Genomic DNA, 71,021 nt, shown 5'->3' on the forward strand with positions numbered 1-71,021 from the left:
ATTTGCAGCAGTGGCACCATACCAACGGTAGCAGGTTGCGATGAGCAATCGGCTGCGGTGCACGTGCCGGCGGGGGTGTGATGAGACCCACAGGCGATGGTACGGGTGATGACTTGGCGCATATCTGGTTGTTGCCTGCTGAAGAGCGGGTGAACGAGCAGCCAGCGGACATGGTTGTTGGGGCTAGAGCTTCTGATTCTAGGCAGAGTAAGTAGAGAAGAGGAGAAGCGAACGTTGGATATGTCAGTTCCATTACTTGTAGAGTAGCATAGCACCATATATAGTCATAGTCTAGGTTTGGATTTGAACCAGCTACAGGAGCACGTCTCTCTTTTTTCTAAAACTCGGCAACGTCTCTTTACTGGTACACTACCTTGTTCTGTACGCCTTCCCAAGTCTTTGATTTTCTTTTCATTTTTTTGCGAGGAAGGAAGGAGGACAAAATTGAGAGTTCCTGGGACTCAAACCCAAGACCTCTCAGTTGAAAACCAAGGGTGCTAGTCACTTATGTGGCGAACGTTCCCTGTGAGGAGGACGACAGACGAACGCATTTTCCTCGCAGTTTTCTTCCTATATATAAAAAAGTATGCTACTTGGTGTTCGCTTAGTCAACAAACGATTGTGCAAACCTTGACCGTTGGATTAACATTCAACGTCTGTCACGTTTCTTCAGTCTCTTCTTCCTCGAGCCGCCAAAGCCAAACTAGCGCCGACGGGACCGCCTGCTCCTGCCTCCCACGGCTGGCTGTGCTGTCGCGCATGCATTGTGGCCACATCGCACCCTAAAACTCTATGTCTTCCCCGGCTCCTGTTCGTTCCCATCTGAGGCCTCACCATCGTCCTCCGCCTTGGTTCACTCGCCGCGGCGCCACCCTCCGGTGTTGTCAACATGGTCAATAACCGAGAGAAATAAGGAGATGACTATACATGGTGAGGATGACAGTAGGGACCCAGCAGCGCGCGCAGTAATTTTGTTTTTTCGGGACGGAGAAGGGTATCAACTGGGTTGTGCGGGACCCGTGGCCCGTCTAGCCCAGGCTTTTATTTCATATGTTTAGCACATGACCAGCCCTGTTTGTTTTTTCCTTTCTGAAAATGGCTAGCCAGCTATTTTGTTTTTTACAGAATAACCAACATAGGCCTACTTGCTTTTCTACGCCCTGCTGGGCCGGAAATTTTTCAAGACGAGGAGGGATGCATTTTGCCCAAAAAATGGGCTATAAGTAATAAGAAATGGGCTATAAGTAATAAGAAATGGGTTGTAAAATGAAAAAAATACAAAACAAGCTCCTTTTGGATTTTGGAGGCAATTAGTTCCAAAATAATGTTTTCTTTTGGATTTTGATATTTTAAATTTCATTGTTTTTGTGCGGGTAAAATTTCATTGAATTTAAATTAAGGTATATTTAGATTTAAAATTAATTTGAATCTGGCTAGAAATTTTGGGTTGTATGCTATTTGGGACAGATTTGGAGGCTGACTTATGGATCTACTAGGTTGACATGTACTTTGGCTTTGTCAACTTAGTCTACAAACGATTCTAGCAGTAGTGGTTGTTGGATGTTAATCCAACGGCCGTGCTGCTTCAATATCTGATCTTCTTGCTCCAGCCGCCCAAACCAGCTCCGGTGGGACTGCCGGATGGCCTCCCGTGGTCGGTTGTGCTGCCGCACAGGCCGCACCGCCCCACCCTACTTTATTGCTGGCCAGGCCATTCCTCTACTCACCCACACCTCCTGGTATTTTCCGACGACAGCAGCCGGACCAGTAAACCCTCGTACTCCCCACCGCGTGGGCAACCATTGCTGAGTCTTCCCCAGCTCTGTGTCGTTCCCTTCCTAGGCCTCGTCGTCGTCCACCGCCATGGTGCTCTCAGCGCGGCCTGGTCAACATGGTAAATGAATGACATCCATTAGACGTGGACTGTACGTGGAGAGGCTGACAGCTGGGTCCATGGCCCCACACAAGGAAATGCCTCCTTATTATGCGCAAAATAATGATTCCTCCACCTGACAGCTAGGACCCACCGGAAGGGCCTCTGTATTTCACAGAAAAAATGTACCCCCCCCCTGCTGACATGTTGGACCCACCAGTTATATCTTCGCACGCAAGGAAGTGCCTCCTTATTACGCACAAAAAATGAATACCCCCTGCTAGCTGGGACCCACCATAGTGGGAGGATGACTTGTGGGCCAACTAAGTTGATGGGGATGGAGGGCTTTGTCAACTTAGTCAATATGAATGATTCTAGATCCAGTGACCGTACGATGTCCATCCAACGGCCGTAGTGCTTCTTCAACCTCTGGTCTTCTTGCTCCAGCCGCCCAAAGCAGCGCCGGTCATGCCGCATGCTCGTGCCTTCCGTGGCCGGCTATGCTGTCGCGGAGGCCTCACCGCCCCTACTATTCCCACCGCTGGCCAGGCCCTGCGGCTACGGCAGACTCACACTGCAGCCGAACCAGTGAATCCTCGTACTCCTCTCCGCGCGGGCTTCCACTGCCGCATCTTCCCCAGCTCCGCGACGTCCCCTTCCTAGGCTTCGCCGTCGTCCACTGCCGTGGTGCTCTCGGCGCGGTGTGGTCAACGTGGTCAAGGAACGACTTCCATCGGACATGGACTATACGTGGAGAGGCTGACAGCTGGGTCCATGGCCACAGCAAGGAAGTGCCTCCTTATTATGCGGAAAATAATGATTCCTCCACCTAACAGTTGGGACCCACCGGACGGGTCACTGTATTTCGCGAAAAACATGTTCCTCCCTGACTGCTGGGACCCACCAACTACATCTTCGCACGCAAGGAAGTGCGTCTGGGCAAAAAAACACGATTCGCCCCCCTGACTGCTGGGACCCACCAGCTACACCTTCGCACGCAAGGAAGTGCGTCCGGGCAAAAAAAACGATTCACCCCCCTGACTGCTGGGACCCACCAGCTACATTTTTGCATGCAAGGAAGTGCGTCCGAAAAAAAAATCGTCCCCCTGACTGCTGGGACCCACCAGCTACATCTTCGCACACAAGGAAGTGCCCCCCTGACTGCTAGGACCCACCAGCTACATTTTCGCACGCGAGGAAGTGCCTGACAGTCGGGACCCACCTGGTCGAAGCATACGTAGCATTGTCATTCTGGTCGTGAACATGTACGTACACATGTGTCGTAGTAGAGGCGTGCACGTGTCGTAGTAGAGGCGCGCATGTAGCATGTACACATATGTACAACAGCCAGGGTGCAAGAAAGAAAATACGGCCACGTACGTACATACGGGCAGGGTCTCGAACACCTACTCGCGCATACGTACGGCCAGGGCTCGTGTACATGGCTGGGTCAGAACGGAGAAACAGCATCGTCGTCGTGTTCATGGGGAGCCAACCGGCTGGGTCGGAACAGAATGCGTCGTCGTGTTCATCGGGAGGGCTTGGACGGAACAGGTGATGGAAATGAGGCCTGGCGTACCGCAGAACGGATGAAACGGCCTTGTGTTCGACCGGCCACGTTCGAAACGGGATCCTGTTCATCGGGAGGGGTCTGGCGTACCGCAAAACGGAGGAAACGGACCTCCTACAGTCAAAACGGGGGTCATGTTGATCGGGAGGGGTGTGGCGTACCGCAAAACGGATGAAACAGACTTGTGTTGGAGCACTACGGTCGAAACGGGGGTCCTGTTCATCGGGAGGGGTGTGGCGTACCGCAAAACGGATGAAACAGACTTGTATTGGAGCGCTATGGTCGAAACGGGGGTCCTGTTCATCGGGAGGGGTGTGGCATACCGCAAAACGGGACTCCACGGGATACTGTTCATCTCCACCGTCGACCTCCTCCAGCCTCCACGGGCACCTGTTCATCCAGCCTCCACCGCGCGCTACTCCATCGGCTACTGTTCAACCACCCCTCCACGGGCTCCTGTTCAACCACCCCTCCACGGGCTACTGTTCATCCACCCCTCCACCGTCTACTATTCATCTGGCCCTCCATGGGGTCGTCCTGTTCATCCAGCCCTTCACGGGGTCCTGTTCATCCAGCCCCAACCGGCTCGATTGATCGGGGTCCTGTTCATCCAGAGGCAATGCCACGGGGTCCTGTTCATCCACCCACACCGCTCACTGTTCATCCACCCCTCCCCCCCCGGCAGCGCTCACTGTTCATCCAGAGAGGCAGCATCGATCGGCTTCAGTTAGCAGTAGTAGCGAAGGAATTGCTCGATCGGGTTCAGTTAACAGCCATCGATCGATCGCTCGGGTTCAGTAACGCGTAGCCTGCAGTGCAATCGCTCGGGTTCAGTTAGAGCCCAACGCCTCGCTCGGGTTCAGTTAGAGCCAACGCCTCGCACACACGTGCGTACGTGTACGAGAGAAACGCGCATCGCTCCGCCCCCGACCACCCACCGTAACCGGGAACTCCCCGAAATTTTCCTCGCCCTCGCTTCTACCATGGTTTTTTCCGTCATGGACGGCCCAAAGAATGTCATGCAGCTGCGTCTCCGGCCCGCCCAGGACGAAAAGCCAATTTCCTGTCATGATTTTTTGTCATAGAAGTAGGAGCCCACCACATCTATGATGATACCGGGTTTTGTCACAATTATTGTCATAGAAGTGTCATATGTATGACAGAAATTTTTTTCGTTCGGCCCAAAATGTCACGGATGTGTCTTTTTTTGTAGTGTATGTTTAAGTTTGTTGCTGTTATAATAATATACATGATGCTTGTATGTCCATATTTTGTTTTTATCGACACCGACATGTTTTTGATTTCTGTTTTAGTTTGAGGACAAGCAAGGTCTAAGCTTGGGGGAGTTGATACGTCCATTTTGCATCATGTTTACCTACTGTTATTTATGATGTTTTATGCATAATAATGTTTTTGGAGTAATTCTAATGCCTTTTCTCTCATAATATGCAAGGTACACACAAAGAGGGAGAATTCCGGCAGCTGGAAATCTGGACCTGGAAAAGCTACGTCAGGCCACCTATTTTGCACAACTCCAAATGAGATGAAACTTCACGGGAAATTTTTATGGAATAAATAAGAAATACTGGAGCAAATAGCCACCGGAGGGGGCCACCTAGTGAGCACAAGACACCAGGGCGCGCCTGGCCCCCCAGGCGCACCTTGGTGGGTTTTGCTCAGCCCAGCCCACCGCCAGTGCCCGTCTTCTGGTATATAAGTCATTTGGACCTAGAAAAAATAAGGAGAGGGCTTTCGAGATGGACCGCCGCTGTCTCGAGGCGGAACTTAGGCAGGAGCACTTTTGCCCTCCGGCGGAGTGATTCCGCCGGGGTAACTTCCCTCCCAGAGGGGGAAATCATCGTCATCATCATCACCAACAACTCTCCCATCTTGGGGAGGGCAATCTCCATTAACATCTTCAACAACATCATGTCCTCTTAAACCCTAGTTCATCTCTTGTGTTCAATCTTTGTACCGGAACTATAGATTGGTGCTTGTGGGTGACTAGTAGTGTTGATTACATCTTGTAGTTGATTACTATGTGGTTTATTTTGTGGAAGATTATATGTTCAGATCTAATATGCTATTTAATACCCCTCTGATCTTGAGCATGTTTATCACTTGTGAGTAGTTACTTTTGTTCTTAAGGTCACAGGAGAAATCATGTTGCAAGTAATCATATGAACTTGATATGTGTACGATATTTTGATAGTGTGTATGTTGTGATTTCCTTAGTGGTGTCATGTGAACGTAGACTACATGACACTTCACCATATTTGGGCCTAAGGGAATGCATTGTGGAGTAGTAATTAGATGATGGGTTGCGAGAGTGACAGAAGTTTAAACCCTAGTTTATGCGCTATTCCGTAAGGGACCGATTGGATCCAAAAGTTTAATGCTATGGTTAGAATTTATTATTAATAATTTTTTCGTACTTGCGGATGCTTGCGAGGGGTTAATCATAAGTAGGAGGTTTGGTCAAGTAAGAACAACTCCTAAGCATCGGTCCACCCACATATCAAATTATCAAAGTAGCGAACACGAATCAAACCAACATGATGAAAGTGACTAGATGAAATTCCCGTGTACTCTCAAGAATGCTTTGCTTATTATAAGAGACCATTTTGGCCTGTCCATTGCCTCAAAAGGATTGGGCTACCTTACTGCACTTTTGTTACTACTATCGTTACTTGCTCGTTACAAATTATCTTGCTATGAAACTACTCTGTTACTTACAATTTCAACACCTGCAGACATTACCTTGTTGAAAACCACTTGTCATTTCCTTCTGCTCCTCGTTGGGTTAGACACTCTTACTTATCGAAAAGGCTACACTTGATCTCATATACTTGTAGGTCATCACTGCGGGCCTCTTAAATTTGTACGTAGACATGAAATGGGTCACTTGCGTTGGATGCACGGCCAATCCAAAAAGAAAATAGGGCGGACGCCGAGCGGACGGCCGACCCAAACGGACGAAAAGTGGACAAAATCGTCGTCTGTTTGGGTCGGCGCATTGGAGTTGCTCTAAGTGAGATGAGATGGAGCGGATCGGCCTCCACAACCGCACTCCAAAGCTTGCAAGGGAGGGAGGTTTGATGGCGCCAGTGCAGCGCAACAGCCTCTACAGTAGGCCACTATAAATGAATTTCGGAGGATAGCAGATAAATCCTGCAACCGCAAGCTCCCAACTCCCCCAAGCAACCTCAGTGAGACCTGCAAGAAACAAATACCAGGTGGCAGGCGGGATGTATCTTGGGAACCAGCGGAGTCGATGGCGGCCAAGGGGAGGACCGAGATGGAGGTGGGCGGCGATGGCGTCGCCGTCATCACCATCTGCAACCCGCCAGTCAACTCCCTCTCCATCGATGGTACCATACCAGCAGCATCCATCCTCATCCTGTACCCCATCCCAATCTGTTGCTCCGCCTGTTTTATTTCTCTTTTCTGTTGAATTCTCCGTGCGTATGATGGGGAGCAACTACAGTGGATAGCCCCACCACTAAAATAGGCTGGTTTACTAAAGAAACTAAAATAGATTGGTTATAGCCTCACTATCTCGATCTTGTAGGCCTATTAGCTGGAATACAAGCTGTCACAACGGTATAGAAAGATTTTTTTTGATTGCTAGCTCAATGTATTATTAACGTCAATGCATTCTTTCAAATCCTGAGCAGTATTTCTTTTGGACAGATCACTCTTTTTAACCAAAATTGATCCCAAAAGTCACGTCAATCATTTTTTTTACTAAATTTAAAGAGGTTATATAGAGAGGGGAAAGATTTGATACGAACTAATGAATTCTTTCCAAAAAAAAGAAATTCTATTTTTAGCCATTTGTTGGCAAAGCAGCTAGGCCTAGAGCAATATAAATGCCCCTAATCGTCATGTGTTATTTCCCCCAAGCAAATACAACTTGCACCTTACAGATACAAACTTGCAATACTTAGCACCAAGGCGTCATCCCAAGCCAAAACCATGGGAAATAGCCTCCTATTTGCTGCGGCCATCGTAGCCATTTGCGCCATGGCGGTTCTTGGTGCAGGTCCACCAGTGGACATCAACAATCCACACATCCAATGGTTTGGCAGGTGGGCGGTGGAAGAGCACGTCAGGCTGGTACAGGACGAGATCAAATTCAACAAAGTGGTGAGAGCCGAGAGTGACGATGAGTCGGAACTAGGCGTGCTCCTCCATCTCTTCATCGATGCAACCAACAGAGATGGCAAGGACGCCAAGTACGAGGCGGTGGTGGACCAGATTCGCGGGATATATAAACCCGGTCTCTTGGAATTTAAGTCGGCTAACTGAGCAAAAAAAAAAAGCATGATGATCATGTTGATGCAATAATTAATTATTTGACGCAATAAGCAATGTCTAGGTGCATTTCGTATAGTACGAATGTTTGTGGACTCGGTTTTGTATCTTTGATGTTTCACAGTCATATAACAAATTTCTCCACGGTCGTGTTTCTCTCTTCTAGACTACCTTTTCTAGATTACCTAGTACTCCCTTTGTATAAAGAAATATAAGAACACTCTTATATTTCTTTACGGAGGAAGTACTTATTTTACTCATTTACTCATTAGCAATTCATCATAGAGAGGATCATGTCACTCAAATCCAATGTCCCTGCCAGATCTCATCGTCACGTTTAAGTGAGATGAGGTGGAACGGATCGGCCTCCGCAACCGCACTCCAAAGCTTACAAGGGAGGTTTGATGGCGCCAGCGCAGCGCAACAGCCTCTACAGTAGGGCGCCATAAATAAATTTTGGAGGATAGCAGATAAATCCTGCGACTGCAAGCTCCCCAACTCCTCCAAGCAACCTGAGCGAGACCTGCAAGAAACAAACACCGGGCGGCAGGCGGGCGGGCGGGATCGATCTTGGGAACCAGCGGAGCGCGCGATGGCGGCCAAGGGGGCGACCGAGATGGAGGTGGGCGGCGACGGCGTCGCCGTCATCACCATCTGCAACCCGCCAGTCAACTCCCTCTCCATCGATGGTACCGTACCAGCAGCATCCATCCTCGTCCTGGATCCCATCCCAATCCGTTGCTCTGCCTGTTTTATTATCTCTTTTTCTGTTGAATTCTCCGTTGTATTTGATTGGAAGAGCCTTCTTGGCGTGATTCGCTACCAAGAATTGTGCTTTTTAGCTGTCGCTAGGCTTAATTTTTCACTCCTTGAGGTTGAGGGAGGTGCCTGGTTCAACAGGATTGAGGGTCTATGTGATATTGGGGCAACTTTCTGGTGGAGGCGCGCACACACAGCCACAGTTATTCAACTCCGGCGTCCGGGCGGCGAGATTCCAGGTCGGAGACGCACACGTACACAGCCAAGACAAGGATTTGGTCCTTCAACGTTGGGGATTTTTTTCTCCTCTCAGCTCACTCTGCTTTGCTGGGGCAGAGGGCCTTAGTAGTAGTACAACTTAGCGCTTTACAAAATCAGAAATTCAGTGCTATCTCCTTTGCGCGTGTGTGCGCGCGCGCGTTGCTTTTAGCGTGATCTAACTGCCGCCTCTATAGCCAAAGCTGTTGCTGTCACCTGTTAGGCTGCTGTTACAACAACTATGCAATGAGTAACATTTAAACCCGACTGTTTTGCCAATTTTTTTGTACCAAAATCACATGGCGTTCTACAAGCCGTAAGCACTGCGTTTGTATCTGATGACCACATGTTTATGCACCAAACAATTGGCCAACATTAGCGCAAGTTCTTCTCCTCCTAACATAAGCATGTGTAGGATAATCAGATGGAATGTAATTAGAAGCTATTGCCTCTGAAGATTATGTAAAACATTACTTTCAAATCTTTTGGCGATAGTTCTTTTTTTCACCATGACTTTTTTTCTTTCAGTACTGCTAAGCTTAAAGGAAAGCTATGAAGAAGCTCTTCAGAGGAAGGATGTCAAAGCTATTGTTATTACAGGTATTTGCCAGTTCAGTTTTTTAGCCAATATAAATGCCACAGCTGGGGGCGCAGGCCCCTCCCACCTTCTCCATGTCCGGGCGTGCTAGCCGTCCCCATGTTTGTGCATTTCAAGTACAAAACACTATTTGTTCCAGTGAGGAAACCGTTTCTTATTTCAAGCCTTTGACAGGGAAAGGGGGGAAATTTTCTGGAGGATTCGATATTAGTTCCTTTGGTGATCTTCACAGTGGAAAAAGTATGTTATACTCGTCTCATTGTGCAATTCTTGTCGTTTCATTACTATTTGAATATTAATTCTGTAAATCTCATCATTTTATATATATGTTTCTAACAGTTGAGCAACCAAAGGTTGGTTACATATCAATAGACATTCTCACTGAACTTCTGGAAGGTATATGATTAGTCTGCCTTGTCTCTTGATTTATTACTGCCATTATGTTAAATATTTTTGTTGAATATTTTCCTGTACTTATTGTATTAAACAGGAGCAACAAAGCCATCGGTGGCTGCAATTGATGGTCTTTGTCTTGGCGGAGGATTAGAAGTTTCCATGGTACTTTTCTTTTTTATCCTTCCCTAGATCAGTTAAATCAAGAGGTTTATCTTATATGATTTTTCCCCATGTTATATTAGGCATGCCATGCACGTATTTCAACTCCCACTGCTCAATTAGGTCTTCCAGAACTTCAACTTGGGATCATTCCAGGATTTGGAGGTAAAATTATATCTTTTAATATCTCATTTATGTGACATTTTGTTTATGTTATAGGTAGCAGCAATTCATTATTTGAACCCTTTTATGCATAAAGTGAAGTGGCTCTTAAACCATGCGCTTTCCTGTTAGTTTTGTAGCATAGAAACTGCTTGATGTAATGTTTGTGTTCTTTTAACACTCAGAAATATATTAGGGGCTAACCAACATTCATAATTGCTAACAGCCAATTCTTCCAATTACAAAAATTTGGCAATAGCATTAGCAGCCCCATTAGCATCCCACTTACTCTTCACCAGCTTATGATTTGAAGACACCACCTAAGTCCAAGAACCTCCTTTGAATCAGAAAAAGGTGATATGTTCATTGTTGGCAGAGAAAGGAGACAATGCACATAGAGGCAATCAGTTTCTAGGATTATTGGAAGGTGCAAATCAAGTGCCAACTGAAGACACCCCCATCCCCACTTGCAGAATTCAGCGACACATTACATCCTGCATTAACGATCCCAGAGCCCAGCTCCATGGTGGGGGATTCCATCTCTCCTTGACCAAATATCCCAGAGCCTTATGATTAGCAATCCCCACGGGTGAAACAAACAAAGGAGCTTTTCATTCCGGTTGGAAAAAAAGAGAGCCTTTGGTTTGCCGCCACTAGAATAGCCATCCCTACTCGACAAACCGAAGAATGAAGAAACATTGCTCTCAAGAGAAAGAATCGATGCTGAGATTGAAGCCTTTCCTGTCTGAAAATCACATCATTTTGAAGGTGCCAAGCTCTCTAGAAGAGGAAGAATAACTTACAGCCAGTGCATGTGTTTTCATTCATCTATACATTAAGGAACCAGTCTGGGCCAGAATTAAAGAAAAAATTCTCACCTTGAAGCTCCTATGCTGAACTGAGCGTGTATCTGAGCGCAGGAGACTTCGTATAATTGATCAAAGGATGGAAACCATCCTAATCTTCACTTCTTCAGTACCACAAGACTTGTCTGTGGCCACTTTCCAAGCAACCATTTTAATCTTCCGAGAGACATTTGTTAGTCAGATTGTATTCCAATTTTTTCTATCTCCATTGGTTGCCCCACTGTTTTGCCCAGGGTCATCACTTCTCATAATACGAGACGAGTACTGAGCACCACATCCGCATCATGAATGTTTTGCTTTTCATCCCTAATTTATTTAAATATGAACTCCACTGTTGTTTGTATCTTTTCTGTCATATGCTTACCCCCCAATATGAACTGGATTATATTCGGCCTTTTTTTTGGCTTTTCAATGTGATGACCCATATACATAATTTATAGGAACGCAGCGACTCCCACGTCTTGTTGGATTGACAAAGTCACTGGAAATGATGTTGGTAAATACTGCTTTCGAGCCTATGGTTTTCTTTTCTGTGACTTAACTGGTTTAATTCAACTACTTCACTTAACTAAACAACCCGTTTGCATCAGCTATCCAAGCCAATTAAGGGCGAAGAGGCACACCAACTGGGTCTTGTTGATTCCGTAGTTTCTCCTAATGATTTGGTGAATACTGCTCGTCGTTGGGCTTTGGATATCTGCGAGCTCAGAAAGCCATGGATCAAAAGCCTTTACAAGACTGACAAACTGGAACCCCTTGGTGAGGCTAGGGAGATTCTCAAGTTTGCAAGGGCTCAAGCTCGAAAGCAGGCTGCAAATCTTGAACACCCACTTATTTGTATTGATGTCATTGAAGAAGGTATAGTTTCAGGACCTCGAGCTGGGCTCTGGAAGGTACTTGATGCTACTTATGCTGTTACTGCTAGTCTGCTACTTTATTTAATTTTCCTGTTGTGGATACAGAATTTTGGATTCACTTCTGTAATGTAAATGCAGGAAGCAAACGCATTCCAGGGCCTTCTTTTCTCAGATACATGTAAAAGCTTACTTCATGTATTCTTCTCTCAGCGTGCAACATCAAAGGTATGAAGGACATTTTTTCTAATTGTTACTATCAAATTACACCATGTCTTAATCCTCTAAAATATGTGTCAGGTTCCTGGTGCTACAGACTTGGGTTTGATGCCTAGGAAAATAACGAAAGTCGCCATTCTAGGTGGTGGGCTTATGGGTTCTGGAATTGCTACCGCAATGATACTGAGTAACTATCCTGTGCTGCTGAAAGAAGTAAATGAGAAATTTTTGATTGCTGGAATTGACAGGATCAAAGGTACTACAAACAGGATTAAGCCTCGTCATATCTATTTTTTCCTGGGAATCTCTTACGCTGCATCTTTGTAATAAAAAGACAAAATTATCTCACTGGTTCGCTTCACCAGCCAATTTGCAGAGTCGTGTGATTAAAGGAAAAATGACAGAGGAGAGATACGAGAAGGCTATGTCTCTTCTCAGTGGTGCCCTTGGTTATGAAAAGTTCAAAGAAGTGGACTTAGTTATCGAGGCAATTCTTAAATCTTATTAATGACCCGCAATTAATTGCAGTTAGCCATTTATGCTTAATTCTGTTATTTCTCACAATTGCAGGCGGTTATTGAGAATGTGAAGTTGAAGCAGCAAATATTTGCGGACTTGGAGAAGTACTGCCCTTCCCATTGCATCCTTGCTACCAACACATCTACAATTGATCTTAATCTAATTGGAGAGAAAACAAAGTCCCAAGACCGTATTGTTGGTGCACACTTCTTTAGGTAATGCAGCGTATATTGATTGATGCACAGTAATTCTGGATGTACATCCATTAATTGATTGCACTACTTATGCAGTCCTGCGCATGTGATGCCGCTCCTGGAAATAGTTCGTACCCAGCACACTTCAGCACAGGTTGTTGTTGACTTGCTGGATGTCGGGAAGAGGATCAAGAAGACACCAATAGTGGTTGGGAATTGTACTGGTTTTGCCGTCAACAGGATGTTCTTTCCTTACACCCAGTCAGCACTCCTGTTTGTTGATTATGGTATGGATGTTTACAAGATCGATCGTGCATGTACCAAATTTGGAATGCCCATGGGTCCATTCAGGTCAGATATATAATTCTGTATTGTTTTCCTGAATATATATAAGCTCCTGTGGCATTCTTAACGTTTCGTATGATAGTTTTCGTGCGATGCTAGATGGACTCAGTCTAGCTGCTAACTATTTTATGTATATATATGCAGGCTTGCAGATCTTGTCGGTTTTGGTGTTGCTGTGGCTACTGGTATGCAGTACCTTGAAAATTTCCCGGAGAGAGTCTACAAGTCCATGTTAATCCCTATTATGATGGAGGACAAAAGAGCAGGTAAAATTATCAAACATCACCAGTATATCATGCATATTTGTTCTTTTTCAGTTAATGTTTGTACATTGTACTGGTTTCTGAAATGTGTTACCATGATTGACCAACCATTCATGTAGGCGAAGCCAGTCGGAAGGGATTTTACAAGTACGAGGATAAGAGGAAGGCAACTCCTGATCCTGAAATTATGACGTATATTCAGAAATCTAGGAGCATGGCAGGAGTTACTCCCGACGCTGAGGTTTGGTTTGGTTCATCTTCTGATTTTTGGCTAATCTCTGTTGTATTTTCCTAGAGAATTCCGCAGCTTTCCGGTGAAAGCATGTGCAGTAATAGAATGACTATAGTGGTTCATGCTTGGCATATTTGCTTTTCTGATCTGCTCTTATGATTCTAGCATTGAGAAGGGGACATTAATTAGGAACAATTTCTCAAAAAAAAAATGCCGTTACATTTTTTTAAACAATGTTGCTGTTTATGTTTGTATTATGGATGGCAATTGTGTTTTGTGGAAGAAGCAAACCAGAAGTAGATGTTTATAGTATCTCATGTACTAGATGAGCGAATATAGCTTGGTTTATATTGAATGGATGGTTATATGTATTGGTAAAAATATCCAGACTAAATCGACAAGATCCTTGTAGTGGTTAAAGTAGCATTTCTTGCAAAAGAAACAAGTTGCTCTAGTGCTGAAACTTTCTGCATAAACATGCCAGTTGATGAAGCTAAGTGACAAGGACATAGTCGAGATGGTGTTCTTCCCGGTCATAAACGAAGCATGCCGTGTCCTTGATGAGGGCATTGCGGTCAAGGCGTCGGATCTTGATATCGCCTCAATCTTCGGCATGGGTTTCCCACCTTACAGGTCTGTTTTTAAGATCCCTGGTCAAATTTGCCTCTTATTATGAACCTTACAGGCCCTGATGTAGAGATTTACTAGCAACTACTTACTCGCCCGTCAATTGTTGCAACGTATTGTAGGGGAGGGGTCATGTTATGGGGAGATTCAATCGGCGCAAAATACATCCACGGCAAGTTGCAGGAGTGGGCGAAGCGGTACGGCAGCTTCTTCGAGCCTTGCTCCTACCTCGCCGAAAGAGCAGCGAAGGGGATTCCTCTGGTGAGCATGAGTGGCATTTCGTTTCAGCTGAAAACTTTAACGCCTAGCTATTTCCTTCACTAGTAGAAGTACTAGTAGTTTCTATTTGTTTCAGCCAGAATGAAAGCATGTACCTCAATATTAGACCACCAAGTAATTCATCTTGTTCTGATACAGTGAAATGTGATACAGTATATGATACCACTTAATTTTCATGCGCAGAGTGCACCAGCAGCAAGTCAAGTCAAGGCCCGGCTATAGGTGATGGTAGGCCTGGTATTTCTGTCAGCTGAAGGAAATTATGTCACCGGGTAATAATGCGTGATGGTGGTGATTAGTGGAAGGGGCTGAATAATAATAACAACACGTGAGCTGTATATTAGGAAGCAAAGGAAACCGTAACTAATTGCGGTTGGACCCTTGGAAGAGTTTTATGTAATATGTGCAATGATTGTTATATAATATTGCAAATATGCTCTGTCAATTCTTTTGTTACACACCGAATCTGTCCCGTAACAGCGTGAATGTCTAAACCTGAATTTCTGAAACAATGTGTGCTCAATGTGCTGGTGTGATGAACCTGAACTGCACAACCTAAACCTGAACTCCTTTTTTTTTTATATATTAGACAATCCTGCGAAGCTTTGTTTATCCAGTCATGATGTTTACAGGAACTAACATAGGATCACAAGAATGGCCTAACTAGACATGGTGGCCAATACAAGAGAAAGAGCTTGCGGCGACTCGTTGTGAGCTTCAAAATTGAAGTTTCTAAGCTCATGAATAAAACTACAGAAAAGGAACATATCACTGCCCGCGACCACCAGGCCACGCTGAGAGGCCCGTCCCTTTGCATTGAGTTGCGACCCTAGGCGACTAGGGTTTCTCTACCTGTCGGCTCTGAGGTTCGGATGATCACGTGTGGAAGGGAAAATGACAACTGACCGTGCCATGCGCTCCTTTCCTGAAAATTTGCATTTCTCGATCTCCCCGTTTGGATTTGATGAGGAGGGTGTATTGGGGAAAGGAAAGCCTAGAACGTTTTCTTCCCATCGCCCATGGCCAATAAGATTATCTCTTGATCTGACCCTTTTGGCCTACAATGCTTTCTTTTCATCGCCCACGGCAGAATATACTTCCTTTGTTTTTATTAGCAAAAGAGCCCGTGCGTTGCAACGGGAAAGAAAACATAACACACACTCTTAACTCAACAACCATCACTCAAGACCACAATAGGTCCATCTCCTTTATTTTTGCGAGGCATCATATTTGTGTTGCCGCTTATCCTCCTTCTCATCCTCGCCAGCGATGGCCTCGGTGTTCACACAAAATAATAATAAAACGTGTGTTGAATATGGTTAATTCTAAGGCGTCTCTCTCTCCCCCCTCTCTCGCTCGCTTTCTCTCACTCTCGCGATGAGCAAACTGTTGTTTTCTCTTGCGACATTTTTCAGAGGTATGCACGTGTAGTTATCGATGTTTTCTATAAAATTGGTCAAAATTTATAAAATTTGATTGAAGACAAAGAATAAGTAAAAACGGAGGACATAATAATCCCCATGATGTTGTTATGTCAAAATTAGTTGCTTAGACAAGAGACTTGCACCATCAAAGCTATACTTGTTAATCTACAATTTTTATGGTTAACATTACACAACTCAGATAAGAGGGCGTTGATGTTTATTGCTTTGCAGAATACAATGCTATGACCTTGCTTTCATACCCAAGCACAAAAAAAGGGGCAAAAAAAAAACTTGGCTTCATAGTCCACAGTTGAAGAATACAGCGACAATTCTCTTGCTAATTCTCTGTTATGTTTAACAGATGAAGAATTCGAAGGCATCTTACTAATCAGATCAGCAACTACTTCCTCCGTCCCATAATGTAAGACGTTTTTTGACACTAGCATAGTGTCCAAAAACGTCCTATATTATGGGACGGAGGGAGTAATATTCATGACACTCATCCTCATACATAGGCCAGGCATGTCTGGGTACAAGTTTTGTGGTATTACTTCCGTTTCACATATTACCACCCATCACGTGAAACTAGCTTTAACAACATTTCAGACATCTCTTAAAATCAGACCGCGGCTGACTTCTGCAGGTTGCCCATTCCAAACAAATTCTCGAACAATTTCGAAGCCATTGGAGGAACCGTCATAGGCACCGGGGCCATGAAATTAGCAATCTTCTCGTGAACGCTGTACCTGAAAACTCACATAATAAACAAGTTAATACACAATTGCCTGCAAGAAAAACCAACTGTACTGAAAGTAACTCTACCTTATCTTTCTGCTCTTTGAAGCGCGGCGATCGACGAGTTTCCTCTTCTTGTTCTGCTTCTTCCTTAGAGCATAAAATGCAGACTCTGCAACAATTGCAGCAGCATGGCTCATATATGCATTCAGGGCTTAAAAAAAAACAGCGCAGATACACAATTGTTGGATATGAACTAACCAGATGCTCCATTATCACATGACTCGAGAAACTCCTTGAGAAGTTGATGGTAAAATTCAGAATCATCAATAAGTTCAGGATCACCTTCCACATCCTTCCCCTGTGTTGAAACAAGGGGTGAGCATATGAGACCAGCAAGTGCACTACACATACAGTATATATATAATTCGATTGGTGGTGGAAATATCCCCAAAATTAGTCTAACTTAATTAATCGGTTAGGTTGATAACCGAGTCTAACTGGTCTACATAACGAAATCCGAATAGAACAAAATGAGAGACAGGCAGGCAAGCTTGAAATTATTCCAAGTAAAGAATGAAGTATTGCTCAAACCTCAACGGTAGTAGCAGGCTCTGCTGCACTCTGCAAATTGAATGAGAAGACACAAATTATTCACTATAAAGCAGAAATATGACTGGTGGCCCTCATAACAGATGCATATAAAATACCTCCCCGAATACACCAACATCAGATTTCCGCAAGTACATCCGGTGAATCATCCTGCTTGGGTCTCTCATGTAACCAGCAACTTGGTCACTTATGTTCTGTTCTCATACAACATGGAAAGCAAGGGTCTTAGCTTTTTAAATCCAGGCCTGTTTCACAATAAAAAATTACTAGAAGTAGTTAAATAGGCATTCAACCAACCTGATTAAATGCGTGCAACTTTCCTTTCAGTGCAGCAGCTCCAGTTGTGACCTGTGTTTTCCTCTGCCATTTATCTATCTCGGTATTTCTGAAAGGGGTTATTCTGTACAAAAATCATGGTACGTAGCAAATTAGCAATATAGAAAACAAAGGTCTTGTAAAGATGAAACCAATTTTTTATTACTTATAAAGAGCCAAACAAACAATTCACTAACTCAAAGACATTTAAGAGATTATTATAATGAAGGACCAGGGAAGAGTTTAAATCATTAGATGGTCCGTATTAAAGCACAAAACACATTCTACTAACAGGATATGGTAAGCATACAAGGGCAGAACTGCATAGCGCTGATTAACAAAAGATCTTCTGCTACGCAAGACATTGTAACACATCGAAGAATATATCCCGCAGTACTTCATCAGAGTTTCTGTTGCTGCAAAAGGTTACCTTGTATGCAATTTCTGTACTTGCAACCACTCGTCACTCTCTCCATTCGAGTCAGGCAATGTATCTGTCATTAAGTCAGGATTAACGAATGTTTCAAGGCATCTTCCAGAATGAGAAAGACTGGATAGCAGTTTTACCGTTCGCACCCTTTGCAGCCTGATTCTGCTCCAGTAAAGCCTACAGGTAGTTTTGAAAGCATATTGCGCACAGTAAGAAAACCTGGAACAACTACAGTATAGCGGTAGCATAGCAGCAGCAACAACAACAACAACAAAGCCTTTAGTCCCAAACAAGTTGGGGTAGGCTAGAGGTGAAACCCATAAGATCTCGTGACCAACTCATGGTTCTGGCACATGGATAGCAGTGGTAGCATAGCACTGAAGCAAAAAACATGAGCAGGTAAGTGAACCTTCTGCAGCTCCAGCATGCAACCGAGAGTCTGTTTCGATGAGTCCAACAGATTAACATATGCTTGCTCTATCTCCTGATCATGACTGCAGAACCTTGACTTGGATGGATCCTGCAAGAGCAGAATAAAATATATGTTTCTTCAGAAGTAAAATCAATGAAGATGAATAAACGAAGGTGCATGTTCTGGCAGTCATATGAGAGAAACAACAGACCTTGGGAAGCTTGTTTGAAGTGGAGAATGCCTTTTGCAGCAAGAATCTCATTTCCAGGGTCTTATCCCATAGCGCCTTCAGTAAGCAGCAATTGGATGTAGAGGTTAATAGTTTGAAAGCTTAAACACTGAATGTAAAGGATGCAATTGAACATATCATGGTGAGTAGATGTTATGCAAAGCACATATAAGAAAATACCTTTTGGTTTTTGATTGCCTGGCCTCTTGAGACATCATCATCCCTGTGTTGTTTCAGGGTTTGAAGAATGCTTCTGCAAGGTAGAAGAGAAGAATATAAGTGAGATGATGAAGCAGATTCTATAGTAAACCGTGTGAAAGGGAGGCATGGCGAAGAAGGGCCGAAAGGAGACGTTACTGTTGATTGGCCTGGAGGGTGCGATACTGCTGCTCGAGCTCTCCCATCTCACCATCATCCTCCTCCTCATGGAGGCTCTCCTCATCGTCGTCATCCTCCTCATGGAGGCTCTCCTCATCGTCCTCCTCCTCGTCACTCTAACAAGAGAGAGAGAGAGATAGGCACAAAACAGCTAAGCAACCTATACCCCTCAGAGGAAAAGGAAAATGAGAGGGGAGGGCGGTACGGTGGAGGATTCCTGGACGTCGTCATCGGCGGCGCTCCTTGTGGAGAAGAAGCTGTCCTCTGGGTCGGAGTGGTCATCAAGGTGGAGTTCAGAGTCGCTGCCTGAATTGGAAGAAGCCTCCGAGGGGGAGGGGGAAGGTGATGCCTTGCGGTGCTTACGTGCTAGTGGCGCCATCTTGTATCGTCAACTAGGCCTGAGTGTTCAGTATAAACCGGAATTTTGGTTAGTACATTTTGGTTTTGTTTTTTTGGACAGATTTGGTTATTGACTAAAGCTAACAAAAAATGTCAGTCAAAATCGCAAAGTCAGTATTTCGGTTAATCTAGAAAATCGGTTCAGTGGTCGGTCAATACCAAAATTGAAAAGCTTCCAGAAATTCAGGTTCAGCGCACCAGTACGCTGAGCACACACTGTTTCAGAAATTCAGGTATAGGCAATCACATGTTTCAGGACAGGTTAGGGTTTAACAAAAAAATTGACAGAGTATATTTGCAATATAATTTCAGGGGTTATTTACAACTTAACAATCCCAACTTAATGCTATTGTGTTTTGCCAAGCATCGTACTGAGTGGCACAAACAGTACGTCCCTCAAGTTTACTGAAAGTCGACCTCCAATCCATGGACTTGTTTTGGGCGACAATTTGTCCCTCGTGCTCAAAACCGGACGAATTTCGTCCAAAACCAGAGTAGATGACAAAACCGGTCACGTGTAGGCGGGTTTTCCCTCTCTCCTCACTTGCCACCTCATCTTCTTCTTCCTTCTCATTCTCTCTGTGCAGTGGGCATTTTATCAAGCAGTTGGCGTGCTCGCCTGCAACTGCAAGCGCCATCCATCTATGTACGTACCATCTACGCACGGAACCAGTGCAAGCGCTACTGCTAGAGTCTCCACAGAAGGCATATGAGCAAGCATCCATGTATGGCCTACATACGGAACTAGTGCAGGAGCAGCTGAACAAGGATTTGAGGTGGAGGATGAGAGGAGCTGCGGACTCACGTTGCCTGATTGCTGAGTGCCTGCCGCGGTTGAATACGTGGGGGAGAAGAACGCCGAGGTGCACCGCCGGTCGCCGGAGTGGAGGGCTGGGGCGCTGTCGTCGGCGGCGGGGAGCACGCTAGGTTTGCGGGGCGACGATGCTGAGAAAGGAGAGGGCACTTCCGGTTCCGCGTATAGAGTTCCAATCGGCCTTCCGCGCGTACATGGGCCGGCCCAATCGGCCTTCCTGTGTTGTTTTCTTGACGGTTTGTTTCGTTCCGTTTTTCTTTTGGGAACCGCTACGCGTCTGCCGGCGGATGTGTTAGAATCATCCGCCGCCGTCCGGAGAGCCGTTGGATTAGCCACCTAACAGCCGTCGAATGACTGCCCGCAACTGACCGGGTCTTTATTTCCTGCAACAGCCGTTCTGTTTCAGAAACAGAATCTCATGTCCGCCGTCCACCAGCCAAAGCTCCACCCCAGCGCGGCGGCAGTCGCCACCACCACAAAAATTGCTGCCGCCGGCGCGCGGGGGCACCTAGTCCTTCAGCGCAAAATTCCTGCAACAACATGGCGCACCACATCGCGCGGCAGATGCTAGGATCCGACACAGATCGAGCTCGCCGGGGGCCGCTTCTTGGAGAACAGCCGCGGCCATCGTTCTCAGCTCCGACCGCGGCCGCGGGGCTTCCTCCGTGAGCTGGAGTATCATCCTGGTTCACGAACCCTCTGGTTGTGTTTCCTGAAACAACTTCTACCAGATCAAATCAGGGCAGCTGGGTGAGTTTCCTGACTCTGAAAAAACATGAACACTTGTGTGTCTCTGAAACTCATGGAAAACCTATGTATCAGAAACATAGCTAGAATTTCCTATTTGTTTTCATGTGTGTGGAAGCTCGAAATTCAAATTTGTTTCATGTGTGTGAGTCTCTGAAAAAACATGAACATTTATGTGTCTCTGACTCTGAAAAACATGAAGACTTGTGTGTCTCTGAAACTCATGGAAAACCCTATGTATTAGAAACATAGGTAGTATTTTCTATTTGTTTTATGTGTGTGGCAGCTAGAAATTCAAATTTATCGACAGATATATGTGTGTGTGAGTGGAACCAAGGCAAATACCCACACACATCTGTGCTTGCTCTATTTCTGCAAAACATGATCCTCTCTATTAGTGGTTATTTATCAACCTATGATACGATTTTGAATGTGTGTGCTTATGTGAGAAAAGGCCATTGACTAAAAATTTGTGTGCACATGAAGCTAAAAAACCGTTGATAAATGTATCTGTGTACCTGAATTTCTGAAACAACAAATAGAACTGTTTATAGCAACTATAGGAAAAAAATACTTTCAACCAAGACCTCTCTATTTACATGAAAAAACATGTGCCTTATTTTAGGGAGCTGGTGCTGAAGGGGAAGAGAGTTATGTCCAAGAGAACTTTTCTGTCGATAATCATGAAGATTCAGAGGGATTGTTGCATGCTAATGATGTGATGCAAGATGATTCAGATGATGGAGATGTTTCATCACAGCCATTATCGCCCTATGTTGCATTGGTGTTTGACACATTTGAGGATGCCCAGAAATTCTGCAATGACTATGCCTTCAAGTTGGGATTCGACACACATATATCTTCTACAAAGTACAGCCAAAAGAGAGGACAGAAGCAAGAGGATGCAATAATGATCAAGAGGGTCTTTGGGTGTGTGCACGCTAGAAAGCCCGATAAACCGGAAACAAGTAGCACCTCAGAGAGCATTGCAACAGAAACAAGCAACTCCAGCAGGCGCCCTGGTGCCGAAATGGATGTGACAAGAACGCGTCAGAAAAACAGGATTCTCCGTCATGATTGTAAGGCACACATGATTGTTGGGCTTAGGGATGGGAGATTGACAGTCACTTGCTTTGTTGCAGAGCATACATATCCACTGATGCAACAACCAGAGTGTGTTAGATACTACCGCTCGCACCGCAAAATACCTGCTTAAGATTACGAACTCTTGTTGACGTTGCATGATATTAACCTGTCAAATTCAGATTGCATGAGTTTCCTTGGCAGGATACATGGAGGTGACCCTAGGATACTGACGTACGTGAAGAGGGATGTTGCGAATGAACGTGCAAAGCTTCGGGAAGCGATAACACAACATGACATGGATATGACAGTGAAGTACTTTGAGAGGAGGAAGGCCGAGAATCCAGAGTTTTTCTTTGCGAAGCAAAAAGATCCTGCCACGAACTCTGTCACTGCATTGTTTTGGGTTGATGGGAGGACAAGGGCGTTGTACCCGAAATATAAAGATTGCGTGTTCTTTGACACAACTTTCTGCACTAACAGATACAACATGCCCTTTGGTCCTATAGTTGGTATCAACAATCACCTCCAAACCATTTCACTCGGGTGTGCTTTTTGTTGCCGGATGAGACTATTGAAACGTTCAAGTGGGTCTTTGAGCAATGGATGGTTGCAATGGACAATGAGCATCCAAAGAACATAATGACTGACCAGGACCAAGCAATGGCGACAGCTATAGAGCAGGTGCTCCCAAATACTTGCCATAGGTGTTGCAAGTTTCATGTGTTTAGCAACACGCATTCTAAGTTGGGGAGGCTGCTGAGCAGAAATGAGGCGTTTGCAGATGTGTTTTACACTTGTATCAACAACTCTGAAACGGTTGAAGAATTTGAGGAAACATGGCAGCACATGTTGGAGTGTTTCGAAGTTGCTGAAAACAAACACTTGAAGAACATGCGGCGAAGAAGACATATGTGGGCTCCAGCGTACTTCAAGAACAATTTCTTCCCGTTCACAAGCACGACAGGCAGGTCCGAGGGGCTGAACTCATATTTCAAGACAATGATTCGTCCAGCTGATTCTGTATGGAGGTTTGTGTAACAGTATGAACTGTGCCAGGAAACTGTGCTTGATCGCGAGGAAAATGCTGGGTTCACTGGTGAAATGACTGCTCCTCCACTATACTCTCGGTAGGCCAGCTTCACTATACCAAAGAAAAAAATCCAAAAAAATGTTTTTTCATGCTTTGTTTTGAGAACTTTGCTTCCTTTTGTGATGTTTCAGATACAACATTGAGCGCCAAGCTGCTGATTACTACACACGCAACGTCTTTGGCAAGTTCTAGAAACAAGTGACTGCGTCTATGGGCTACATTATCAACCAAGACGCTAAGTACCAAGGGTGAGGCCTCATGTTCAATCTAACATCAAGCTTATATGAGAACTCAAAGCTCTTCTCTGTGCGTGTTATTGTTGGGGAACATAGTAATTTCAAAAAATTTCCTACGCACACGCAAGATCATGGTGATGATATAGCAACGAGGGGAGAGTGTCGTCTACGTACCCTCGTAGACCGAAGCGGAAGCGTTGACGCAACGTAGAGGAAGTAGTCGTACGTCCTCCGGTTCAACCGATCCAAGTACCGTTACTCCGGCACCTCCGAGTTCTTGACACGCGTACAGCTCGATGACGCACCCTCGATCTCCGATCCAGCAGAGGCGCCGAGGGGGAGTTCCGTCAGCACGACGGCGTGGTGACGATCTTGATGTTCTCCTGTTGCAGGGCTTCGCCTAAGCACCGCTACAATATGACCGAGGTGTAATATCGTGGAGGGGGGCACCGCACACGGCTAAGGAACGATCAATGATCAACTTGTGTGTTCTAGGGTGCCCCCCTACCCCCGTATATAAAGGAGGGAGGGAGGAGGTGGACGGCCCTATGGGGGGCGCGCCATGAGGAGGGGGAAACCTACTCCAAGTAGGTTTCCCTCTCTTTTCCTTATCTTATTTGGAGGGGGAAGGAAAGAGTACTAGTATTAGGAAGTAGTACTAGTAGTAGTAATAGGAAGAGGGGGAAGGAGAAAGGAAAGGGGGGGCCGGCCCCCCTCCCCAATTCGGATTGGGCTTGGGGGGCGCGCCCCCTTCCCTTGCTCCTTCTCTCTTCCTCCTACATGGGCCCAATAAGGCCCATATACCTCCGGGGGGTTCCGGTAACCTCCCGGGGCTCCAAACTTCTCCGGAACCTTTCCGGTGTCCAAATATATCCGTCCAATATATCAATCTTTATGTCTCGACCATTTCGAGACTCCTCGTCATGTCCGTAATCATATCCGGGACTCCGAACAACCTTCGGTACATCAAAATACATAAACTCATAATATAACTGTCATCGAAACCTTAAGCGTGCGGACCCTACGGTTCGAGAACGATGTAGACATGACTGAGACACATCTCTGGTCAATAACCAATAGCGGGACCTGGATGCCCATATTGGTTCCTACATATTCTACGAAGATCTTTATCGGTCAAACCGCATAACAACATACGTTGTTCCCTTTGTCATCGGTATGTTACTTGTCCGAGATTCGATCGTCGGTATCCAATACCTAGTTCAATCTCGTTACCGGCAAGTCTCTTTACTCGTTCCATAATACATCATCTCACAACTAACATATTAGTTGCAGTGCTTGCAAGGCTTATGTGATGTGCATTACCGAGAGGGCCCAGAGATACCTCTCCGACAATCGGAGTGACAAATCCTAATCTCGAAATATGCCAACCCAACATCTACCTTTGGTGACACCTGTAATGCTCCTTTATAATCACCCAGTTACGTTGTGACGTTTGGTAGCACCCAAAGTGTTCCTCCGGTAAACGGGAGTTGCATAATCTCATAGTTATAGGAACATGTATAAGTCATGAAGAAAGCAATAGCAACATACTAAACGATCGGGTGCTAAGCTAATGGAATGGGTCATGTCAATCAGATCATTCAACTAATGATGTGACCTCGTTAATCAAATAACAACTCATTGTTCATGGTCAGGAAACATAACCATCTTTGATTAACGAGCTAGTCAAGTAGAGGCATACTAGTGACACTTTGTTTGTCTATGTATTGACACATGTATTATGTTTCCGGTTAATACAATTCTAGCATGAATAATAAACATTTATCATGATTATAAGGAAATAATAACTTTATTATTGCCTCTAGGGCATATTTCCTTCAGTCTCCCACTTGCACTAGAGTCAATAATCTAGTTCACATCGCTATGTGATTAACACCAATAGTTCACATCTTTATGTGATTGGTTCACTTCTCCATGTGACTAACACCCAAAGGGTTTACTAGATTCAATAATCTAGTTCACATCGCTATGTGATTAACACCCAAAGAGTGATCATGTTTTGCTTGTGAGAAAAATTTAGTCAACGGGCCTGCCAAATTCAGATCCGTATGTATTTTGCAAAATTCTATGTCTACAATGCTCTGCACGGAGCTACTCTAGCTAATTGCTCCCACTTTCAATATGTATCAAGATTGAGACTTAGAATCATCTGGATCAGTGTCAAAAACTTGCATCGACGTAATCCTTTTACGACGAACCTTTTGTCATGTCCATAATCGAGAAACATATCCTTATTTCACTAAGGATAATTATGACCGCTGTCCAGTGATCTACTCCTAGATCACTATTGTAGTCCCTTGCCAAATCAGTGCAGGGTGTACAATAGATCTCGTACACAGCATGACATACTTTATAGAACCTATGGCCAAGGCATAGGGAATGACTTTCATTCTCTTTCTATCTTCTGCCGTGGTCGGGCTTTGAGTCTTACTCAACTTCACACCTTGTAATACAGGCAAGAACTCTTTCTTTGACTGCTCCATTTTGAACTACTTCAAAATCTTGTCAAGGTATGTACTCATTGAAAAAACTTATCAAGCGTCTTGATCTATCTCTATAGATCTTGAAGCTCAATATGTAAGCAGCTTCACTGAAGTCTTTCTTTGAAAAACTCTTTTCAAACACTCCTTTATGCTTTACAGAATAATTCTACATTATTTCCGATCAACAATATGTCATTCACATATACTTATCAGAAATGTTGTAGTGCTCCCACTCACTTTCTTGTAAATACAGGCTTTTCCAAAAGTCTGTATAAAACCATATGCTTTGATCAACTCATCAAAGCGTATATTCCAACTCCGAGATGCTTGCACCAGTCCATTGATGGATCGTTGGAGCTTGCACATTTTGTTAGTACCTTTAGGATTAACAAAACCTTATGGTTGCATCATATACAACTCTTCTTTAATAAATCCATTAAAGAATGTGGTTTTGACATCCATTTGCCAGATTTCATAACATGTGGCAATTGCTAACATGATTCGGACAGACTTAAGCATCGCTACAGTTTGAGAAAATCTCATTGTAGTTAACACCTTGAACTTGTTGAAAACATTTCGCAACAAGTCGAGCTTAGTAGATAGTAACACTACTATCAGTGTCCGTCTTCCTCTTGAAGATCCATTTATTTACTATGGCTTGCTGATCATCGGGCAAATCCATCAAAGTCCATACTTTGTTCTCATACATGGATCATATCTCAGATTTCATGGCCTCAAACCATTTCGCGGAATCTGGGCTCATCATCGCTTCCTCATAGTTCGTAGGTTCATCATGATCTAGTAGCATGACTTCCAGAAAAGGATTACCGTACCACTCTGGCGCGGATCTTACTCTGGTTGATCTACGAGGTTCGGTAGTATCTTGTTCTGAAGTTTCATGATTATCATCATTAGCTTCCTCACTAACTGGTGTAGGTGTCACAGAAACAGTTTTCTGTGATGTACTACTTTCCAATAAGGGAGCAGGTACAGTTACCTCGTCAAGTTCTACTTTCCTCCCACTCACTTCTTTCGAGAGAAACTCCTTCTCCAGAAAGTTTCCGAATTTAGCAACAAAAGTCTTGCCTTCGGATCTGTGATAGAAGGTGTATCCAATAGTTTCCTTTGGATATCCTATGAAGACGCACTTCTCCGATTTGAGTTTGAGCTTATCAGGATGAAACTTTTTCATATAAGCATCGCCACCCCAAATTTAAGAAACGACAGCTTAGGTTTCTTGCCAAACCATAGTTCACACGGTGTCGTCTCAACGGATTTAGATGGTGCCCTATTTAACGTGAATGCAGCTGTCTCTAATGCATAACCCCAAAACGATAGTGGTAGATCGGTAAGAGACATCATAGATCGCACCATATCTAATAAAGTACGGTTATGACGTTCGGACACACCATTACATTGTGGTGTTCTAGGTGGCATGAGTAGTGAAACTATTTCACATTGTTTTTAACTGAAGGCCAAACTCGTAACTCAAATACTCTTCTCTACGATCAGATCGTAGAAACTTTATTTTCTTGTTACGATGATTTTTCACTTCACTCTGAAATTCGTTGAACTTTTCAAATGTTTCAGACTTATGTTTCATCAAGTAGATATACTCATATCTGCTCAAATCATCTGTGAAGATCAGAAAATAATGATACCTGTCGCGAGCCTTAATATTCATCGGACCACATACATCACTATGTATGATTTCCAACAAATCTATTGCTCGCTTCATTGTTCCGAAGAACAGAGTCTTAGTCATCTTGCCCATGAGGCATGGTTCGCAAGCATCAACTGATTCATAATCAAGTGATTCCAAAAGCCCATCAGTATGGAGTTTCTTCATGCGCCTTACACCAATATGACCTAAACGGCAGTGCTACAAACAAGTTGCACTTATCATTATTAACTTTGCATCTTTTGGTTTCAATATTATGATTATGTGTATTACTACGATCGAGATCCAACGAACTATTTTCATTGGGTGTGTAACCATATAAGGTTTCATTCATGTAAACAGAACAACAATTTATTCTCTTACTTAAATGAATAACTGTATTACAATAAACATGATCAAATCATATTCATGCTCAACGCAAACACCAAATAACACTTATTTAGGTTCAACACTAATCCCGAAAGTATAGGGAGTGTGCGACGATGATCATATCAATCTTGGAACCACTTCCAACACACATCGTCACTTCACCCTTAACTAGTCTCTGTTTATTCTGCAACTCCCGTTTCGAGTTACTAATCTTAGCAACTGAACTAGTATCAAATACTGAGGGGTTGCTATAAACACTAGTAAAGTACACATCAATAACATGTATATCAAATATACTTATGTTCACTTTGCCATCCTTCTTATCCGCCAATCACTTGGGGTAGTTCCGCTTCCAGTGACCAGTCCCTTTGCAGTAAAAGCACTTAGTCTCAGGCTTAGGATCAGACTTGGGCTTCTTCACTTGAGCAGCAACTTACTTGCCGTTCTTCTTGAAGTTCCCCTTCTTCCCTTTGCCCTTTTCTTGAAACTAATGATCTTGTCAACCATCAACACTTGATGTTTTCCTTGATTTCTACCTTCGTCAATTTCCGCATTACGAAGAGCTTGGGAATCGTTTTTGTTATCCCTTGCATATCATAGTTCATCACGAAGTTCTACTAACTTGGTGATGGTGACTAGAGAATTCTATCAATCACTATCTTATCTGGAAGATTAACTCCCACTTGATTCAAGCGACTGTAGTACCCAGACAATCTGAGCACATGCTCACTAGTTGAGCGATTCTCCTCCATCTTTTAGCTATAGAACTTGTTGGAGATTTCATATCTCTCAACTCGGGTATTTGCTTGAAATATTAACTTCAACTCCTGGAACATCTCATATGGTCCATGACGTTCAAAACGTCTTTGAAGTCCCGATTCTAAGCCGTTAAGCATGGTGTACTTAAACTATCAAGTAGTCATCATATTGAGCTAGCCAAACGTTCATAACGTCTGCATCTGCTCCTGCAATAGGTCCGTCACCTAGCGGTGCATCAAGGACATAATTCTTCTGTGCATCAATGAGGATAAACCTCAGATTACGGATCCAATCCGCATCTTTGCTACTAACATCTTTCAACACAATTTTCTCTAGGAACATATCAAAATAAACACAGGGAAGCAACAACGCGAGCTATTGATCTACAACATGATTTGCAAAATACTACCAGGACTAAGTTCATGATAAATTTAAGTTTAGTTTAATCATATTACTTAAGAACTCCCACTTAGATAGACATCCCTCTAATCCTCTAAGTGATCACGTGATCCAAATCAACTAAACCATGTCCGATCATCACGTGAGATGGAGTAGTTTCATCGGTGAACATCATTATGTTGATCATATCTACTATATGATTCATGCTCGACCTTTCGGTCTCCGTGTTCCGAGGCCATATCTGTATATGCTTGGCTCGTCAAGTATAACCTGAGTATTCCGCGTGTGCAACTGTTTTGCACCCGTTGTATTTGAACGTAGAACCTATCACACCCGATCATCACGTGGTGTCTCAGCACGAAGAACTTTCGCAACGGTGCATACTCAGGGAGAACACTTCTTGATAATTAGTGAGAGATCATCTTATAATGCTACCGTCAATCAAAGCAAGATAAGATGCATAAAAAGATAAACATCACATGCAATCAATATAAGTGATATGATATGGCCATCATCATCTTGTGCCTGTGATCTCCATCTCTGAAGCACCGTCATGATCACCATCGTCACCGGCGCGACACCTTGATCTCCATCGTAGCATCGTTGTCGTCTCGCCAATCTTATGCTTCCACGACTATCGCTACCGTTTAGTGATAAAGTAAAGCATTACATCGCGATTGCATTGCATACAATAAAGCGACAACCATATGGCTCCTGCCAGTTGCCGATAACTCGGTTACAAAACATGATCATCTCATACAATAAAATTTAGCATCATGCCTTGACCATATCATATCACAACATGCCCTGCAAAAACAAGTTAGACGTCCTCTACTTTGTTGTTGCAAGTTTTACGTGGCTGATACGGGCTTTAAGCAAGAACCAATCTCACCTACGCATCAAAACCACAACGATAGTTCGTCAAATAGACTCCGTTTTAACCTTCGCAAGGACCGGGCGTAGCCACACTCGGTTCAACTAAAGTTGGATAGACAGTCGCCCGCAAGCCATCTATGTGCAAAGCACGTCGAGGGAACCGGTCTCGCGTAAGCGTACGCGTAAGGTTGGTCCGGGTCGTCTCGTCCAACAATACCGCCGAACCAAAGTATGACATGCTGGTAGGCAGTATGACTTGTATCGTCCACAACTCACTTGTGTTCTACTCGTGCAAATAACATCAAACCATAAAACCTAGGCTCTGATACCACTGTTGGGGAACGTAGTAATTTCAAAAAATTTCCTACGCACACGCAAGATCATGGTGATGATATAGCAACGAGGGGAGAGTGTCGTCTACGTACCCTCGTAGACCGAAGCGGAAGCGTTGACGCAACGTAGAGGAAGTAGTCGTACGTCCTCCGGTTCAACCGATCCAAGTACCGTTACTCCGGCACCTCCGAGTTCTTGACACGCGTACAGCTCGATGACGCACCCTCGATCTCCGATCCAGCAGAGGCGCCGAGGGGGAGTTCCGTCAGCACGACGGCGTGGTGACGGTCTTGATGTTCTCCTGTTGCAGGGCTTCGCCTAAGCACCGCTACAATATGACCGAGGTGTAATATCGTGGAGGGGGGCACCGCACACGGCTAAGGAACGATCAATGATCAACTTGTGTGTTCTAGGGTGCCCCCCTACCCCCGTATATAAAGGAGGGAGGGAGGAGGTGGCCGGCCCTATGGGGGGCGCACCATGAGGAGGGGGAAACCTACTCCAAGTAGGTTTCCCTCTCTTTTCCTTATCTTATTTGGAGGGGGACGGAAAGAGTACTAGTATTAGGAAGTAGTACTAGTAGTAGTAATAGGAAGAGGGGGAAGGAGAAAGGAAAGGGGGGGCCGGCCCCCCTCCCCAATTCGGATTGGGCTTGGGGAGGGGGGGCGCGCCCCCTTCCCTTGCTCCTTCTCTCTTCCTCCTACATGGGCCCAATAAGGCCCATATACCTCCGGGGGGTTCCGGTAACCTCCCGGGGCTCCAAACTTCTCCGGAACCTTTCCGGTGTCCAAATATATCCGTCCAATATATCAATCTTTATGTCTCGACCATTTCGAGACTCCTCGTCATGTCCGTAATCATATCCGGGACTCCGAACAACCTTCGGTACATCAAAATACATAAACTCATAATATAACTGTCATCGAAACCTTAAGCGTGCGGACCCTACGGTTCGAGAACGATGTAGACATGACTGATACACATCTCTGGTCAATAACCAATAGCGGGACCTGGATGCCCATATTGGTTCCTACATATTCTACGAAGATCTTTATCGGTCAAACCGCATAACAACATACGTTGTTCCCTTTGTCATCGGTATGTTACTTGTCCGAGATTCGATCGTCGGTATCCAATACCTAGTTCAATCTCGTTACCGGCAAGTCTCTTTACTCGTTCCGTAATACATCATCTCACAACTAACATATTAGTTGCAGTGCTTGCAAGGCTTATGTGATGTGCATTACCGAGAGGGCCCAGAGATACCTCTCCGACAATCGGAGTGACAAATCCTAATCTCGAAATACGCCAACCCAACATCTACCTTTGGTGACACCTGTAATGCTCCTTTATAATCACCCAGTTACGTTGTGACGTTTGGTAGCACCCAAAGTGTTCCTCCGGTAAACGGGAGTTGCATAATCTCATAGTTATAGGAACATGTATAAGTCATGAAGAAAGCAATAGCAACATACTAAACGATCGGGTGCTAAGCTAATGGAATGGGTCATGTCAATCAGATCATTCAACTAATGATGTGACCTCGTTAATCAAATAACAACTCATTGTTCATGGTCAGGAAACATAACCATCTTTGATTAACGAGCTAGTCAAGTAGAGGCATACTAGTGACACTTTGTTTGTCTATGTATTCACACATGTATTATGTTTCCGGTTAATACAATTCTAGCATGAATAATAAACATTTATCATGATTATAAGGAAATAATAACTTTATTATTGCCTCTAGGGCATATTTCCTTCAGTTATGATGGATGAAGGGGTGTTCCAATGTAGTTGCCACTACTTTGAGATGAATGGCCTGGTTTGCGCCCACATAATAAGGGTGATGGTGCACCTCAATGTGCAAGTTATTCCACAACAATACTTGTTGGAAAGGTGGTCTGAAGCAGCAATAACAAGCATGGCCAGAACTGGGCGATTGCTGGAATTTGGGCACCCCTCGACAAACACGCTCAAATACAACTCCTTGTGCCGAAGGTTGACATGGCTCGCCTCTGATGCATGTTGCAATGATGATGCATACAAGATATTAGATGAAGCAATAAAAGTTCTTGAGCCTGCCATTGCTGCGGTGAAAAGAGGGGTACTGCCAGAATAACAAGCAACGCAACGCAGTGAATCCCCAACGCAACCTGCTGCTACAATGGGAGCGTTGAATGATGGCCTACCACAGCCTCAAAGCACAGAGATGCTACGAAACCCAGCTCGTGTCCCAAAGAAAGTCTGGCCAACTGAAAGAGAGAAGAGGAAGAAGACTCTGGTGGAGCAGCTAGATGATAAGCAGAAGAAGTCAAAACAAGAAGAGAAGAAGCCAATGGCAGCAGTGAAGCCAAAATCTGAAAAAAAGAAGTATTCGCTGCAAGTTCTGCAAAGAAGAAGGTCACAACGTGCAGACATGTGGACCCCTATAAGCTGCAACAGAGGCGGCGACAGCACCGCCTACATGTCAATTCTGCTCCGAGGTGGGGCATACTGTACCAACTTGTGCATACTGGAGAGCCATGATGACAAATGATCCAAGAAATGCCCAAGCAATGCAACTCAACCTCTAGGAAGAAAAAAAAATGAGAGAAAAGACATGGGAAAGTTCTTGGTCCTGCTGGAGGATGTTTTGCATTTTCTTTTCAGACTCACTACATGTGCTTGAGCAAAAAACACATAAAATACTCTTTTTTGCAACCTTGATGATGTATTTAGGTTCTATTCCAATTTGAGACATACAAAAAGATAGCTCACATTTTTGTTACAAGATATGTTATGTGTGTCCTGGATTTGAGACATACAAGGTATCTCTCACTTTGTGCCGTAGTTTTGAGGTCTTTTCCATATTTCCCGTAATGCTTTGTTTCGTGAATGTACCATTTGTATATACATGAATGTACCATTTGTTTCGAGTTGCGACATCATGTTTCCGGTGGTTGCAAAGAAAGCTATTGTATACATGGATGCTTGTATATGGCATGTGTTGTTATGGGTAGGACACCTTATTTCAGAAAACCAGTAAGCAAAAAAAAACTGCAACATGGATAGTTCACATATCTGCATGGATAGTTCAAAAACCCTAGTCATTTTCATTCATCTCTACATCCGTCTCTAGTTCACATTGATAGCACTCAAGTTTACATTGACAGCACAACATGGGTGATGCTCCAATATTTCAAAATAAAAAAGAGGAAAAAAGGGACATGCCCCAGCATGATACATGCTCCAGCTTGGGTTCCACAAAAGATAAAGTAGATGGTTAACAACATCTTGTTGTTTCTGGTTACACAAAAAGGATGTAGCGCATACACTTGTCCACAAAAAAGCAGCCTAAAACTATCTAGGAAATACTTTGCTCCGATTGACATCTTCTACGAGCTACTCAACAGTTTCTGGAACTCTTCGGCTGAGTTGAGTGTGTTTTGAGGGTGCTTAAAAAGCTTCGCTGCAACAAATGATCGGAATTTGAGCAATGACCTCGTGTCCTGGGCATACAACAAGGGAGCTTTGTAAGTTAGTTAGGAGAAAAATTCAAAAAACATGATTACCATTAGAAAACTAGCAAAAAATGGAAACAACAAGTGCTCCAAAAACAACAAGTTATTTAGTTAGTAGTGTTGCATAGCAAAAAGGGCATACCGCGCTGAATGGTCTCATCCCACTGCCAGTTAGATTCTCCATGTATAGAATAGCAAACAACCCACAATCAAACCTGTCAAAAATAAAAAAAAAGTCACAAATACATATAAAATTTGCTCACTTGACAACAAAACATAAAAAAGTTGTGGATGGACACATGAAAAAAGGAAAATGGTTAGAGAACAATATGTTGTTGACTGCTGCGGGTACCCATTCGGGCTGAGACGATCAAATTTGTCAAAGTCAAGGTTCCATGGGTTTTGTTCTCTGACCAAAGTCTTGAAGTTGGCTATCTACAAAATTTGATATTGCGAAAAGATGGATTACACAGTTGTATCTTGTATGATTGGTACCACAAGAACAAATTTTATATAGAGAAAAAATGAAAAAAAGAGAAAGGAAAGAGGTGTAGCGTCCATACCAGATTGCAACATGGCTTCTCGAGGATGTTGACATAGTCAGGGTCATCACCCCTTGAGTCGAAGGCGTTGAATTGTTTGTGCATCAAGTTTGCAACCACAACTTCCCAGTGTCCGTCCTTGACAATGGTGAAGAACAACTGCAAAATTAAGAAACAAAAAAATAACTTCAGAAAAACAGAGCATGTTGTGCTAGGATAGCTTTGATGCAAGAACATTTTTTTTACTTGATCAGATTTCATGATGTTGTTTCTTTCATAGGCCCTCTCAAGATCTTTGCTGCAAGAACGTGTCTGAAATGAGCTTGGGTCCACGGCAAGCTTGGACTGATGCAAAGAAGAAGGTATTGGTTAGAAAGATATGGAAGTTGTGGGGAGAAACTCTATTGTGAAAAAATAAAAAATGGGTAGTTGACTCACGGCTGTATGCGGTGAGAACGCAAACTTCCTAGGTTTTCTTTTGCTATACATGTGCTCGATGTTGAAGCTTTCAACATAAAGCGACATGACCTCATTGTTCAAATGTGCTCGCTTTTTTAGCCCATTGCTGAAATGCTTGAACGAAACATCAAACCCACCTATCCTAATGAATGGAGGTATGCATGTTGCAAAAAAATAGTGGCTCGGTTAGTGGCAAACAAGATGGATGGAACGAACAATTTATCAGCACAAAAAAGGGCTAAAACACACTTACAAGGGCTTGCCTTCAGGAGGGTCCTTTATGTGGTAATTTGTGCAACAGTACTGCTTGTATATGGCATCGTCGGAAGCATTAACTATGATCTTCTTCATCCTCTTCAGCTTCGGTGCGTTCTCTGGCGATTTTGCAACTCTCTTGAGTGTGGGCTTCTTCGCATCACGTTTTCCCCCGCTGCTTGCTTCAATCACCACCTCCTCACTTGTCTCAGCTACTCCTGCTTCTGCCCCACAAATGAAATGAAAAAGAAAACAGAAACAAGATGAGAAAAAGTAATGGTTTGGAGCATGGAAATGCTGAGTTTCTGTAAACAAAACAAAACATGGGTTTGAGCACAAAGTAGTTGGGGAGAGATGAGTGCAAATAACCTGCAGGGCCTGTCGAAATTGGAGGACGTGTTGCGATGGGAGTCACATCGTAAACTGGCCCAGCTGAGGTAGCCGGAGATTCACCAAACAAAGGGCTCCTCATACGGATCGACAAGAAGGAGTCCAAATCCGCAACAAAAGTTTTTGCAGGGGATGTACGAACTTGAGGAAACTCCTGAAATAGTAGATCATCATCACTCCCCGGTTCAAACAATCCAAAAGAATGTCCATCTTCAAGCGTGCCTGGCCTCCTCTCAGATTCACATGTGCGAAGCTTGGGCTGCGAGGAGGCTTAAATTCAGTGTCGTTTGCCTTGCTGCATGAGTTTTCTCCCCTGCCATTGCTCTGATCATTGTCGTTGCTTTGATCATTTTCGGTGTTGTCATCGCTCATCCTGGGTGGGGCATCATTGTTTTGACCTACTTCCGCTGCTGGTTTCTTGGGCTGTTGCGGAGATGGTACAGTGGCAGTGGCTGGTTGCTTGGGCTGTTGCGGAGATGGTACAGTGGCAGTGGCTGGTTGCTTGGGCTGTTGCGGAGATGGTACAGTGGCAGTGGCTGGTTGCTTGGGCTGTTGCGGAGGCGGTACAGTGACATGGTGAATGTTGGGCTGCTCCGGATGCTTGGGCTGTTGCGCAAAAGGTTCAGTTGCAGCCCCATCAGACATGCCTGCAGCAGAAGTCCCCCCTGGTACACTGAAAGTGATGCCTTCACCTTCGGCTCTCTGTCCATGAATGCTGCACTCAGCTTTGTGTGCCTCAGACAACATTAGGCCCATTCACTTGCAGTACATGCCTTGCAAGACCCTCCCAAATGAGCTGAATGCAACATTAAGTTCTCTGGCATGGAGCTCTTTGTGCTTGTTAAATATGACTTGCATCTGTGGGGGCAACTGCGATGCACGGAAACAATGGCGTTAGATTGGTAGGGACAGTAGTTTGTAACATGCCAGTGAAATTAAGGTGCAAAAAATATGAAAAAGGAAAAAAAAAGGAAAAAATGAGTTGCGAGAAAAAAACCCACCTCTAACTCCTCGATTGTTGGCAATGCATGGAGCCACTCCTCCAAAGAGCCGCACACGTCGTCACCACTCTCCATGTTAGATGGATGCGGCTCATGCACATGCTCTGCGCTACCATTGGTACCCCCTGTACTGGCGTGAGGTGGGCTTTGAGAACCCGCATCTGCTCCCACATGTACATTTGCTTGCATGTGTGAGCTCTCAGGCACATCTGGAGTGTGTGTTGCGCCCCAACAGCACCCCCTTGCTCGCTGATTTCCGGCAATTCCTCTGTGACATGTTCACTTGCAGCTCCTTGGTGATGTTGATCTACATATGACATGAACTCAACTACTGCGTACGGTGTACTGGTCCTGAACTGCATTACAAAGACGAGAAAAATAGTTAAGAATTGCAACAGACAAATGGCTTCTATATAAAAACAAAAAAAGCAAGGTCTTTCAGTTTCAATCACTTACTGGACGCTTCCCAAACCCATCATCCAGGGTGTCCACTGCGACAACAGCACAAAAGTCCATTTCATGAACAAAACAAGCTCTAGGAAGCGAGTAGTTGATGGTGTGATCAACTAAGCATCCTCTTGGCACATCAAGATGGTCCATGTAAATTATCTGCAAAAAAGACACAAAAAAGAAAAGAAAACATCAGCGCCTCAATAAAAAGATTTGTTGTTGCGGGATAAAAGGAGTGGGATGTTACAGGAATCAAGGGTGTACCGGAAGCATTGGTAGACATCCACCGATGAGAAATTTCCCTCTACCCTCATTCCTCCTATCCTGGTATTTTTTAACTTCTCTCATCACATCACACATGATATGCTCATCCCACTCAAACTCATGGACCGTACTCATATCTCGCAGGGTGTAAAGATAATCTAGGGGGACCATGTTTCCTGTCCCAGGAGTTAGGACCAAAGCCAGGCACAGTAATACCCATGACCTCTCGATGGTGTCATCATCATCTGTTTTTGATAAGACGGAAACTGCGCCGGCTATCAGAGCCCTATCCCCGCCGTGCAGATAAACTTCACGGAAATCAGCTTTGCCCCTCTTCCCAAACTCTATCGGTCTGCTACCAGATGGGACATTGAATATCTTCTTAACCATGTCTTTTGAAAAGTGGATCTCCTTGTGGTCATTAATCCTGCAAAAAATCAGTAGATGTTGCGAGAATAAAGAAAACAAAAGGTGTTATGCAACAGAAAAGAAATACAAGAAAAAGGCGAAGATTACATACTTCAGCACACGATTCTTAGGGTCAATGTTCATAATAATGAAATCAAGAAGCTCTTCAGGAGGAGGGACCAAAGGAGATATAAACAGCAAATCCTCGAAGCTGGACTTGCTTATTACATCTCTCTTTTTCCCTTTGATGTCATTGGCTATTTCGCGCAGCCGCTTTGCTGACCAACGAGTTTGGAAGATAGGCATTCTGTAAAACAAGGTTTGAAAGAAAATTAGCTAATCCAACTAATTTCAGATAAACATGAGCTAAAAAATCATGGAGAAGTATTGGGACAATAGTTAAAATTTCAGAGAAAGGATATATGTAGTTTCAGAAGCAAAAATTGAGTTCCCTGTGCTATAAGCTAGCAGTACAAACATTCCATGTAGTTTCACAAAACATAAGCTACAGACATAACCTACTAAATAGTTTCAGAAACGTAAGTTTCTCTAAAATATAGCTACTGTTTCTGAAATTACATATATGTTTCTCTGAAACTACAAACTGGATAACTGCATGAGCTACAGAAGCTTTGAACTAAAAAGAAATTACATATATGTTTCTCTGAAAAAACAAAATGGATAACTGCATGAGTATTGGAAAAAGTACTGAGGCACAGATATGTTTCAGAGAAAACAAAATGGATAACTGCATGAGTAGTTTCAGAGAAAAGTATTGAAACATGACCTACAATAACTAAATTTCAGAGAAAACATATCTGTAGTTTCAGAAGCAAAAACTAAGTTTCCTGTGCTATAAGCTAGCAGTACAAAAATTCCTGAAGCATAACCTACACTAATGCATCACTAATTCCTACAGAAACTTCTATCTGAACATCAAATTGGCTACAGAAACTTCTCTCTGAACATCAAAATGATGTATCACTAATATTCAAGCCAGAAAGCTACAAAAAACTTTGAGCTGCAAAAATTCAAAGATTACCTACTAGCCAATTTGAGCTATAACAACCTAGAACATCAAAGGACAGGAGAACCTAGAACATTCAAAGATTACCTAACAGCACAACAAATGAATAGCATACACGGAGCACCTACAGCCAAATTTGGGCTACAAAAATTCCTACAACACATCACTATAACGAGCCAATTTTAGCTACAAAGGAATCAGAAGTTTCTGCAACAAAAACAGATCTGAGAAATCCCAATCCCCTGCTACAACTACACATCTACAGTCCAACACCTAAATCGGTGGCACCGACAAGGGTGCCTCACTACAACAGAGCACCACTGCGATGAGCCCGCGTAGCCGCCGAGGAGGAGCCGCCGAGCAGAGGAGAACCATCTGAGAGCCGACCAGAAATGAGGGGAAGGAGCACGTGGCCGTACCTGCTTGTGTCGTCGTCGCCACCGCGTTGGATGCGCCCGCGTCACCGAGCGCCGTCGCCGCCCGCCGTTGCCCTACCAGATCCCACCACCGCCGCCCTAACAGACACAACGGAGCTGCGGGAGCGGGAGCACTACGAGAGCGTTACAGCTGCATAAATGATTCCTGAAACAGCCGCCCAGTTTCAGAAACGTTTGCGCGTGACGCGGAAGCGAGGAACGCTCTCGTCCGTCTGATCAACACACGATCCGACGGACGCGGAGCCGGCGGACGCGCGAGCGTTATCGGTCGATTGAAGGTAAGCTTTTTCCTTTTCTTTTCCCTTTTTTAATTTTCTCTATATCTATCGGTTTTCTTTTGCGTTTTTCATTTCCCTTTCTCCTTCTGTTCGTATTTTTCCTTTCTCCTTTTTAAGTTTTATTAAATGTTTAAAAAATTGTAGACACCCTCTTAATTCATAAAACATTTTTTCAAGTTCGTGACCATTTTTAAAAATTCATGCACCTATTTTAAAAGAGCGAATATTTTCTAAATTCGGGAATATATTTTTAAATATTCGAGAATTTTTTAACTTCGTGATCACCTTAAATTAGTAAATTTCTATTGAATATGTAAACTTTATAAATTCATGAATACATTTTAAAATAATTGTATTTTAAAAAATCACAAGTTGTAGCTTTTCATGTTTATGCCCTGCAGGTGATAAAGCCGACACAATGGCAATCGATAGCGCTCTCGTAGTAGGTGATATGTGTCCTCGAGTTGACACAATGCCTCGTCGCGGCATTGAGTCTCCATCCTAGTTCAACCACAATTTTCCTCCGACGTTGCGACTGTAGCTCAGAGAAGCCGCTAGAACACTTCATGAAGGTGAAGATCGATGGATCTTTAAGCGAATAGTTGGTTTTGGTTGTGGAGCTTATAAAAGGCATATTGGTGCACCCCTGCAGGGATAAATATATTCTAATAATAATGTCCGCTGTCATGGACGACTTGGAGCTCTGGTGACTTCATCATAGCACAAGTTCAAGTTGTAATCTCCAAAACTTGCCAACCCTTAATACTATTGTTAGTAATAGAGTTTGCACAATTTTTAACTATTTAATAAAACTTTCCAACTAAACGCCTTGGGGATTCTTCTTTGTGTGGGTGGTGCAAAGGAGAATGCAAGGCTCTCTTATGTTTGTGATAGGATAGATGCTCAGCGTGGGCGCAACCATGGGGTTGCGTTGCACAACGTTTAGCGTAGATGGTTCTCATACACTCTTTTCCTTATCTCTGATAGCATAAGTTGTAGCGTGTCTCTATAGGTGCTAGTGCTTGCTGCCGCTAAACCCCTAGCCCTCGTTTGATACCTGATCCATAAATAATGTAGGGCTCCGGTAAGTCTTGCAGAGTATGTCATGTACTCACCTTGCTATAACAAATATTTACAGGCATGGTGTTGGACGTCGTTAGCCAGTTACCCTCCCCATAACAGTAGTTCAGGCAGGCATTTGCTCTTGTTTAAGTCTTCGTAACGCATTTTGTATGGGCGACCCTACGCGTCCGCCGGCCGATTTTTTGATTTTATCCGTCACCTTCACGGTCGTTGAATGCCCGACCTGATAGCCGCCCGATCTACTACCTGTGCCCCGCATATACTAGTTATTTTCCGCAACAACCGCTCTATTGCAGAAATAATAGCACTCTTGCCCCCGGCTCCCTATAGATCTGCGCCACGCGCGGTTTCTCAACAAGAACAATTCCTGTAATAATGCTCTTGTTGCAAGATCTGGTCTTCTCTTATTTCCTGCAACAAGACCTTTGTTGTGAAATCTCATCTTCTACAATTTTCTGCAACAAGACTCATCTTGCAAAACCTCTTCTTCTTTAGTTTTCTGCAACAAGACCCTTAGAAAAATTGCAACAACATCTTTCGCCGCGTCTAATTTTCTGCAACAAGATTTTTTACGCGTCTAATTTTCTGTAACATCTTCCACGCGTCTAATTTTCTGCAATAAGATCCTTATTGCAAAAATTGCAAGAACATCTTTCGTTGCGTCTAATTTCCTGCGACAAGACCCTTGTTGCAAAAATTAAAACAACATCTCCGCCACATCTAATTTTCTGCAATGGGACCCATATTGCAAAAATTGCAAAAACTACATGACCTTGTTAAAACATGAGCCCTCCAGTCGGCTACGCGTCCGCCAGCTGATCTTTTCAAAAGATCGGCCGGGGCGCGAGCCGTCCGATTGTACAACATGAGCCCTCCAGTCGTTTCTCTTTCTTATTTTTCTGAAACAAGACACCTGTTGTGAGACCTCTGTTGTAACATGACCTTTCTTGCAAAAGCATCTCTGACCTCCTTTTGTATTTATGCAACAAGACACTTGTTGCAAAATTTGCAACAACATCTTCAGCTTTTACTCTGTATTTCTGCCAAAAAAACCTTTGTTTCAAAAAAATTACAACATAAATCATGTTGCAGAATCTCGTCGCCGCGTCGTATTCCTGCAACAAAACATTTGTTGCAATTCTTTTTTGCAACAGAGACTACATTGCGGAAACTCGTAACTGCGTCGTATTTGCACTAGCTTCGCCGCATCACAACAACGCCGCTGTTGCAGAAACTCAGTCTGTGCAGTAGCAGCTCCTAGCAACCGCAAACAGCTCGACCGCATATCCATAGATTGGCAGCTTGGGGCGCCATGGCTTGCTGCAAAAAGGTGCTGGAAGGAATGAGGAAAAATCCATGGCTGCTTGACTGCAAGGCGCTTCGTGTGTGTGCAACAAAAAGATATGTGCGGTGACCTGAGAGATAGAGGAGAGCGACGTGAGATATTTTGACCTTGATTTCTCTGGAAGAGATAAGATTGCGCGGAAGACGTGGGCCAAGGTAGCACGTGGCAGATGGAAGAGGCGGTTGATGTTTGCGTGAGATCCGCGGGCGGAAAGGAAGCTTTTCCCAATTTGTATTCTTACATTTGTAAGGTTTATTCGCTTTTGTCTTGATGGAAAGGCCCCCGTCGTATGAATTGTATCTTAATCCAAAGACCCCTGTTATATGAAAAAAAATGATCAGTCGATTGACATCTAGCCAGTCCTAATTTTTTTTACTCTCGTTTTGTGCGTGTAAACGTTTGCAGTTAATGATTTCTGTCGCCTGGTTTGCACGGGCGAAGGAGCGTGGGTGATTTGGGAGGAGTCGCGGTGACAATGATAACGACTGGCGGTGCCGATTCCGACAAAGGTGACGCCGAACATCTGGTACGAGGCGCAGGACCGCGCACGGCTGCTGGGCCCTCGAGGATGAGTGCCGGCTTGTGGTACCGCCGTCGCCCTTTGATCCGCCGTGGCGAGTTCACCTCATGGAATGCGCCCGCGCCCGAGCTGACGAGTGACGATGAGCGGCAGACCACGCGCAGGCACAGCAGGGTGCTTCAGTTTAACCGTGCTCATTACTCTTTTTCTTTCGTCTTTAGTGCTCTTTTCGTTCTTGCGAGTTTTCTTTTCTTGATTTCCTGATGTAAGCGCCTGATGAATAAATGTTATCAGTAATTTACTTTCCCAGTCGTCGATTGAATTATCAAACTGCCTTCTGTGGTGGTATAAAAATTCAGACAAACAGAGAGAACTGAATGAGCAGTTTTATCTTGTGCTCCCTCCGTTCGTGTTCCAGTCCATATTGAAATCTCTAAAAGGGTTCTTATATTTAGGAACGGACGGGGTACTATGTTTTCAGGTCATTCGTGCATATAACATGTCGACATTTCGATCTTACCAAAGGTCAGTTTTTGGTGGAGTCTGCAGACGATGAGCACAATATGCACCAGAATCTCCTGACAAAGAGAGGTGGATGTTTGGGCTTGAGGGATCAATATTGCCAAAACCATTGGGTGCCAGAATTTATTTTGTACTAAGAAATAAAACAACAATACCTGATGCACACTCAAAAAAAGAAGGAAAGTGGGAATGCGATGCAGATGCTCACCCCTACATCTAGACAAAGAATATATAACAATAACAACTCTACAATAATAAAACGGCAATAGGTCAACATGCTGTAAACTGTCCTCAAAAGAAAAGAGAAAAACAGCGTTCATGCTCTAGATTAAATTACACCCGAGACACCAACGTCCAGTTCTTTAGTCTGCTTATGAAGGTTTAGTCGAACCCTGGTACTTCGCCGGGCATCGGAGCGAGCTCGTTCCTCTCGAACCTTCCCTCATCGAAGAAGGTGGCGTGCACTATGCGTCCGCCAAAGTAGCGCCCTTCCAGTTCGACCAACGCCTTGGTTGAATCTTCTGTCCTCTCGAACAGCACGAAGATCCTCACTGCTTCGTCTGCGGGGAAGTTTGCCTGGGTGATCTCGAATATCAGCACGCGCAACACAGCCCCAAACTTGGAGCACTCCGAGGCAATCTCGTCTTCCAGCTCGTCGTCAACCTCGCCCGGACCAATCTGCACATGTTTCATGGTGATGATTAAAAACATGTTGCACTAGACAAAAACTCACACCTTAACTAGAAACAAATCATGTACATGTATTATGAAGCAACACTAAAAAATTATGGTATCATCACTATGTCCCAGCATAAGGCCCCAGTTTAAGCAGTCAAAAACAAACATATAGTCAAACAACACAGTAGATCAGTGGGCAAACCCTGATCCCACAGAAAACAACTCTTCATCATGTAAGATCAAATACCACTTGACAGATAAAACTATAATGATGCCTCATCAGAAAACTCACAAAGCTGAATGCATTCTGTGATAAAAAAAACCCAACCTGTTTGACCTATATTTTTGTATCACAACCCTCAGTGGTCAAAACTGGGTAACGCCATTGTAGTACCCAAATTCGACAAATTCATCAGGTTCTATGCCCATCAAGTACTCCCTCCGTTCCTAAATATAAGTCTTTTTAGACATTTCAAATGGATTACAACATACGAATGTATATAGACATATTTTAGAGTGTAGATTCACACATTTTGCTCTGTATGTAGTCGCTTGTTGGAATCTCTAGAAAGACTTATATTTGGGAACGGAGGGAGTACTATTCAAGATTATACTAATAAAATAGAACAGAACTGTTTTCTGGAAGTACGCCTTCCAGAATAACACAACATTCAAGTTCAGTGATTATATTGCAGAGCTCATATAAACCCACTGGTACAGAATCAATCATACACTGAACTTTCTTTACATGGAATTTGACCTTAAGTTACACGTTTTATATTGAACTAAAAAGCAACCAGCTTATATTGAATAAGCCAACAGCAACCTGTAAAGACTACAATTCCCAGCTGCCTATTAACCAAAATTATCATGTATGAGCTGTCTATGCTATACAGTGGTTAGATTTGGAAGCTAACGCAGTCAGCAAACTATTTAGTTGCGATTTTGCACTACCTTGTCCACCCCAAGTTCTCTTGTAGAAAATAACCAACAGCATAGATATAAATTACAATTACACAAATAGATTCTCACACTCTATATATTGCTAATCACCCTTCAAAATTTTAAGTCTTTAGTCTTTACAGTTCATGTGTGTATCAGTATCATCTGAAAATAGATCAAACAATAGCCTGTGCACTTCAACCATAACAGAAACAAAAAATTCTGAAATACATATGCCACCTGATACCTGTCTATGTGTTGACTGGACATTCTACTGTAAATTATCACATATCAGTCAGGACCAGCAAGGCAATTATGTCACATAGGTAACTACTAACTACATTTTGCTAGATGGTATTAGGCTACCAGCACACAAGTAGAGACAATACTAAAAACTATATGCTCAGAATTGGATGATGATATTCTAGAATAGATGCTGTCTATGTATGAGAAACCAGTAATAATAATAAATCAACAACAGCAGCAGATGTACGGTTGGCGGTTGCTAAGGTGATATCTAAATTAGACAACCAACTAACTTCAGCTTAGATATTCGCATAACAGCATAATACATGTCAGCGTATATGAACACACAAGGATGCATTTTGCAACTCAGTGCCTAAGAAGGGAAATCAGGGATAACCCATGAACCACTACTTTGTCCTTATTCATACAAACCTGAAAATGTTGACAAAATGTGGTACTCTTATTATGCAGAAGTCATGGGAAAAATATTTACCATGTTACGCAGCAGCACTACTCTGGTGGGCTGGCCTTCAAAGTTGGCTGATCTGGGCCTCCTGGAACTGCTCTCATCGACAATAACCCCTGCCCTCCGATCAGTCTTCCTAGCAACCAGAGGCGCTGTGATTCCCTGCTCTTGCTTGCCGAGCCCCTGGCCTTCCTTCCACCCCATCTTGGCCATCATTCTCTGGGCAGCGGTCATCTGGCCGCCGGCGCCCACGCCCAAGCCAGAGGAGGAGGAGCCTGGGATGGAGAAGCCACTGGCATCGCCGTGGGGCGGAGACGAGACCCTCTGAGGAGTAGCGCCGCCGCCAGCGCCGCTCATGGCGGCCCTCCTCTTCCAGGCTTCCTCGCCGGATATGTTGAGGGAGGAGGCCCTGGACTGCTCCTCCCGCAGGCGTGCCTCGGCCTCCCTCAGCTCGCGCTCCCTCTCCCGCTCCTGGTCCTCGCGGCGCCTCCGGTCGAGCTCCTTCTTCATCTCGGCGTCCTTGGCCCGCTTGAGCTTCTCCTTGCGGTAGTCCTCGTAGTCGTTGGGCCTGGCGGGGTCGTACTCCTCGAGCACGGTGGACTGCACGGCGACGAGGGCGGGGTGGAAGGACGCTGCGGTGGTGGTGGTGACGGCGGAGGCGAGGGGGAGGGGGTGCGGCGGCTGCTGCTGCTGCTGCTGGTGGACGGCGCTGGCCTTGGGAGCGGCGGCGGGGCGGGGGTGCTGGTTCCTGAGGAGGGACGTGGGAGGGGCGAAGGTCGCGGAGGGCTTGCGGAGGGTGGGCGGCGCCATCTTGGTGGCGCTCGACCAGACGGAGGCGGTCGGCTTGTCGTCGTCGCCGGCCGCCGAGGTGGGCGGCGGGAGGTCGCCGTAAAGTCCGCCCAGCATCTTCGGCAAAACAGAGGCAGCACCGGCGGGGGAAATTAAGTCGATCGAGTGGTTGATTCTACCGGAATCCGACGAACAAGGCAGATGTAGCAACCCGCCTCACGATCGGAGAGGCAAACCCTAACCCTAATCGAGTCCACTGGAGCGGATCTCGGTCGGAGCAGGGAGGAAGAAGAAGACTCGCTCTATCTTCTTCTCGAGGGAGACAGCCGGCCTTCTCTTGTATGGGCCGCGGCTGCTGATTGGGCCATTATCGATGTTTTCTCTCTTATTAAGCCCTTTGTCCCATAGCCATGATGACCTTTCCTCAAAAAAAAAAGCCCATTGTCCCAAGTCAAGAAATAATAATTTCTCAAAAAAAAAGTCAAGAAATCATTCCCTCAAAAAAAAAGTCAAGAAATAATACCCTTATAGTTCCTAGAAAATATCAATTTACCAAAAGAACCTACTAGTATTAATTTTACAAATGTTAACGATCCGACGTTAGCTTAGAGACGTTTTTCGAGCGAATGTGATGTGACACATTCGTACGAATCTCAAAGCAAGACACGTGGCAATTTGAGTGAATAAATCCACGACGATACATTATGTTTTTAAAGCATGGCCATTTGTCACCGGTTCTCCTCGACGCAAGCATGGCAATTTTTTGCTGGTAGCATGGCAAATTCTGATTAAGTTGGAAATTTTCTTTTTAGGCTAGCAATTCTCCATGTTACGAATCCTCGAAAACGTATGAGAATTACTCTACTGCAGCATGGCAAAATCCTGACAATGTTTTTGCTAGTGTGGCAATTTTTCTTTACAAGATAGCAATCTTTATACAAAATAGCATGACAAATATATCTATTTTAGCATAACAACTCTCTGAGCATTTATTGGGAGTGGTATTTTGATGATATGCTCTCAGACTGCGGCATTCACTCGGATAACCTCCCACGGAACAATAGTTTGCTAGGGTGACCTCATGAATATCAACATAATATTGAGGCCCATTAATTTCTACACCAGTATTTAACATCTAGAAAAATATAAAATCCTTTTCCACCTTCAAACAAAGCATTTTCTTTTCACTTCTAGAAAAACATAACACCGCGTACGCGACAACCAGGCTCTTTGTATTATTCTTCTATATTGAATCCACTGGAATCGATTACAGATTGATTTATACACATCATCCATTCCTCTCTTTTTTCGACGCCATAAACGGTTGCTCGAGAATCATAAATAACTTAATCATCATGATTATTGTACAACAGGAACAATGACAGCATCAAACATTGTGGGGTCCTTTTTCTTTACTTTCCCTTTCAACCCCTGATTCAACTACTACTGTTTCCAGGTATTACCATCCTCATATGTACAATTTATCCTGTAAAACAAGGAATGCAAAATTCTGTCAATCATCTGCAGCCAACTCCATAGGCAAAGATATTTGCCTGATAATTTATATACCTAACCTCGCAACAGAAAATCCTGGAGATGCTTAGGACTGCTGCTCCGACGCCGTCCTCCTTTGGAGATCAAATTTATGGTTGAATATAATTATGGAATTTTTTCTAAGGGGAAACATGAATTCTTCAATTTCCTTATTTTTTTTCATCACTCTGAACCTCCTTTTAGTGACTGCACAAGAACAAAGCTCAAAACCCCAACCATGTAGTGGATGATGCTCATGCCCACAAGGAACTCAAATATCCAATGTGATCGTATCAGAACTTACCTTGTACTGGTACTTCTTCCTCAGCCTGACAGCCAGGCGCACACATCTTTTTACATTGATTTTCAGTATATTGTCGTTGAACATCTGAAGACAAACGGACCAGCTCAGTTCCAAGGAAAATGAAGAGTACATGTATACAGATGCAGTTGCAGTAGATATAAACTTGACGAAATTGACATGCCATGATCCATCCAATTTCAGCTTGAGAGCAACTTATATACACATATCATGCTATACATAGAATTACTAGCAGCTGTCCTGGCTTGCAAGTGTTAAACTATCAAAACTGAAACGTGCAATCCTACCCATAAACTGGAATGCACAAAAGTCTGCCGCAAATAAATAAATTTTACTAGTTATTTCATGCACCCAAGGCTTTAAATAACATGGGGGGGTGGTGGGGGGGGGGGGGACAGTGACTGAAAATTCGAAAAGAGAAGGTAGTGACCCAACTTGCCTTGATAGCATCATCTATTGAGTGAGTATCTCTAATAATCTTGTGCCGATTTATTATCAAGATTGCTGCTACACAGAATATAGGCAGTTCGTCGTCTCCATTCTTTGTCAAGACATTTGTACTCAAATGAGGCATATGTTGATGCCTTGCCCAGATAGTAGCACCTGACAAGCCACACAGGGGATTTCTTGTACTAGATTTCACTCCAGGGTTGCAAGACACGCGGATTTCACCATTTCTACGATGGGATCTCCTGCTTTTGGATTTTCTTCTCGTGTACTTGTTCACCCGGGGCTCTTCTTTGGCCTCACATGAAAAATCATTCTTCACATCTAGTAGCAATTGTTCTAGGCAGTTCGCTTCCAAATTCCTGATTGCATCTTCATCAAAATCAGCAGCCCACATCATCTGAAGACAGAAAGCACAGTTAGTTAACCGAACAAATGAAGAGCCTTTAAAATATAATTGTTGATTTATGTGGGTACTTCCCCTTGGCTAGTGTAATGCCAAATAAAAAAAATAGTTAGTAGATTCTGCTATGCATGTACACTAACTTAACCATCTTGTCACAAACATCAACTATTTCAAAGAATTCTCGTATAAATTTCATGGAACACTAACGACTAAATACCCAAGAAAAAAATCTCTATACAAATTAGGAACCGTCCAAACTAAACCACAAATATCTTTGAAGTGCCTGACAGACCTCCCACATGCTCAGCGACTCCTCAAAAGATAGCTCTCGACGAAAAAGCACTAGCAGCATCCGGAAAGCGAAATGGAGGCTTTCAGCACCAATTGCTGATAAATGCTCAAATAATTCTGTATCTGTCAATTCCATGATCTTCCACAATGCTTCCAACTGCTTCATAACTCCTGTAGGTCCCTCGAGCTGGAAATTTTCACGCTGAGATGCAACAAAATTTGTATCATGTATTAAGTCACGCAAAATACCAACCTAACATAAGCCAGTATAGTTTGACATAGATGCAAATTACCATCCTTCTCAGTAGCATCTCAAAACACCAAAAGGCATCTGCATCATCCTCGTATAGAACAACAAAAGGGGAAAGAAGATCGCTCATACCTACAGTCAACTTATACCATTTAGGCAGCTTAAATAATTGAAGCAAAACGATGTAATGCTCCATCAAAATGCAAACCTTGACAGTATCCAGTGGAAGGATCAACCCATGCATAAACTGCAAGTATATCTGACATTCTCGCCATATTTCTTGATTCTCCATAGAAATCGAGATGGCTATCTGTTCTGACAACATCGACCACTGCATAACCATTTCTGGCAATTAGAACACAATATGACAATAATAAGAGGCCATTGTAATTGTGTGGTGTGAGGGGAAAAGAGTAAGTATACCAATTCTATGCAATGTCCATAGCCACTCGGCGACTCTGTCTTTGTTTGCAACCGGACTGTCGGATTTGGTTCCGTCAACAAAATCTGCTTCTGGCGCATCAGATATCTTCAAAGAATCTACTATTTCCCTGTTGTAGCCAGTGTCATCCAACCATCTACCCTGTTTGAACGCATCAGAGTGAAAGATGGCTGAGTCACTGTTGCTAGCCCGAAACAGATCACTGGAATTGGACTCCATAATGAGATCTATGTTATTATTGATCTGGAAGCTGTGCATGCGTTCGTCACGTTGTCTTAACCTATCTTCAGGAACTGAGAAACTACAAAGACTTTCGTCAACCCCATTGACATCCCCACCATCATTTGCGAACAAGTTTGTACCAGGCAGGGAGGGATACTCCATGAACGTCTCACTGTCATATCTTGGTTCACCCATGTCATTGTAATCCCCAGAATCTGACAAGCAACTATTCACCACTGTGGAGGACACCATAAATTTGGATGAATTATATACAGAGCTATCATTATGTGCGTTGAAACCAGCTACTTCAGCTGATTTGCTACAGCTTTGTGACTCTGGTGTTCCAGCAGAGTCATAATTTAAGTTCGAGTTTTCTACTGTACTGCCAGGTGCATTTTCTGAGGCTCGTTGACTTGTGCTGACTTCTTCTCTACTGTCATTTTCTTTTGGCATAGTCCTGACATCCATCAGCTTTGAGCCAACAGCATACGCAAGCTCACCTGTACCAATGCTTGGGTGCATACTCTTGCATTGCCTAACTAAACATTGATATTTCTCCCTTCATATAAATAAAAAAAAATCACTAGGTTAGATGCTTCTGAAAATGCTCTACAGCTAACATGTGTAAAATTATAAGAGGGAAGACATCACGGTAAATTGCAAAAGTAGGAATTTGGTCACCCTGCTTGCAACATAGGAATACATAACAAATGCAAAACAAACATTCCAGTCTCCTAGGTATGAGGAAATATTACTATATGACCGATCAGGGTATATAATGTTTGAATGAAAAATCATATGTAGAGATACCATATAGATATAAACTAGGATCCTTGTACCACTACTAGGAATATATAACCATTGGTCAGTAATGGTTCAGACCTTCAGTTATTATACATTGGTGGTTCGATAACTGAACGTTCAGTTGTCACATACTAGTGGCCACGAAGCAAGAAAATTAGCTATATTGACCCAAGCTACCTACGAATCATGTTACTTAGATTCTCTGTATTTCATTTACCTACTCTCTAGTATAAGTGCAAAATATCTTGAGTCATCAAGGGAATGAAGGGGCCTAATGGAAGTGCAGAATACAAGGTTAAACCACAAAACTGCAGGTGAGGTGGACTACCAAAGTAAATACAGTTATCGAGCCAATTATGTTTGTCTCAGTGCTGCGTAGGCGTAAAAGCAGTCACGGTAGATAACCAGAGGCCATGGAAGTCTGTACATGCATGGCGAGGAGCTCGGTGGTCACCATGACTGGGTGGTGTTCGTCGCTTGGGGATTTAAGTGTCTGTCTGTCAGTGTGCGTGTGTGTGTGTGTGAGGGAGGGAGGGAGAGGGACAGAGAGAGAGAGAGAGAGAAAGAGAGAGAGAGTATGCTCCCGCCAACGGGCTTCCGCCCACTCCCTTCCTGGGCGGCTGTCTCTAGTTCTGCAGCATTGCCTTGCTCCGCCTGTGCTCCACTTCCGTTCCACTTTTCCCCCTTCTCAGTTATCCGTTTCTCCCTCCGTCCCTTCTGTTATCTGCTCTTCACCATTCTTTTGTTTTCCCCCACCGCCTCTGCCTGTGATCCACTGCTATGATCTCCCCAGCCTCTGCTATGCCTATGCTCTACTGCTATGATCTCCCCAACCTCCTCTGCGAATGCTCCACTGCCATTATCTCCTCAACCTTCTCTAGCTTTATTCTACTGCTAGGATCTCCCCACTTGCTTATCTGCTTTTCTCTACTATAGAAGTGTAGAAGTAGAAGTACTTCTCTCCCTTATTGGTGTTGACCTCTCTAATTTATTGTTCAAGACAGCTATTTATGGTCACCTTATGCCACCCAAGGAACAGTCAGGTAGCATGATTGCCTAGTCCGCCATGAAAGCCATGGAGCCAATTACATCAAATGTATCAGACGTTGTCTCCCATGTTCTTCAACACACAGATACAAACATAAGGACAACTGTAGCCTGCGGCAGTGGTTTTAATGCTTCATATATAGAAGACAACAAGGAAAGGATGTGGAGATTTAGCTACAAAGGTTCCAATTTCAGTATAATAGGATGTGGAGATTTAGCTACAGAGGTTCCAATTTCAGTATAATGCATAGATGACCGAATCGAAGCCTGCTACAGCCTATTATTCAAGATAATAAAATGGAAAACAATCATGTTTCTAAACATAAGGTAGCATCGTATGAAAAACAAAAAAAGGGATCAAACCTTCGAGCGGCTCTTAGTTTCCTCCTATACTCTGTTGTGCTACTTAAGGCATAGCACCCAAGAAGAAACTCCCAAACTTCTGCTCGAATAGAGGGATCCATGCCCTGCACATCAATAATGGAGGTAAATAGCTGCTTTAAGAGCAGAAAACCAGTCTGTTCTGTGCTTAAATTATTGACAGTTTGGTTATTTATGAAAAAAAAATCATACTACACAAAGATTAATAGCAGTGCATTACATGAGTTGCTTTGAAGGAACATGATTCCTTTTCCCCCACTGTTTACATCAAAGGACAGCACTAACCCAAGAAAGCAATCTGATTCATTCATCTCACGGTGCAAAATTTCACAATCAGCTAGAGTAATCAGATCGAAGGAGAGCCTTGGCACAGTGGTAAAGCTGCTGCCTTGTGACCATGAGGTCACGGGTTCAAGTCCTGGAAACAGCCTCTTACAGAAATGTAGGGAAAGGCTGCGTACAATAGACCCAAAGTGGTCGGACCCTTCCCCGGACCCTGCGCCAAGCCGGAGCTACATGCACCGGGCTGCCCTTTTTTTCTAGAGTAATCAGATTGGCATTTTAAGGGAAAATTACTACAATGAGCGTAGCTAATCTAAATTTCCAAGGAGATGGGTGGTGCATCTAATGTCAAATGAACTGTGTAAGGTGTGGTCAACATATGATGTAACTGATATTTCCTGGGTTCTGATATAGAATACAGCATAAACATAATTTTCCTAGGGCATGATAAGGCATTGCAATACGTTTCTCATCATGCTTTGAAGGTGATGCCTGAAGGCCGGAAAAAAACATAGCAGACATGTCTACAAACATAGGCACAAGGAGATGAAAACCAAGCCTCTGAAGCACTAAAGGAATACTAATAGTCCACTCACCCCTAAGACAATGAATTTGAGGGCCTTACGGAAGCCGATGACCTTCCCATCGGCATCGAAACACGCGTTCCATTTCTCCGGCCTGAGCATTTTGCCCCCCTGTAGAATCGAATCGCAGATATAGTTAGAAAGAAAGAACGCAAAATGTGAGTAGTGCGGGCAAAAGAGGTGAACATGAATCAAGCTGCGCACAGCTGACAATGCCATGGAGACTCTGGTTCTGGTGCGGCAGGTATCGATACAGAGTCTATGCTGTATATATGCTAAATATAAACATTGTGCCGGCTGACAAGACGAGTGCCTAAGCTATATTTAGAGGGGTGACGATGCCGAGGTGTTGACAATGAGGACTGGTTATCCATCCTGATGGCATTGGCGTATAGACTAGAGAGGGAGATGTGTGGTTGAAGGAGGAGGAGACGGCGGAAGGGGGACCTTGAGGTAGTAGGGGTCCGGGCTGAGGCCGCAGGGCTCGCGGACGAGGGAGCCGAAGCCGCGCTGCAGGTTGCCGCACATGATCCATGACTTGATGTAGTCCCCGCCCCCGCCCCCGCCGGCGCCGGAGCCCGCGCCGCCGTTGCCGTTCCCGGTGCTGCGCCTGTGGGGCTGGGACATGGATCCTCCCCTCCCGTCCCCGGTACGGCGGCGCGGCGGGGGCGAGGGGAGTCCAGATCTCCGGCGCGCGCGAGTCGGCGGGGGGATCCGAATCGCGCGAGGGGCCTGCTGCCTGCTGGCTGCTCGAGCGGCAGGAGTCGAGCCGGCGGCTCCTCTCCCCCCTGCTGCTCTGGCGGCGAGCTCCTGGTCCTGGAGGGGGTGGGCGGGGTTCTCTCTGCGTCTCGTCGGCGGGGCCGGGATCCGCCGCCTATGGCTTGCTGGCTGGCTTGGTCTCCGTCCGTCGGTCTGGGGCGCCGCGGTTGCTTGGCTTGGTTCGAGGAGTCGTGGGTGGGAGAGGGGGAGGGGGTGGAAGCAACGAACCAACCTAACTGCAACTGCTCATCATTCGTCTCCTCACTTGCTTCCTCGCTTTCCTACCTTCTCTACGTGCCAACGACCCAACAAAACGAGTCGAGTACACCAGGAACAAAAAATGGAAACTGAATTTCTCCATGATAATAGTGCCAGTTCATCTCACTTATTTTTTTAAATTTTCTTAGTAGTAATTCATTTTATTTATTACTAGTAATTCGTTTTATTTATTACGAATTACACTGCAAACTGAACAAAAAAACGCTTATATCATTTTTTTCCTTACTATTATTACGACATCCTGGGAAGTCCTCGTGAAGGGTATGAAACCCATTTGGGCGAGAGTAGTACTAGGATGGGTGACCTCCTGGGAAGTCCTCGTGAAAGAGTTTCATATCTAGCCTACCCCAACTTGTTTGGGATAAAAGGTTTCGTAAACTATTATTACGACATCGAACCTACCAACAACAAGACAATGAAACTACAAACACCGTCAAACCTTGAGATAAACCAAGCTCAGAAAAAACATCAAACACAAACATTTTCAAATTTCAACGTATACAAGCTGCCTGATTTCTGCCTTGAGTGAGTGAGTGAGCGAGCGTTGCTCCTCCAAAAAAGTGATGTGATTGTTTCCTTACAACCATGTGTATCATCATATATCAATCAATCAATACCAACAAAATGTGAGCGGCAGGTGTAGGTCAAGCGTTCGTTTCCATGTATGCCGCCTTATTCTTATTCGGTTCGACGGAAGAGGAAGATGCAGAAAAAGCTTCTTTGCAAAGCGTGGAAATGGTCCTCACGCTTCGGCCTCCATCTTCTCGCACTCTTCTCTGATGGACTGGAACAGCACCGACGACAGGTACCTCTCGCCGAAGCTCGGGAACACCACCTGTTTGTCGCGCACACAAAACAAACAGCAATGTCGGTGTCGATCGTCATTGGATGTTTTCAAGAGAAGAGTTCTATGGGCTAGAAATATGACATGTTGTAAGATCAGCGGTGTTTACCACTATCAGCTTCCCGGCGTTCTCGGGTCTCTGGGCGACCTTTATGGCAGCGGCCGCGGCTGCCCCAGACGAGATCCCGACCTGCACAACATACATTCATATATTGGTTCAGGGTTGCTGACCTCTGATTCATAGACGACTGACTGACATGAGAAACAAAAAATGCAAGCTTCCTACTATACTTATTAACCACTACATATGAGGAACAGAACAGACATACATATGAACAAGTGGTTCATGATTTTTTGCAACAATGAGATTATATGGTGGTCTCCTACGCCCTGGCCCCACATGAGATTATGTGGATATGATGCAACAACAACTGTCCTTCTGAGGTACCACCTGCCCACCGACTAACCTCCTCCTCCTCGTGCATCTCCTCGTGCATAGTAGTACTAAGAAAAGACCCACTATTTCTAGTCTAGATCCACAGAGAAGACCGCCAGGTGCTTACACTTACATAGCAAGCCAAGGGAAAAAACTGACTAGCATGATGTGTGTCATGATTCCCCAGCTTCTTTAAGCATATAAACATTTGCAACTAAAGGACGATATCTCAAAAAGAACGCCGCATCAATGTATGGAACACACAAAAATTGCATCAACATGTGAAATTACAATACCAGCAATCCTTCCTGAAGAGCCAACTGCTTTGCTGTTTCAACGGCCTCATCGCTTGATATCTAGAACATAAGCAGAACGTGGTTAGATATAACTATAAGAAAAGAAAGCTCTGCAGTAATAGTCCTAAGAAAGTAGTACCACACAACCCTATCATTTGCATTGTACCAAGCAGAGCAAAAGGAGGGATGATCTACTCATGCAAGGACAACATCCACATGACTGAAGACGTACCACAATAGAACTAGCATATGCAATTGTGCTTGTATAACTACGTAGAACTAGCATAATAGAACTATCAGCCTATGGTGAGACGTTAAGAAAATACAGTGAAATGGAATAACTGGCACAGTTCAGCTGAATTCAAGAAAGAAACTACAACCTTCATGTCTTGCTTTTATTCTAAAAAAGGTGAAATATACTGACGGATAGCAAAAACTCTGACCTCAATTACTTCATTGAGAACATCACTGTCCAAATTCCTAGGAACAAATCCTGCTCCAATGCCTTGAATCTTATGTGGGCCTACACAAGCGGATAACAGTTGTAAGGCAAAGAACATAAGTTTGACAAGCCCAAAGGTAGTATGTCTTCTTTTAAAGGAAAACTCAAAGGAAGTCTTTTCTGATAGCAAACATACCGGGTTTACCACCAGAGAGTATGTTACTTTCAGTAGGTTCAACACCAATAACCTAGAAAAAGATAACAGTATGAGCACTATAGAGTAGTTTTTTTAGAATATAACAGAGTACATCTTATTTGGGTGGAATTTGAAGGAACCTTGACATCGGGATTTTTCTCCTTCAGGAAACGACCAGCACCAGATATTGTTCCGCCCGTTCCGATTCCACCAATGAATATATCTACCTTCCCTTTTGAATCCTCCCAGATTTCTGGCCCAGTAGTCTCATAATGTACCTGATTGAAAATCAATAAAGATAAACATCAGACTCAAGTAGGTTAGAAGTAATAGGCACACTTACATAAGAGTAGAGACACATGACTACTTCTCTTTGTTACCTTTGGGTTGGCAGGGTTGTCAAACTGCTCAAGCATGTATGAATTGGGTGTCTTATTCAAGATCTCTGTAGCTTTATCTAGGGCCCCTTTCATCCCTTTTGCAGCATCTGTGAGCACAAGTTCAGCGCCAAAAGCCTTGAGTAGGACTCTCCTCTCCATGCTCATTGATGTGGGCATTGTCAGTATCAACTTATATCCCCTGGAAGCAGCAATGAAAGCAAGACCAATTCCTGTGTTTCCACTTGTTGCTTCCACCAAAACACTCTGAGCAGAGAACAGGAATTAATATGCATTTATTGTTATCAAATAACTTCATCTCTTCATACAAATTATTACTCCCTCCGTTCCTAAATATAAGACCTTCTAGAGATTTCAATATAGACTACATACGGAGCAAAATGAGTGAATCTACACTCTAAAATATGTCTATAAACATCCGTATGTAGTTCTATTGAAATCTCTAAAAGGGCTTATATTTAGAAAAGGAAGGAGTACAAAAGAGAAGGAACATGAAAAGAAGTCAGCAAGTATCTCACCTTTCCGGGTGTTATCAAGCCCTTCTCTTCAGCGTCGGAAATCATACTGATTCCTATCCTGAATCATAAATCGGTTGGGAGCTGCTTAGCTGGTCGGTCCATCAGGGGAAGAAAACGAAACACTGAAACGAGGAGGCAGATGAGAAGTTGTTATGTAACCTGTCCTTGACACTACAGCAGGGCTCCATAATCTCAAGCTTGGCGGCGACGTTGGCGACACAGCCCTTGACAATCTTGTTGAGATACACCATGGGCGTCTTGCCGATGAGCTGCGATCAAATTCAACAACAAACAAAAAAATCCTGAGACGGGTGCTTAAACTCTGAGATGGATGATGTTTTGTTTAATTACTGATGAAGAATTTGTCCGTGTGAAACTAGGATGATTTGAGATATGATGAAAGAAGGATGCCGCAGGGTCAAACTAGATCTTTACTAGTTCAGGCTTTGTGGCATCAGCAAGCTCTAGGCAGCAGAAATCCTACCAACCCCGCTACTCCTGACCGGGCACACACTGGAAATGGAGTGATTGAACTGGAGGCAGTGGACAGACGGTGGTTGGTTACCTGCGTGACGTCGTCGGCGATGTTGAGGCCCTCGACCTCGGTGGCGAGGGCATGGCGCCTCCACGAGGGGGAGGGGGCGGGGGCGTTGACGGCGAGGAGGGAGGAGCCGGGGAACCTGCGGGCGAGAGGCGGCAGGACGGCGGCCTGCCGCGCCTGCGCCGGGCGGGCGGCCGAGAAGCCGAGCTGGGCCTGGGAGGCGGCGGCGGCGGTGGCGGCGACGGGCGATGGTGTCCACGGCGCCATCCTTCCTTCCTTCCTTTCCGCTCGGATTCTTGCTTCGCTGGGTCTCGGAGGGGATGGAAATGGATGGATGGATGGATGTTGGATCGAGTATGGGCCTCTTTTCGTTGCGATGGAGGGATGGATGTATTCGGACCTGGAGATGGTGTTAGTACATTCGTTCATCGGCCATCACACACCAGATATCTCTTCTCCACTAATAATTCCAAAGCACACACTTTTTTTGTCTTACATTTTAAGCACAAAAAAAGTATGGTCCGAGGATGATCAGCCACAGTGGGACCGAGACACGACCCTGCTCCGGGTTTTTTTTTTGGCGAGAAAAACTTTCAATCTATTCATCAACCGGCAAGGTAGTACAGAGAATTTGAAGTGTGGGCATTCATATTCGATGCTAGAGTTTACAAAAACCGTTTATTTTTTAAACCTGGCGAGGTTTTGAATAGTGGTTTTGCCTCTCTTTTTTTGCAGGTTCTAAAAATATGTGCCGGCATTTGTGGATTTAGGACAAGTTTGGAGTTTATAACATGCAAATTTTCATCACAAGAGTATGAGTATTTGTTTCATGCGCAACGGTGGAAAATGATAAATATTCTTGTACCGAAAATTAAGTTTAGGGTTTGAGATCAATTCTCCCTGTTCTTATACCGAAGATAAATTGCAATGTTTTCTTGATGAATGCGTATGATTCTCAATTAATAGAATCCATGTGTTTGTGCTTTTCTCTATTTATTTTCAAATTTTTGAAATTGCAGTTTCCCTATATGACTGGGATTTTTGTTCCTTTGTTTCAAACAATGAAAAGGCTAGTTCACATGTGTCGAGATTGTTGGTGCAGTCACGTGTGCTCCATAAATAACACAAAAGATAAGAGAACTCTGTTGTTGCTTTTTAAACGTGGTATAAATGGTCACATGTGGGAATGAACTATGGGCTACATTTCATCAAGTTTGCTAAAGTTTTAAATTTTATAATTTCTTGAAACATAAAAAAATCACCTTTTGAAAATGGTTAGGGTTTTAATTTATATGATTTTACAAAGTTTTGCTTTGATTTAGAGAGTTACATTGTTCAAGGCTCAAGCCGCACCAAGCACTGTAGATCGGGATTTAAAAAAACCCTTGTTTTTAAGGCACTCACTTTTTTATGGTCAAAGGTTGAACTTGTTACCTGATCAATTACTACCAAAATGACAGTATATTCATCTATTACATAGAGAGTATGAAAATATGTAAGAAAAATATATCTCCCTAAAAAGCAAGGTTGTTAATATATCAATAATTTTTTTTCAAACAGGAAAAGGCACACAAGGTGCCCAAATGCATTCACCTCAAATAGTAGTACAAGGTCATGTTTAAAGAGACAAGAGTTGAGAACAAGAGTAGCGCCTAACATCATTTGATGAAGAAAGCCACTCGAAGCACGGATCTAAAAAAGATCCTGATGAACATCTAGGCAGCAAAAGGTGCTAGAGCAGAATTAGAAGAAATAGTTGTAGCTAGGAAGTAATACACTAGATCGCGTAAGTAAAACTCTTGTGAGCATCCTGGTCACTTCAAGACATGATTCCTTTGACTTGCAAATTTCCCTAAATGCTGAAATTATCTCCCAGTAAATTATCCCTTCAACATACTTCAAATCGCAGCGGTGAAGAGAACCTTAGGGTGTGTTTGGTTGAGGAACCAAACGGAACGGAATGGAGTGGTTCCATTCCACAGGAACGAGTCCATTCCATTCCTGTGTTTGGTACCAACAAAAAAGTGGAACGGGTTGGTTCCGTTCTCGTGTTTGGTTAGCGAGATGAAACGAAAAATGGAACCACATAAAATTCAAAAATTTGGCAGCATTTCATTTATATTTTGAAGAAAAACAAGATAACATATATACTAACAAGAATCACACATATATGACATAAACCAAACACAAACTGAGGAGGAACATATATATTAACAAGAAGAGCTTTTTGTTTCCCTGTCCATGCTGAGAAAGGCGGCGCCAGGGAGGGATGGAGAAGGCAAATCGAGAGAGAGGGAGATGCGGGAGGGTGGCGGCGCTAGTGCAGGGAGTTGCGAGAGGATAGGGTACGGGTGCGGGGCGAGGGGGCGAGGGCTCATTCCCTATCGTCCGGTCGATTTCGAGGTATGCCTCGGTTCCGCATAATGAGGGAACATTCCGTTCCATGGGACGGGTGGGTTCTGATTTGTTCGACTAAGCAAACACGGGAATGGGCCATGACGTTCTACCCGGTGACAGCAACCAAACACACTCTTAGAATGCCTGCATGAAGAGAATGAAAGTGGCATAAATTTTGAAGCACATGTCTGATACGTCTCCAATGTATCTATATTTTTTTATTATTCCATACTGTTTTATTATCAATCTTGGATGTTTTATAATCATTATATAGTCATTTTATATCATTTTTTGGTACTAACTTATTGACATAGTGCCAAGTGCCAAGTGTTGTTTTCTGCATGTTTTTTACATCGCAGGAAATCAATATCAGACGGAGTCCAAATGCCACGCCAATTTACGATGATTTTTTATGGATCAGAAGGAAGAAGTTGGGCCCTGGTTGCACCTGGGGGGAGTCCCAAGGAGGGGACAACCCACCAAGGCGCGCCAGGAGGCCCAGGCGCGCCCTGGTGGGTTGTGTCCACCTTGGGTGCCCCTTGGACCGACTCTTTGCTCTATAAATACCCCAATATTCCAGAAACCCTAGGGGAGTCGGCGAAATTTTCATCCAGTCACTTCAGAGTCCAGAACCATGAGATCCAATCTAGACACCATTATGGAGGGGTTCACCACTTCCATTGGTGCCTCTCTGATGATGCATGAGTAGTTCTTTGCAGACCTTCAGGTCCGTAGTTAGTACCTAGATGTCTTCCTCTCTCTCTCTCTCTCTCTCTCTCTCTCTCTCTCTCTCTTGATTATCAATACAATGGTCTCTTAGAGATCCATATGATGTAAGTCTTTTGGCAGTGTGTCTGTTGGGATCTGATGAACTTCGAGTTTATGATTATTATTTTTATCCATGAAAGTTATTTGAGTTCTTTGATCTCTTATATGCGTGATCTCTTATAGCCTCGTATTTATTCTCCGATATTTGGGTTTTGTTTGGCCAACTTGATCTATTTATCTTGCAATGGGAAGAGGTGCCCGGTAGTGGGTTCGATCTTACGGTGCTTGATCCCAGTGATAGAAAGGAAACCGACATGTATGTATCGTCGCTACTAAGGATAAAAAGATGGGATCCATATATGCCGCAATAGATAAACGGATCTTGTCTACATCATGTCATCGTTCTTATTGCATTACTCCGTTTTTCCATGAACTTAATACACTAGATGCATGCTGGATAGCGGTCGATGTGTGGAGTAATAGTAGTAGATGCAGGTAGGAGTCGGTCTACTAATCTTGGATGTGGTGCCTATGTAATGATCATTGCCTGGATATCATCATGATTATTTGAAGTTCTATCAATTTCCCAACAATAATTTGTTTACCCACCATTTGCTATTTTTCTCAAGAGAAGCCACTAGTGAAACCTACGGCCCCCGGGTCTTCTTTCTCATATATTTGCCTTACGATCTACTTTTTCCTTGCATTTATTTTCAGATCTATTAAACCAAAAAATACAAAAATACCTTGCTGCAATTTATTTGTTCCGCGATCTATTTATCCTATCTACAAATTTACCTCACGTCTTTTGCCTATCTTGAGGCGCCGTACCCCGAAAGGGATTGACAACCCCTTTAACACGTCGGGTTGCGAGGTGTTGTTATTTGCGTGCAGGGGCTGTTTACGTTGTGTTGCTTGGTTCTCCTACTGGTTCGATAACCTTGGTTTCATATCTGAGAGAAATACCTACCACCATTGTGCTGCATCATCCCTTCCTCTTTGGGGAAATACCGATGTAGCTTCAAGAGACATCAAAAGGAATTTCTAGCACCGTTACCGGGGAGGATCTTCAACATAACTAGGTTCCTAATCACAAACCTCATCTCCTTGCAATTTACATTATTTGCCTCTCGTTTTCCTCTCCCCCACTTCACAAAAGTTTGCCGTTTTATTCGCCTCTCTTTTTTCGTTCGCCTTTTCTTGCCGGATTTGTTTTTGCGTGCTTCCTTGCTTGCCGGTATGGATAGGTCTTCCTCTATTGCTTGCACTCCTGAGGGCGAGGTCCTCAACTTTAAACAAAGGGGAGGAGAAAATTTAAAAGATGCTTGGTATAGAATTTGCAATGCTCATAATAGATCTATCCGTAAGCAATCTACTATTGTGCTTCTGTGTTGTTTTTATGTTGGCATTACCACTTGGTATAGATTCATCCTTGATACGATTACCGATGGAAATTTCTTAATGAGTCCTCCTTTTGATGCTCTTACTGCTATGGGAAATTTAGTAGGCTCACCGCCTCTTATGGTTAATGAAACAATTTTGACTCTTGAGCATGTTATGGGAAGACTAGATGTTATTGAAAAGAAAATACTCACCGAAGATCATATGGAAATTATGTACAAAAAGATGCATAATTTTTCTACTAATCTCGGGTCAAAAGCGGGCGATATTTTTAAGTTGTTAAAAGAGAGGGGTACCTTAATCCATGAAAGAATAGAAGAAAGTCCGTCTAGGATCGATAGATTGGAAGAAATCTTTAGTAATCTAAGCACGATCTAGTAATAATGATAAAGGAGACCTTAAGATGATTAGCATCCATCCGGATTTTGTTGAAGTGATAAGAGATCCTTTTTGTAAGAATGAAATATTTAAATTTACTCCGAGGAGTATTGCTATTGAATGTCTTTATGCTAAATCTTTGAAGGACTCTAAGTGTTTGATTGAAGAGTTGGACAAGGATGACAAAACTTAGATCCTTGCTTTATGCCTAGCTAAGAGCGTAAAAGTATAGTGCTTGTCGGGAGGCAACCCAATGAATAAATTTATTTTTGCCTTTTGCTTTCTGTTCTTGAGTGTTAGCATATTTATGCTACTGTTATGATTGTGTTTTTTGTGTTTTAGTTAGTGTTTGTGCCAAGTAAAGCCTTTAGGATCTTCTGGGATGATAGTTGTTTGATCTTGCTGAAAAAGACAGAAACTTTGCGCTCACGAAAATAATTATCTTAATCACAGGAAAGAGATTTTTCCCTGATTCTTTTTGCGGAATATTAATATACAAATTATTCTGGTCTTCCTAATTTGGTAGAATTGTTGGAGTTACAGAAGTATTCAAAAGTTCCAGATTACTACAGACTGTTCTGTTTTGACAGATTCTGTTTTCTTTGTGTTGTGTGCTTATTTTGATGGCTCTATGGTTTTCTTTGATGAGTTTTTGCCATAGGAAAGTTGGAATACAATATATATCATACAAAAACAAAATAAGAATTGGTTTGACACATCACTTGTAGTAGTGGTTTGCTTTGTTTTACTAACGGATCTCACAAGGGTTTTGTTGAGTTTTGTTTGATTGAAGTTTTCAAGTTTTGGGTTATCTTACGATGGATGAAAGAAGGATAGAAGAGCCTAAGCTTGGGGATGCCCCGGCATCCCAAGCTATTATCCAAGAATGAGCAACCAACTAAGCTTGGAGATGCCCCCCGAGTGGCATCCCCTCTTTCTTCTAACGACCATCGGTATTTTACTCGAGTCTATATTTTTATTCGTCACATGATATGCATTTTTCTTGGAGCATCTTGTATGATATGTGTCTTTGCTTGTTTTATTTTGTGTTTTAAGTCATCAATCCTTGCTGGACACACTGATACATCTCCAACGTATCTATAATTTTTTTATGTATTCATGCCATGTTTATAATATTTTTACATGCTTTTGGTATGATTTGGTGTCATGTCAATGGAGATTTTTTTTGGAAAATATAAAAAAGCATGCTTTTGGTATGATTTTTTGTTTTGCATGTTTATAATATTATGTATTCATGTCATGTCAACGGAGATTTTTTTTGGAAAATATAAAAAATACTGGAACTAAAAGTTATCAGAGAGGAGGCCCTCCTATAAATACCCAAACCTCCAGAAAATAACCTAGATCGGGAGTTCCGCGGCCGCAAGCCTCTGTAGCCACCAAAAACATCTCGGGAGCCCGTTCCGGTACCCTGCTGGAGGGGGTATCCATCACCGGTGGCCATCTTCATCATCCCGGTGCTCTCCATGACGAGGAGGGAGTAGTTCACCCTCAGGGTTGAGGGTATGTACCAGTAGCTATGTGTTTGATCTCTCTCTCTCTCTCTCGTGTTCTTGATTTGGCACGATCTTGATGTATCCCGAGCTTTGCTATTATAGTTGGATCTTATGATGTTTCTCCCCCTCTACTCTCTTGTAATGGATTGAGTTTTCCCTTTGGAGTTATCTTATCTGAATGAGTCTTTAAGGATTTGAGAACACTTGATGTATGTCTTGCCGTGCTTATCTGCGGTGACAATGGGATATTCACGTGATCCACTTGATGTATGTTTTGGTGATCAACTTGCGGGTCAACTAACCTTGTGAACTTATGCATATAGGTTGGCACACGTTTTCATCTTGACTCTCCGGTAGAAACTTTGGGGCACTCTTTGAAGTTCTTTGTGTTGGTTGAAGAGATGAATCTGAGATTGTGTGATGCATATCTATAATCATACCCATGGATACTTGAGGTGACATTGGAGTATCTAGGTGACATTAGGGTTTTGGTTGATGTGTGTCTTAAGGTGTTATTTTACTACGAACTCTAGGGCTGTTTGTGACACTTATAGGAAAGAATAACTTTGAGGTGGTTTCGTACCCTACAATAATCTCTTCGTTTGTTCTCCGTTATTAGTGACTTTGGAGCGACTCTTTGTTGCATGTTGAGGGATAGTTATATGATTCAATTATGTTATTATTGTTGAGAGAACTTTCACTAGTGAAAGTATGAACCCTAGGCCTTGCTTCGAAGCATTGCAATACCGTTTCCGCTCACTTTTATGTTTAGTTACCTTGTTGTTTTTATAATTTCAGATTACAAAAACCCATATCTACCATCCATATTACGCTTGTATCACCATCTCTTTGCCGAACTAGTGCACCTATACAATTTACCATTGTATTGGGTGTGTTGGGGACACAAGAGACTCTTTGTTATTTGGTTGCAGGGTTGTTTGAGAGAGACCATCTTCATCCTACGCCTCCCACAGATTGATAACCTTAGGTCATCCACTTGAGGGAAATTTGCTACTGTCCTACAAACCTTTGCATTTGGAGGCCCAACAACGTCTACAAGAAGAAGGTTGCATAGTAGACATCAAGCTCTTTTCTAGCGCCGTTGCCGGGGAGATTAGTGCTTGAAGGTATATCTTTAGATCTTGCAATTGAATCTTTTAGTTTCTTTTTTTATCACTAGTTTAGTTTATAAAAGAAAAATACAAAAAACTAGAATTGAAGATGCCTCATATGCTTCATCTTTTTAACGTCTTTCATGAAAATAAGCATTCCGATAATTGTGCCAAAGTGTTAGAAGAAGAATGCATTAAAATGTTTGGTACTGAATTTTTGAATGATGAGAATGATTGCAATGTTGTTAGTATGAATTCCTTGAATATCCATGATGCTAATTACATGCAAAGCCACAAGCTTGGGGATTCTATGTTTGATGAAGATAATATTTTTTTGTCCCCCAAGTTTTGATGAGCAAATTTGTTATGATGAAAGCATGCCTCCTATCTATGATAATTATTGTGATGACATTTATGCTATAAAGAGTAATGATATACATGAAACTTTTCAACATGATTTTAATGCTCAAATTGATTATATGAATAAAGTATCACATGATAGTTATTTCGTTGAGTTTGCTCCCACTACTATTCATGAGAAGAAATTTGCTTATGTGGAGAGTAATAAAAATTCTATGCTTGTGCATCATGAAAATAATGCTTTATGTGATGGTTATATTGTTGAATTCATTCATGATGCTACTGAAAATTACTATGAGGGAGGAACATATGCTTCTACATATTGCAAGAATATTGAGTTTCCTCTCTATGTGTTGAAAATCTTGAAGCTATGCTTGTTTTGCCTTCCTATGCTAGTTGATTATTGTTCCCATAAGTTGTTTGCTCACAAAATCCCTATGCATAGGGAGTGGGTTAGGCTTAAATGTGCTAGTCATATTCTTCATGATGCTCCCATTATGTTTCAATTCTTTTCTTTCATGTGAGCATCATTGAGATCATCATGCCTAGCTAAAAGGCATTAAAGAAAAGCGCTTGTTGGGAGACAGCCCAATATTTACCCCTACTGTTTTTGTGTGTTCACATGATTAAGCTACTATAGTAATCATGTTTTATAGCTTGTGTTTCAATAAAGTGCCTAGTAAGACCGTTGGGATAGCTTAAGGTGATAGTTGTGTCGATCCTGCTGAAAATCAGAAACTTTTGCGCTTAGTAATTTAGTTTTAAAAATTCACAGAAACGTGATTTTGATCTGATTCATTTTTCTATGGATTGTCCACAAATTTCTCAGGTTTTCCTAATTTGGTAGGATTTTTAGAGTTACAGAAGTATTCGAGTGTTACAGATTACTATAGACTGTTCTGTTTTTGACAGATTCTATTTTCTTTGTGTTGTTTGCTTATTTTGATGAATCTATGAGTAGTATCGGAGGGTATGAACCATAGAGAAGTTGAAATACAGTAGATATTACACCAATATGAATTTAGAATGAGTTAACAACAGTACCAAAAGTGGTGATTTATTTTCTTATACTAACGGAGCTCATGAGTTTTCTGTTGAGTTTTGTGTTGGGAAGTTTTCAAGTTTTGGGTAAAGATTCGATGGACTATGGAATAAGGAGTGGCAAGAGCCTAAGCTTGGGGATGCCCAAGGCACCCCAAGGTAATATTCAAGGACAACCAAGAGTCTAAGCTTGGGGATGCCCTATCGTGGTTCTAAGACTAACAGTAGAAAGGGGGGTAGGTATGGAGAGGCAAGATCTCAGCTATGGCGAAGGTGTACACATAGGATTTACGAGTTCAGGCTCTTCACGGAGGAAGTAATAGCCCTACGTCTCGGTGCCCGGAGGCGGTCGACTGGATTATATGTGTGTGGTGTTACAAGGGGTGCGAACCCTTGTCCCAGAGGAGGGGGGTGGCTTATATAGAGTGTGCCAGGACCCCAGCCATCCTCCATTACAAGGGACTTAATGTACATAAAGTAGGGGCGTTACTAATAACGCCAGCCTTAAGTGTTATTAATGATCTTAAAGACTACATAGTGAATGTCCGACCGTTGCAATGCTGAGTGACTCCTGGCCTTCAGTAGGTCGAGTGATTCCTCATATGGTCAAGTGACAACAGGCAGGGGACGCCTGAGTGATATGACTGGTCGAGTGGATTGCACTCGACATCTCTGACTGGGGGTTCTTCGTTGCCTCTTGGACTTCTTATCTTGTAGGGTAATGACCTTGGGTAAGACGTATAGGCCAGGCCTATGACCCTAACCCAGGTTTGTATCCTCATCAATAGCCCTCGAATGGATTGAGGTTCAAATGGAAAGTAGGCTAAAGTTAATCTTGTTCCGAGCTTCGAGTCTCGCGAGTGTTTTATGCAGTACGGGAGGCTCATGTTGGTACTTCAGCATTGATTCACTCGCCTTGATCCATTCAGAGAGTTGCCGACTAAACTTGTTGCATCATCTGCCGAGTGCTGTCTTGGGGTGTAGAATCTTTGGCGCGATTGATTGCGGTGTATCCCAGATTTCATGGGATACGAAATTTCGGGGAAGCGCGCGGGACGGGGCGCGCCGAAGTAAGCGGGGCGGATAAACAGTAGTGCCTTGATTTCTGCACCACCTTTTTCACCACGTACATTGTGTGCAACTGTTGCGGGATTTGACAGGATCGCCTGGTCCCACGCGTCAGCCACTCGGAAGCAGCCCTTTATAAGGCGATGGGGCCGAGGTGTTTGCACTGTGCACGCCTGTTTCTCTTTCTTCTTCCTCTGCTTCTTCACCACATCTAGTTCTTCTGCTCTCGATGCTGCCGCTCTACTGCCATGGTGAAGGACAAGACGGGGGCGCTGGAGCGCGCGAAGAAGGCGACGGGGGCGGTGAAAGACAAGAAGCAGAACCGCGGGTCGTCATCGCGCGCGGGGCTGCCGCCAAGATGGATCCAGGGCAATTGGATCCGGTCTTCGCTCCAGCAAGAAGATCTGGATGAGCTGGCGGAGTCCGGGCTGATCGCCAAGGGTGCAGCAAGGCTGCCTGAGGGGGAGACGGAGCCGCAGCCTCGACCGGGTGAGTGTGTACTGCTCGCCACCCACGTCGATCGGGGTTTTTCGCTTCCTCCGCATCCCTTCTTCCGGGGCTTCCTGAACTTCTTTGGTGCCCAACTCCACCATTTTTCTCCCAATACCATCATGTACCTTGCCGCGTTCGTGTCGATGTGTGAAAACTTTTTGGGGTGTCGACCGCACTGGGCCTTTCCAAACATATTTTCACCATCTATTCCCAATCGGTGAAAAAAGTGAAAATGAGTGACTAGAAGACCCATGTCATCCAGATGTGTGGGGGTTTGGGTATCCAAAAGAGGCAGAGGAGTTCTTTCCCTGCCATGACTCTCCCTGAATTGGTTAGAGGTTGGCAGTCAACCTGGTTCTACTGCCAGGACCTCCCAACTCTAGGTCAGTCGACTGGCCTTCCCCACTTCACTTTTGACCGTGTCCAGACTCCTTCTCCACTGAAAGTGACTGCTGCTGAGAACATGGAGATGAAGATGTTGGTTGAGAAAGTGGTCCAGCTGATTAATGAGGGTGTCACTGGCATGGACCTGTTGGAAGTATTCCTCAGTCGATGCATCCAGCCTCTTCAGGCCCGTGACCATCCCATGTGGCTGTACTCTGGGTCCGACGACACCGCTCGTGTTCATCCAGAGGAAGTGCCAGCCAAGACCGTGGCCATGTGGTTGAAGAGCATTACAGGCAACCAGGACAACCCCAGAGGAGCCAGGTGAGTCATCCCCTTCAGTGACGATAATCAGCCCGGCAAGGTATGTTCTTTATTCCGACTGTCTTTGCATACACATTCCGACTATACTTGATCTCGACTGACTTTTACTCGACTTCTTGTCTTGTAGGTTTTCACTGACATGTATCCGATGCCCAACGGTGAACAAGCTCTGTAGCAGGACCAGGAGGGAGAGGCCAGCGCGGAGGAGAGTGGTGAATGGGAATCTTCGGATGAAGACGATGAGGAGGAGAGCAAGGAGTCAGACGACAAGGAAGAAGTCGACTCGCCGCCGCGCTCCGAACACCGATCCAAGCAACACCATGACCCGGCGAGCGGGCGCGGAAAGAACGTGGCTCCAAGTACCCACACGCAGAAGCGCACTCGGACGTCGACTCCGGAGTCGACAGAGAAGGTCGCCAAGCAGCCCAAGGTTGCTCCTCCAAAGACTCGGAAGACTTTGCCGCGGATCAAGATGGACGTCCCTGTTGCTTCGGGGTGAGTATCTTGCTTGCATTTATCTAGGCCGACTGAAGTTTTTGTTCTGACCAAACGGATCATGTATCTTTCTAGCCCAACCTCTGCTGCAACTGACATGGATATCGACAAAGCTCCAGGAGACAAGGAGACCGATGATGCGGCCACTTCCTGAGCTGGTAAGTCCGTTCGACCAGGCTTCATTTAGTCAAGTGGGTTGTCAGTCGGCTGAATTTCCAATGTTTCTCTCTCTCTCTGTAGTTCCATGAGAGGTCATCATGCTTCTTGATGATGATGAAGAAGAAGTGCCTCTACAGGAGAGGAGGAGGAGAGGTGGGGGATCGAGCAAGAGAAAGCTTGAAGTTCAAGTCCCTCAGTCGACGCCGGTGCTTGAGGCGGTGGTCGAGCGTTCCGGAGATCTGGTTTGGACCAACATCACATTTGCCAGCCCGTTGATGACTGATCGTCCGTTGGGGTCGACTACTCCGATAACTGACGCTCCAGTGCAACTCCACTCGTCTGACCCAGTAGCTGCTTCGGCCGCCTTGGAGACATCACTCTTTGCTACATATCAGACCCCAGACGATTCGCCAAGTGCTGCCAGGGAGGCTCTTCGCTAGGTGAACCTTGTCATGGAGCAGGTGAAGGTGGTGCACGAGGCCAGTCAGGTGGCTTATAACGCCAGCACCGCCCTGCAAACCAATGTTAAGGTCAGCGAACTCCGACTGAACTTTTGAATGCTGTTTTATATCCGATCACCCACTGGGGTGTGCCTGTGTTTTGAGTTTAGGAAATCTTCCACTTCACTCGAGTCGTGTTGAGTCTTAGTAATCTGTCCGGACCAGTGGGGGCACGCCGAGTGCACCCACTTGGTGTAGTCCCCGAGACCACGGTCGTCTGCTGGCAGTCGGCTGAGGTCTAAGAATCTTCTCTCTTTTTTTTGACTCACGCTAGGCAGACCATGCCGAGTGTTGATCTAAATCAGTGGGGGCACGCTAAGTGCACTCACTGGGTGTAGTCCCCGAGACTACTGTTGAATATTTGATTCGGCAGTAGTCTTAGAGTAACTTTTCACTGTCATTGTTTCTTATTTTTGTCGACTGACATATATTTCTCGCTGACTGCAGAGGTCTTGTGATCTTGGAGCTCGGCTTTCCGAGTTAGAGAAGAAGCATATCAGCGTTGAACTTGATCTTGAACTCGCAAAGAAGAACCTCAAGACTGCTCAAGAAGAAACGTCCATCATGGGAGGTAACCAATCAACACTTGCCCGCCTAGTAGCTCGCGTCTTTCACTATTTTTTCTTTCAGTCTCTTTGAACCAAGTGACTTCACACAAGCAGATGTGCATAGTGAAAACCGTCAACTTCAGGCTCGTCTGAAGAGTGTTGTTTCTTTAGAGAGAATGAAGGAAGCTTTGGAGAAGAAGGACCAGGACCTTGCTGCTTCTCAGAAGGAAGCACGTGAGAAGACAACGCTTGCGGACAAGAAGCTTGCTTCAGTCGGCAAGCTGGAAGAGGAGAAGGCGAAGCTGAAGACCGCCATCTCGGAAGCCAATCGGGAGGTCGAGCAACTGAAGAAGGACAAGGAGAACCTGACCACTGAAGTTGGAGGCCTCAGAGCCAAGACAGGCAAGCTAGAGTCCTATCTGGGACAACTTGCC

At 44.0% G+C, this 71,021-nt stretch overlaps 4 protein-coding genes and 1 pseudogene across 5 annotated transcripts; 2 read left to right on the forward strand and 3 right to left on the reverse strand.

Moving 5' to 3' along the window:
• Window positions 1-6,717: 6,717 nt before the first annotated feature.
• Window positions 6,718-14,955, forward strand: LOC119274876 (glyoxysomal fatty acid beta-oxidation multifunctional protein MFP-a-like). Of its 2 annotated transcripts, none has more exons than XM_037555620.1 (18): window positions 6,718-6,814; window positions 9,306-9,377; window positions 9,550-9,615; window positions 9,715-9,771; window positions 9,866-9,933; window positions 10,014-10,095; window positions 11,399-11,454; window positions 11,549-11,851; window positions 11,954-12,040; window positions 12,113-12,287; window positions 12,397-12,518; window positions 12,602-12,765; window positions 12,841-13,095; window positions 13,234-13,355; window positions 13,472-13,593; window positions 14,069-14,217; window positions 14,334-14,472; window positions 14,674-14,955. In XM_037555620.1, the coding sequence occupies exons 1-18, from the start codon at window positions 6,718-6,720 to the stop codon at window positions 14,710-14,712; spliced, it is 2,175 nt and encodes a 724-aa protein (XP_037411517.1). In that variant the 3' UTR covers window positions 14,713-14,955. The 2 variants fall into 2 exon arrangements, with proteins under 2 accessions (XP_037411517.1, XP_037411516.1); XM_037555619.1 differs by lacking the exon at window positions 6,718-6,814 and adding an exon at window positions 8,169-8,449.
• Window positions 14,956-16,533: 1,578 nt separating this feature from the next.
• Window positions 16,534-20,391, reverse strand: LOC119274877 (protein BFR2-like). The gene is made up of 14 exons (XM_037555621.1): window positions 20,230-20,391; window positions 19,231-19,423; window positions 19,005-19,141; window positions 18,828-18,900; window positions 18,630-18,704; window positions 18,416-18,526; window positions 18,144-18,183; window positions 18,007-18,070; window positions 17,559-17,661; window positions 17,360-17,455; window positions 17,244-17,273; window positions 16,911-17,010; window positions 16,737-16,821; window positions 16,534-16,660 (listed from the first exon to the last, which is right to left on the reverse strand). The coding sequence occupies exons 2-14, from the start codon at window positions 19,402-19,404 to the stop codon at window positions 16,534-16,536; spliced, it is 1,215 nt and encodes a 404-aa protein (XP_037411518.1). The 5' UTR covers window positions 19,405-19,423; window positions 20,230-20,391.
• A 1,315-nt stretch (window positions 20,392-21,706) lies between these two features.
• LOC119279334 lies at window positions 21,707-32,857 on the forward strand (annotated as a pseudogene).
• Window positions 32,858-42,992: 10,135 nt separating this feature from the next.
• On the reverse strand, window positions 42,993-53,933 carry LOC119279335. The gene is made up of 11 exons (XM_037560606.1): window positions 53,382-53,933; window positions 52,947-53,045; window positions 52,051-52,154; window positions 49,596-50,395; window positions 49,381-49,503; window positions 49,216-49,304; window positions 48,924-49,124; window positions 48,218-48,625; window positions 47,761-47,844; window positions 45,162-46,139; window positions 42,993-43,480 (listed from the first exon to the last, which is right to left on the reverse strand). Exons 1-11 carry the CDS (start codon window positions 53,559-53,561, stop codon window positions 43,184-43,186), a joined length of 3,363 nt encoding a protein of 1,120 aa, XP_037416503.1. The 5' UTR covers window positions 53,562-53,933; the 3' UTR covers window positions 42,993-43,183.
• Window positions 53,934-54,418: 485 nt separating this feature from the next.
• LOC119274878 (cysteine synthase-like) lies at window positions 54,419-57,954 on the reverse strand. The gene is made up of 10 exons (XM_037555622.1): window positions 57,668-57,954; window positions 57,262-57,371; window positions 57,103-57,160; window positions 56,567-56,830; window positions 56,327-56,464; window positions 56,187-56,238; window positions 55,992-56,071; window positions 55,549-55,608; window positions 54,926-55,006; window positions 54,419-54,807 (listed from the first exon to the last, which is right to left on the reverse strand). The coding sequence occupies exons 1-10, from the start codon at window positions 57,908-57,910 to the stop codon at window positions 54,715-54,717; spliced, it is 1,179 nt and encodes a 392-aa protein (XP_037411519.1). The 5' UTR covers window positions 57,911-57,954; the 3' UTR covers window positions 54,419-54,714.
• Window positions 57,955-71,021: the final 13,067 nt, after the last annotated feature.

Source organism: Triticum dicoccoides, chromosome 3B (genome assembly GCF_002162155.2).
Source record: "Triticum dicoccoides isolate Atlit2015 ecotype Zavitan chromosome 3B, WEW_v2.0, whole genome shotgun sequence".
NCBI lineage: Eukaryota > Viridiplantae > Streptophyta > Magnoliopsida > Poales > Poaceae > Triticum > Triticum dicoccoides.

Coding starts and splice junctions, on each gene's coding strand:
- LOC119274876 (XM_037555620.1), top strand. CDS start 6,718: ATGGCGGCCAAGGGGAGGACCGAGATGGAGGTGGGCGGCGATGGCGTC. Junction 9,378..9,549: donor CAAAGCTATTGTTATTACAG/GTATTTGCCAGT, acceptor AGCCTTTGACAG/GGAAAGGGGGGAAATTTTCT. Junction 12,519..12,601: donor AAGTGGACTTAGTTATCGAG/GCAATTCTTAAA, acceptor TCACAATTGCAG/GCGGTTATTGAGAATGTGAA.
- LOC119274877 (XM_037555621.1), bottom strand. CDS start 19,404: ATGGCGCCACTAGCACGTAAGCACCGCAAGGCATCACCTTCCCCCTCC. Junction 19,142..19,230: donor ACGTCCAGGAATCCTCCACC/GTACCGCCCTCC, acceptor CTCTCTTGTTAG/AGTGACGAGGAGGAGGACGA. Junction 18,705..18,827: donor AGGCAATCAAAAACCAAAAG/GTATTTTCTTAT, acceptor TGCTTACTGAAG/GCGCTATGGGATAAGACCCT.
- LOC119279335 (XM_037560606.1), bottom strand. CDS start 53,561: ATGTCCCAGCCCCACAGGCGCAGCACCGGGAACGGCAACGGCGGCGCG. Junction 49,125..49,215: donor AGATGCTACTGAGAAGGATG/GTAATTTGCATC, acceptor GTTGCATCTCAG/CGTGAAAATTTCCAGCTCGA. Junction 43,481..45,161: donor TAGTGCTGCTGCGTAACATG/GTAAATATTTTT, acceptor AAACATGTGCAG/ATTGGTCCGGGCGAGGTTGA.
- LOC119274878 (XM_037555622.1), bottom strand. CDS start 57,910: ATGGCGCCGTGGACACCATCGCCCGTCGCCGCCACCGCCGCCGCCGCC. Junction 56,072..56,186: donor ACTCTCTGGTGGTAAACCCG/GTATGTTTGCTA, acceptor CCGCTTGTGTAG/GCCCACATAAGATTCAAGGC. Junction 54,808..54,925: donor ACGCCGGGAAGCTGATAGTG/GTAAACACCGCT, acceptor CGCGACAAACAG/GTGGTGTTCCCGAGCTTCGG.